Genomic DNA, 68,659 nt, shown 5'->3' on the forward strand with positions numbered 1-68,659 from the left:
CTCAAATATAGCCACACAGTTTCAGGAGCACAGAATCAACGATCTTGGAAATTCATTCCTTCGATAAACATTAATTGGGTGCCTGGCAACCTACTGATTCATGAGTTAGAAAGGGGTAAAATATTATTTAGAAGCTATGCATGCATGTAATTAGACACGTGTTCCCTAAGTGCCTGTCCTCTGATCTTGAGCAAACATACTTATATACCTTGTTTATGAATTAATGATGGCCAGCTAATCTTTCAGAAGACTTCAATTTGCAGTTTTGGTCAAAAACTCTTCAGCCTTCACAAATGAAGACCTGTCTTTCTGGGTCGGGTTAACTCCTTTGCTAGTTAAAAGGCTTCTGTGTCTTTAAAAGGAGGCGGTACCCTGTCAAATGGACCCTAAACCATAGGCTGAAGGTGCATGAAGTCCCACCCACTTTCTGTGACGTCCTGTGGCCCGGCTTCTGATTGCCCGCTTCAGACGTCAATCGCGGGGCGTGTGTCTTGCTGGGACACAGTGGAGGTCTAACCCCTGGTTCCCGGAGCGGTCGGGTGTATTCTCCGCTCGCCCCCACGCCCTCGAGGCCCCCGCCGCCCGACCCAACGGCGGAGCCAGCCAGTAGCTCCCGCGGCGCCCTCCCGCACCGGATCGCTCCTCGCTGGGGCGAGACCTGGCCCGACAGCTCCGGTCACTATGGTCAGTGGTCGTGGGGGGAGCGGGGAAGGAGGGGTGAGAAGGGGGGCGCGGTAGGAGGGTTCGTCGCCGGGGCGCATGTGCACTCGCGGGAGCAGGGTCCCGCGCAAGGCTCAGACCCCAGCGTCAGACCCTCGCATTTGGACCCCCCGGGGGTACTGAGTCCGGACGGATGCTGGGGGGGTCCTGTCCTTGGAAGGCCCCAGTGGACGGCCAGCGACGAGGAGCCAGCGCGGCTCCCAGCCCCGCGCCCTCCGTGTTCGTCCGGCATGTCCCTGAGAGTGCCAGGGACAGAGAGGCTCCAGAGCTTAAGCCCCCTTAAGGGTCGCCTTCTTTTTGGGTAGCCCCCAGTCGGCAGCTCACGGCCTCACCCAGCCGACGGCTCAGCCATGAGAGACCTACCCACTCTGAAGCCCCTGGAGTGGATCTGGCCGGGCGGGTGCAGGGGTGGCTGGACATACTCTCCATCCTGCACATCAACAGAAGGTCTTTGGAGTTAGGACCCACTTGGAGAGGCTGTCTCAGGTTGTGAGGCACGTGAATTAGGGGTCGAGGGAAAGCAAAGACAAGGGGAACCCCTGAGTTAGAATCCTGTCTGAGCAGAAAGGGCCCCAGAGACCCTCTGAGCCAGGCCAAATCTGGGGCTTAGCCAGGTGGGGACATTGAGGCCCAGACAGGGAAGGGGCTGGGACTTGAACTTAAGTTTCTGGACTCCTAGTCCAGTGCTCTTTGTGTTACATCAGTCCATCTTGGGGGTGGGAGGAGGCAGGGGGACAGGCAATCTGCAGAGGACTGTGTGTGATGACTGCCTAAAACTCTTTGACCCTGAGCCCCCTGCTCCAGGGAGCCTGTAGAATATAAGGGCTGGTGGTCACACAGCCCTGAGTTCAAATCTCACTTCCACCCCTTGGAAAGCCACGAAGCTTTGGTTGGTCCCTTCCCCTCCCCCACACTATTTTGCACATCTGTATAATGGGCTGTGAGGACTACGTGAGGTGATGTACATGGAGAGCTTGGCTCAGGTAATTGGCTATGGCTTTCGCTGTGACAACAGAGTCCTGGAAATGGGTGTGCACGGGTGCACATGCTCCAACTCCTCCTTCCCATGTATAGGCAGGGCCATGGGTCACCCCTGTGGGCTGCCGCTGGTTTGGCCCACAGGTCAAAGCCTGGTCATGATCCTGGCACGTTCCGAGTGTGGCGTGGGCAGCCAGGTTCGTCTGGGCTGGCCTGTCCTGGACAAACCAACCTGCTTCTGGGCGTGGCTGAGGGCTTCTAGAGCATCTGGAAGCACCAGCTTCCTGCTCTACCCAGTGCCTGAGGGTTTACCTGGCTCTGCTGCTGCTGGAAGGGGGCCCAGGTGTTTTTTGCATCACCCACTAGGGAGTGGCTGGAGCTGGGGTAATAATGGGTTTAGCCACGCTGGAGCCGAGGCTGACATACCTTCCCGCCACCACTGGGTAGCCGAGAGCATGGTGGGCGTGGGGGCTGGGACCTGCACTTCTGGCTTTTGTGCTGCACAGTGAGGCCTCTGACTCCATCCTCTGTCTGTCCTGGACTCACGAGACTGGAAGTTAGAGGACAGATGGAGTCACAGCATCAAGCCCTAACCCACTAAATATGGCATCTGCCTTGGAATTATGGGGATGGGGGGGCAGAGGCAGTGCAGGGTGTGTCCTCTTCTGTTCACCCAGCATTTACTGAGTGCCAGTTTGCGAGGCACTGTGCTGGGCCCCAGGCCCTGTAGTGGATTTTTTATGTTGTCTGCGTGGTATAGATGGTGGTGAGTGTGTGTGTGAGAGAGGAGAATGTCTTTGGAAAATTTAGCACCTCTTTTCCTTTCCGATTTTGCAGTCACTGGGCTAACCTTGAGGAGGAATCCTAGACAGAAGACACAGAACCCCTTGGGAAGGCAGGGGCCAGGGTGAGGACAAGGCCCAGGGCTGCCCCTGGCGAGGGTATAGGTATGAGGGGTCTTGTGCCCCCCTCAGAGAACATTTAACATTCAGTGAATGAATGAGTGTCATATGTGAATAGCAAAACCACAGGGTCACTCTGGGCTTTGTTCTCTGGTTTGTCAAACAAGCCCCAGTAGGCACCCTGGACAGGCTCTGTTCTGGGCACTGATGAGAAAACAAGAGCCCTGCCCTCTCTTAGGAGCTCTCTGCCTGTTGGACAAGACAGAGCTGGATACAAGCAATCCTGAGCTACTGTCGTGACTCAAGAGGCCTGACCAAGGGCTCTGGGAGCACAGCAGGAAGCTGTGCACTCTGATCCAACCGAGAGTGTCAAGGAAGACTTCACAAAGGGGTCTTTTGAATGAGGTGTTGAAGGATGTATAGGAGTTTTTGGGAAGGATTTGGGGAAGAGTATATTTCAATCAGGGTGGGACTGAGTGCTTACAGTTTTGGAAACGTGACGAGTGGGATATTCTGGGAAAGGCGAGTGGTCTGTGTGGATGCAGGGATCTCAGGGAGGGAGGAGAGATGAGTCTAGAAAAGCAGGTAGGGTCAGAATGTGCTGTGAATGGCTTTGCATGCTGCACTGTGGGGTCTGGGTTTTATTCTGCAAATGTAGTGAGAGATGGGACCATAACATATTTTTGTCAAGTAAGAGATGGTTTATTTGAATAATCTCTCTGGCAATAGACTAGGCAAAGGGTTGGAAGTGATCAGGCTGGAGTCCAAGACCAGCTCATCCCTGTGTTCACTCATCTACTCATTATGCATTTGGGGGCATTACTGTGTGCCGGACACTGGGGATCTGGTCATGATAGGCAGGCCAAGTCCCTGCCCTCATGGAGTTGACATTCTAGTTGGGGGAGACAGACAGAATGCAAGTAAATGAGTGAATGAGTGTCACAGAGAGTTCTGAAGAAATAAAACAAGTCAAAGTGGTCGGGGTGGGGGAGGGTGACTTTAGACAGGGGTGGTCAGGGAAGGAAGTTCTAGCACCTGAGTCATGTGAAGAGTCAGTCAGAGAAGCATTCCATGCACAGGAATCGCATGTGCAAAGGTCCTGAGGTAGAAATGGGTGTGTCTTGCTGGAGGAACACAAAGAATGTCACTGTGGCTGGAGCTCAGGAGAGTGAGGGGAGCAAGGCCGGATGGCCTAGGACCTGGGCAGTTGTCATCCAAAGGCTGAGTCTTGTCCTCAGTGAAGGAAGCCAGTGGAGGGAACTGAGGAAGAACTGGACCTCGCCTGGGTCACATGGTCAGAGACTGTGCTGGCTGCTGTGGAGGGTGGTGGGGGTGGGGAGCGAGAGTGGAAGCCAGGAGGTCAGTTGGGCAGACACAGTTTCAGCCTCCCTGAGCAGATCTGCTGGGGGGAAGACAGGAGTGGAAGAGGACTGCCATCTTTGGCATGAGCTCTGTCCAGATGGAAGGGCTTTTGAAGGTCTGGTGACGCCTGGAAAGGATGCAGGGGTGGAGAGAGAAGGCAGTTAGGGGCACAGTAATTCAGGGATGCTGGTCAGATTTCCTGGTGGCTGGTGGTGTTTGAGGCGGGAGCTCCAGGGAGAAGTCAGGGTAGGTCATTAAGATCTGAGGATCCATTAGGAGGATAGTGTGAGTCCAGTCGTCAAGTGAGAGAGGGCCAGCATCCGAATTCAGGGTCTCTGCGAGGCCAGCCCATAACTGTGACTCAAGGCAGGTAGGGGCCCGGATGCAGGGTCCTACCCGTTTCCTGAGCTGGACAGCAGAGATGGGCTTGTGGAGGGGAGGCTGAGGAACAGCCTCCAACGACATCTGTATCCTAATCCCCAGACCCTGTGAAAAGGGTCCATCACATGGCAACAGGGACTTGGCCGGTGTAATGAAGTTAAGGCCGGAAGTGGGGAGAGGACCCTGGGTTACGCAGGTGGGCCCGAGGATGTCATCGCAAGGGTCCTTTCAAGGAGCCAGCAAGAGGTTCAGAGTGAGAAGACACAACAGTGGAAGGAAGGGATCATGAGTCAAGGAATGCAGGTAGCTTCTAGAAGCTGAGAAGGTAAGGAGGTGGGTTCTGCCCTCGAGCCTCCAGCCACGTCAGATAATCTTGTTTACATCATGGGATTTGTGCTGATTATAGCAGCAATAGGAAGTCAGTTCAGGGCGTTAGGTCTCCCCCAAGTCTTTGGCCTCCAAAGATTTTTGAGCATCCATCAATAAAAAATGTTTGATCATTCCACATATTGGTATATTATACGTCATATCCTAAAGTAGACATTTAAAAAGGGCATTTCCTTCCAGCCCTTGCAGACAGTCCACTGTGGAGGAAGACCCCCACCCCAGGCCGGCACGGCCAGGGCTAGAGGCCCGGGGAGCCTCTGGAAGTGACTGGACCTTCTGAGGGGGTGGTTGGCTGAGTTCTGGGCCCTGTCCCACTGGTGGGTGAGGCTGCAGGTCCCGGTTCCGCCATGAAGGAGTTGGCTTGAGGTCAGGCCACGCGGTGAGTTGTGGCTTCTAGGGGGCTGGGCCCGGTTAATGAGGCTGACTCCCAGCCTGGGGTCAGCACCGCCAACGGAGCAACCTCAGAGGGAGGTCGGGCAGGCCAAGGGCTGGCATTGCCCGCTGGGGCCCAGGGCGGGCCCGGGAAAGGCCCCCTGGCACCCCAGAGCCTTAGCTGGGGGCTTCGAACTAATGCACCTAAGGGTGCGTTAGTGGAGGGTGGGGGGCTTGTAGGCAGAGGCATGAGCCCGAGGCCAGGCTGTGAGGACACATCAGGAAGTGCTGGCAGGGCACATGTGAGGGCCAGGTGGGTTCTCTTCGTGGAGAGTGAGGGGAGCAGAAAGGCATCCTGGTCTGTTGAATACCTTTGATGTGCTGCTTGACCAAGGTCCAAGTTTCTCCCTGGATCACCTCACTGTGTGACCTCAGGCAAATGGCTTGACCTCTCTGGGCTTCAGTTTCCATTTGTAAAACAGAGCTACTACAAGGCTTAAATGAGATTATTCTGCAGCACCCAGTGTGACCTCCCGGTGAAGGTCACTTAACTCATTCAACAAGTGGTACTGAGCGCCTGCTGGGTGCCAGCTGCTGTTCCCGCCACCTGGGGACCACATGACACAGGACCCCAAGCTGTACCTGTTCCAAGAGGGGCCCACAGAGAACTCACGAGAAGGACAGGGAACTTACTTGAGCCACACGTCGTGTTACCATGTTATGGGACAGATTTTTAAGGCCTGCGGGATGGAGCTACCAGAGGCCAGTCCTTTCAGCTTGACCTCTCCCCACCTGGCAGCTCCTTGTCACCCCGTCATCTCCTGGGGATACCTGGAGATCTTCACCCAGTGCTGGGCACAGGGGTTCACATGGGTGGGGGGCCCAGCAGCTGCAGGATGGGAACTCCTGCATCACCCTGGCAATGGGACATCTCTCTGGCTCTGCTTGGTGACATCCTTACCAGAAGCTTCCAGGGCTTCAAATGCCACACTAGTGTGGCAGGACCCATGGACTGGGATATAGGTAGGGGGCTGGGGTGAACGTGGCTTTTTGCTGGTCTCAGGCTGGTTGAGGAATTCTTGGGGCTATGTGTGGACAGGTTCTAGATTGTTGAGAGGCTTTGGAGAGAAAACAAAAGTGGAGGAACCTGGGTCTCCCCACACTTGGAGGTGGGGGCATATGGATGAGGGACGGGGATCAGATGCAGGGTCAGCGTGCACACTGGTTCTGTAGTCTCCGAGGCTGTAGGAGGAGCGAGGCCTCCCACAAGGACTCAGTCCTCCTCCAAACACCAAGCCCACATTCCGGTGCATCAGGCTAGTTCCCAGGGTTGCCGGGGAGGAGCCAGTGATGGAGAAACATCCTTCTCCCGCTTTGAAAAATATTCCTTGACTCAACAGCTCAAAGCTGTTTCCAAGCAGAGGTGCTATCTGCCTGACTCAATTAATTAGCATCTATTTGCAAACCAGCATTTAAAGACTAAAATCCTTTTAGGTGGCCCAATTAAGTCTGACAGGACGTTGTCAGATGAGGCTTGTCCTTTTCCCATAACATCCTGGAAATTTTCAGCCATGATTTTAAAAAACAAACCACCAATCAAGGTGGCACAAAACCACTATCACCAGTCTAAATAAGAATATGATATGCATGTATATGCATGGTGGGGACATTGTGCTGTACACCAGAGGCTGACACATTGTAACTGACTGTACTTCAATTAAAATAAATAAATAAAAATAAAGAATATGATTTTAAAAAACAAACCACCAATTAAGGTGGCACTTCCAGGGGTGTAACCTGGCTGTGCTGGTGGGAAGGGTGGAGGGGACTACCTTGGGCTGACATGGGTCACTCTGGAGGTGCCAGGCAGGGACATGAAGGTGCCAAAGTAGAAACCCACTCACCCTTCCCAGTGGCCCCAGTAAACATACCTGGGACCACAAGGGGGCGCTGGAGCGAACTCAAGGCTCCATCACAAGGCAGGGCCACCAACCCAGGAGCCATCTGTCAGGAGGGATAGAGCTTAAATAGTACTGGGTGAAGGAAAAAAAGCCACGGTATCTATAGAATGATTTGTATGCACATTTAAAAAAACACACATACATAGCACAACTCTATTTTTAAAAAGACATACATTCCACTTACACGAGGCCCCTAGGCTAGGCAAGTTCACAGAGACAGAGTAGAATGCTGGTTGCTGGGGGCTGGGTGGTGGGGGAATGAGGAGTTAATGTTTAATGAGTAGAGTGTTGGGGATGATAAAATCGTTCTGGGAAGGATGGTGGTGATGGTTGCACAACCATGTGAATGTACTGAATGCCACTGAACTGCACACTTAAACATGGTTATGGAGATATATTTTATGTTACATATGTTTTACCACAGTTAACAAAAAGACAGATACACATCGGAAGACATAACATAGGGAATACCTCTGGGCAGGGCGGGGCGGGGGGATGGTGGGGATGGCAGTGTGGGAACAGGGATCAGGGATGAAGTGGAAAAACTTGACAAGGTACCTGGCAGAGGCCAGTGCTGACAGTGGGTCTCTTGAACCCTGAGTGTGATAAGCTTGGTTCTCAGCAGCCGAAAGGCACCCCCTCCCGAAACCGCTGTTTAATATTTTTCCTTTAAATTGACTGTTTTAAATAGCTTACGGAGATTCAACACAAAGTCGATACTCCTATGGGAAGTGGGAAACCTCAGTAGGCTTCCCTGGCGTAAGGCACATTCCTCCTCCCTGGTCCACCTTTAATATTCTTTATTTTTCTTTATTTATTTTTTTAATTGAAATACAGTCAGTTACAAACTGTCAGTCTCTGGTGTGCAGCACAATGTCCCAGTCATGCATGTACATGCATAAAATATTCTCATTTTGACTGGTGATAGTGGTTTTGTGCCACCTTAAATACTAATCTCTACATATTTAAGATTAATTCCTTACACTCCTTTCCACACACCCCGCCCCAGCGCGATCTTCTCAGAAACTGCTCATCGAATAGAACTGCTTTTATGCCCTCCTCCCGACCATTTTGTTGGTTTTTGTTTAGGGCCGTCCGAGCACAAGCCGCATTCAGTACAGTTGCACTACTTTTTAATCAGCCCATTGTTTAAGACCCAAGCCATCATTTTAAATCAGCTGTGTGTGAAAACCAGACTTTCTGTTCATGAGGAAGATGCCTAGATACCCTCCCCCTCCCCCCACACGCCAAATCCAGGGGTGGGCATGACTGGGGCCACCAGAAAGGGAGAAAACCTGCCCTGCTCTGTTCCGGGCCCTGTGATGGGTCCTGGGGAATCAGGTGAATGGAAGGTCTCAAATGGTTTGACACGCTGCCCTGTGGCAAGGGAGGTCTGCATGGCTTTGGAGTCTGATGGGCGGGAGCTTCCAGGCCCCCCAGGAATGCCCCTTCCCAGTGGCAGAGCCTCTGCTCTGTCCTGGGTGCTGAGCACAGGAACCAGAGCTGAAGAAGCTCATTGTCAGACAGAAGTTTAGAGTCTGTCCAATGTGGAGACCAGGTAACCCTAGAAGTAAGTCACGTATGCCTCATTTTATGATCTCGTGGCCCAGCTGTCTGCTTCCAGTGGTGAGCTCTGGAATCTAATCATCAAAAATCTAGACACATTTCTCCAGATGGAAAGGACCAAAGGCTCCTCTGTGAGCACTGTGGTGTTAGGTTGAGGTGTTAGTCCGTGCAGAGGCTGAGCGGCTGCCTAGCGACAGCTGTCAAAAATGATGGCAATACATTGATGGAAAACTGGATTTCCATTTACAGAAATCCCAGTTACCATCAGCCTGTCAGCTATTGCATAGGAACTGTCTCCCTGGTTGTGTGCAGGTACCAGGGCCACTTACCTTAAACTATAAACTACCAATGGCTTTCACACCAGTTTCTCTTACATTATTTTCATGCTGAAATCAGAGCCATTCCTGGGGCAGGTTGGAGGCCCAGGTGCATCTCCCACTTCTGTGAGCCCTTGTCTGGGCAGGAAAAGCGTAAGGCAGAGAGGAGCCTGCAGGGCGTGGGCTGATAGAACAGAGATGTCTTCTGCCCTCTCCCTGGCCCCTGGGCTTCCTCCTACCATTCCCGCTCCCGCTCCCTGCCGGATGACTTCTCAGCCCTCAAGAGGCCCTGGGCCAGTTCTCCGGGTTGGACTTGACCTCAACTCAGAGCTGGGCTGCAATGTGAACTTTCGCCGGTAGGTGGTGCCTCTGGCCAGATGTTCTAATCTCTATTGCTAGCCTGTAACATGGTGCTTGGTGCAGGCTGGATGTTCAGGAATTGAACCAATAAAAGAAGGAAGGAATGAGTGAGGCAGGAAAGTCAGAAGGAGACAAAGGGACATGTACTCCAGCATGAAGATTCACTAGTTTTGATGTATTATATTCTTTTCTTCCAGTTTTACTGAGAGAGAATTGACATTCAGCACTGTGTAAGTTCAAGGTGTACAGCATAGTGATTTGACTTACGTACATCATGAAATGATGACCACAAGTTTAGTGAGCATCAATCATCTCATATAGATACAAAATTAAAGAAATAGAAACAATATTTTTTCTTGTAATGAGAACTCAGGATTTATTCTCTTAACAACTTTCATGTATAACTGTTAATTATATTTGTTACATTGTAAATTACACCCCTAGTACTTATTTGTCTTATAACTGGTAGTTTGTATCTTTTGACCTCTTTCCTCCAGTTCCCCTTCCCTCAACCCTCTGACTCTGGTGACCACAAATCTGATCTCCTTTTCTATGAGTTTGTTTTTGAAGTATAACTGACCTTCGACACTATGTTAGTTCCTGTTAAACAACATGGTGATTCAGTATTTCTATATATTTCAAAATTATCTCCACGAGAAGTTTGTCTGTCACCAAAGATATTACATAATTATTGACTATATTCCCCACCTAGTATGTTTCATATCCGTGACTCATTTATTTTGTAACCAGAAGTTTGTACCTCTTAATCTCCCTCACCTATTTCTCCCTTCCCCCAACCCCCTCCCCTCTGGCAAACACCTGTTTGTTCTCTGTGTCTATGACTCTATTTCAGTCTTGTTATATTTGTTCATTTGCTTTTTTTAGATTTCACAAATAAGTGATATCATATTTGTCTTTGACCTACTTCACTCAGTATGATAATCTCTAGGCCCATGCACGTTACTTCAAATGGCATTATTTCATTCTTTTTTATGGCTGAATAGTATTTCATGGTATGTATATACCACATCTTTATCCATTTATCCATTGATGGGCACTTAGATTGCTTCGTATCTTTGCTATTATAAATAATGCTGCAATAATTATTTGTTATAAATAAATAATTATTTATAATGCTTTGCTATTATAAATAATGCTGCAATGAACAGAGGGGTGCTTGTATCTTTTCTAGTTAGTGCTTTTATTTCCTTTGGGTTAAATACCCAGAAGTGGGATTGCTGGATCATATGGTAGTTCTATTTTTAATTTTTTGAGGAATCTCCATACTGTTTTCCACAGTGGTTGCACCAATTTACATTCCCACTAACAGTGCACAAATGTTCCCTTTTCTCCACATCTTCATCAACTCTTGTTATTTGTTGTCTTTTCAATAATAGACATTCTAACAGGTGTGAGGTGATATCTCACTGTGGCTTTGATTTGCATTTCCCTGATGATTAGTGATGTTGAGCATCTTTTCAGGTACCTGTTGGCCATCTTTGGGAAGATGCCTATTCAGATCCTATTCCCATTTTTTAATCAGGTTGTTTGTATGAGTTGTGTGAGCTCTTTGTATAGTTTGGGCATTAATATCTGATAAATCATTTACAAATATCTCCTCCCATTCAGTAGGCAGACTTTCATTTTGTTGATAGTTTCCTTTGCTGTGCAAAAGCTTTTCAGTTTGATGTAGCCCCATCTGTTTATTTTTGCTTTTGTTTCCCTTGCCTGAGGAGACATATCCTAAAAAACATTACTAAGACCAATGTCAAACTGTGAACTGCCTATATTTTCTTCTAGAAGTTTAATGGTTTAAGACTTACATTTAAGTCCTTAAACCATTTTGAATTTATTTCTGTGCACTGAGGTATTACAGTCTATAAAAGGAATTGGTTTGAAAGTTACAAAATGATACCTCTAACGTGGTGGGGCCAACCCTGACTCCCGGTCCAGGGACCATGGCGTCCAGGACACTAGTCGTGACCCGGCGCGTGCTTCTGTGGGAGGGGAACATCCACTGCGTCCTGTAACCAGCAGTTCAGAGGCTCTCTGCCGGGTGCAAGCCCAGCAGCTGCTTTTGAAGTTGTCACAGCTTCGCTTCTTTTCCTGCCTTTCAGAGTGAGACATCTTTCAACCTAATATCGGAAAAATGTGACATTCTATCAATTCTCCGGGATCATCCTGAAAACAGGATTTACCAGAGGAAAATCCAGGTAAGGCAGAGGGTGAGGAGGAGGGGAGCCAGGATGAAATGGGCTGGAGTGGGGAGCAGACAAGAAGGTGCCACACTGAATGCAAAAAGCCTTTGCATTTGGACCAGGTTCCTGGGCAAACTAAAGGGCTTCCAGAATATCATGATGTTGGGCATTTGCCACAGTGAGAAATCCCTCAGCTGCAAAAACTAGTGAATTTTTTTTTTTAAAGCTAGGGACTCTCCTAGTGCTTTCTTTACTCACTGAGGCCTCATTGCAACCTTGCATGGTCAGTACTTTCATAACCCACGTTTTACAGCTGAGGGAACTGAGGCATAGAAATTAAATGGCAGGCACACAGTCCTGGCATTTGGACCAGGAAGCCTGAGCTCATAAAAGTTGCCTTCGAAACCATCCTGGGGGTGCATCTCTCAGGAGGGGAAGCTCACTCCATCTGAGCTACAAAAGAAGGGCGTTTGCTGGAAGGACTCAGGGACAGCTCACAGACCAAGGGTGGCAGGAAGAGGCTGGATGCTCCCCAGCTCTGGGGGTGGCACGCTCCCCTCTCTGCACTTTGGCAGGCCTGTCTCCTGTGGCCGCAGAGAGCACTTCCTGGGGCGGGAGCACGGGCTGGGCTGCACCCTGACTCTAATGTACCCTGGAGCCCCTTTGGGAGATGAGATGGAGTTTCCAGGGAGCAAGTCCTTCCCTCCCGTCCTGCCTTCAGTGGGGCCCATCAGCTCCAAGCCTGCTCATCCCTATGGTGGGAGCAGGAACTCCCTGACCCGTTGAAACCCATGCTCTGCTGTCAGAACCCTGAATGTAGGCAGGGCCATGAGGCAGCCAAGGGGGCTCTGGGCCATTTCAGAGGGATGCTGGCAGCTCAGCACAGAGCTGGAGGTGGGGATGGGGAGGCCACACCTCTTGAGAAACACTTGAAGGACTAGCCAAACTGCTCAGTGATGCGGGGGAGGCCCTCCCTACTGACTGCAGACTCCTAGCCCACCTGGCAGCCATGCCCTCCCCTCACAGCCTCTGCTTATGCGTGCGGCCTCCACCACACACACCACTTCTGCTCCTCCCCGTGCCATTCCTCCAGGAAGCCTTCCCAGACTTCTGAAATCTGGTGTAGATGCCACTGCTCCATGGCACCCTGGCGCTTCCCCTGTCCTGTCCTCCTGTAACGATCATCTAACTGTCCATCCTCCCCCCAAGACTGTAGGCTGCCTGAGGGTGGGCCGTGGCCCAGTTACACTCAGTGCCTGACACAGGATGCACTTGGCATTTTTTACTTTCGTGGGGTGCATGAGAGTTGGGACAGCCAGCCTGAGAGATGGGAGCAGGCGTTCCGTTGGGGAGGCTGGGGCCCTGGCCCTGACAGGGCCCTGCAGGGGAATGCTGTTGGTGCAGACGCCCACATCTTCTGTCTCCTGCAGGAACTCAGCAAAAGGTTCACCGCGATCCGCAAGACCAAGGGGGACGGGAACTGCTTCTACCGGGCCTTGGGCTACTCGTACCTGGAGTCTCTGCTGGGGAAGAGCAGGGAGATCCTCAAGTGAGTGGGGCATGAGGGACGCGGGGTGGGCTCCCTGGCTCTGAGTCTGTTTTCTCTGCGACATCGGCCCTGAATCTCCCTGAGGGGTTTTCTTCGGCACAGTCTGCTCAGCCCACAGAGTGAGCTGGAGGTCCCAGCTGGGGCCACGCCAGTAGCCGGCCTGCAGTGGGAGCGTGGACAAAGCAGGGTCACTGGACCAGGTCTGGAGGGATGGTCAGTGCTGGCAAAGGTGTGATAGCTGTTTGGCGGGGAGGCCTCATTTGTGGTGTTAGTTAATTTCTGTGGTATGAATACTCCTGTCATGATTTTTTTTTCAAATTTCCATCATGGGGCTACTAAGCAGGAAGTTGGGAAGAGATACACAACACACACTATAGTCAGAATCGTATGTCCACCATCCACGTACAACAGACAAAGATTACCTCAAGAGCATAGATGGTAATTTATTTTTAAAACTTATTTAAGCTTACATAACTTGATTTTTAAATAATGGCTGTTTAACACCTGGTTAGCAAAATGCTTAAATTGAACTGTTCATCAGCTCTTGTGAGCAGGTACAAAATGGCACTAGCACACCTCTGAGATGAGCTTCCCTGGCCAAGGGCGCAGTGAAAATGCTAAGGGGTGAGAATGCGAATGGGCAGTGGCTATGGGGTGCGAGGGAGGCTGTGAGCCTGGACTAGAGCTGAGAAGGTTGGTGAGTTTCGCAGGAGCCCTCCCTGGACATCTGTGCTGAGCAGCTGTGGCCTAAGGGAGAAGGCTGTGGCCTAAGGGAGAAGGCTGTGGCAGGTCACTCTAAGGCCCCTGTGGAGAGGGAACTAGGAATGAGGGAAGGCTGGCCATGGTCCAGGTCAGGAACCATGGGGACAGGAAGGAGGGACAGAGTCAAGAGACCTCTGAAAGGTAGAATCAACACATCTGGGAGCAGATGTGATTACCTGTTTCCTTATCTGTGAAACGGGTGTACTACCCACCTCCTGTGATTGTACAGGGGAGGCCAGAACAAATCAGTGTGTGGTCCACATTGAAGTGCTCTCAAGGGTAGAAAAGCCCTTCACCTGTCTGTGACATACACTCTGCTGTGTGTGGGGGGCCGTGGGTGAGAGTGGGGTGACAGTTGACCATCACAACAGCACTCCCTGCATTTCTTGTAAGCATAAGTCTTCCCCCTTCAGGTTCAAAGAACGTGTCCTGCAGACCCCAAATGACCTTCTGGCTGCTGGCTTTGAGGAGCACAAGTTCCGAAACTTCTTTAACGCTGTGAGTTAACCTGGGCACGACGGCTGAGGGACCAGGTCCTTCCACACTGGCAGAGCAGACAGAACGGGCACTGGCCAGAGTCCCCTCCCGGCCCATGGCTGTGTGATTGTGCCCCTCTGACTCCTCCCAGCAAGGTTCCTTCCTGCTTGTGGAGACATAGAGGGGACAGGGACCCCCAGGGCCCTGCCCTCCCTCTGGGAGGGGGCACCTCCTTTGGGGCAGTAGCTCATGGGCTGGAAACTTCCACCAGCCTCCATCACCCATTCCCTCTCCACCCCATCCCCCTGAGCCCACCTGTGGAGCGGGGTGGGGCTGGAGAACTCTCAGTTCTGAATCTGTAAACAGGAACCACAACCACAGCAGTGAGGAGACTCCAACGGCTGCTCCTGAGACTTGACTCAGGACTAAGGAACTCCTTACAAAGTATCTCTAACCCTGTTACTTAGCTTTAGTGGGATCTCTGATTTTGGTGCCTCAACTTGAGGATTTAAAGATGGAAATGCACGTGCACGTGGATGGGGCCCCGTGGAGGGGTGGGGCTGACGGCGGCGGGGTGCAGTTTTACAGCGTGGTAGAGCTGGTGGAGAAGGACGGCTCCGTGTCTAGCCTGCTGAAGGTGTTCAACGACCAGAGCTCCTCGGACCAAATCGTGCAGTTCCTGCGCCTGCTCACCTCAGCCTTCATCAGGAACCGAGCAGACTTCTTCCGACACTTCATCGATGAGGAGATGGACATCAAAGACTTCTGCACTCATGTAGGTCCTCGGGCCCAGGCTTTGGGGACTCAGCCCCCAGCCCTGGGCTCTGCTCTCATCCCTCTCTCCTTAGGAGACTTTAGCACCAACATCCCTAACCAGGGGCTTGAGTGTCAAGTCTGCACTGCAACTCAAAGAGCACTAGGTTAGCCAGCTAGAGCAGATCCTACTTGAGCTGCCTGAACTGTGTGGCTTTGGGCAAGTCACTTTCCCTCTCTGGGCTTCCGATTTGCCGTCTGAGAAATAAGGGCTTTGGACTGAACTGTTTACAAAATTGCAGAGTAGCAACCCCAGAGTCACATTTGCCCCGAGATGTGTTGTATATTATGATGTATTTGCCTGAAAGAGTGGCCAACATTTAAACATTGGGCAATTTTCACATGAATGTCTGGATTTCTCTGGAAAAATCAGAAAACCCACCTTCCCAGGCCTTATTCTTGCACAGCAACAATCAGCAGGAGCTAGGTCGCAGCTGCCCTAGCTACTGGGACACACTCACCAGCTTGCCGCCACCTCTGCCTCTCCGCACTGATGCTCTACTAGCCTAGCTCCTCTGTAAGCGGGTACGCTTGAAATCAGTTTATGACCAAGTGCCTTTCTGCTCTGAGATTCTTTGTGCATTATGAAGCCCAAGCTGAAAAACTCCTGCCCCCTTTCCAGATTCCTCAAAGTAGTGTCCTCACGTACAACTAGGGGGTTTGGAATCAAAAAGATGTAGATTCAAGCCTTGCAATTCTGGCGATTTCTATCTGTTCCCTCCTCACCTAGACTGAGTTTCCTCCTCTGGAAAACTCGGTGTCAACATCTGCCTCCTGGGTTGTGGAGATAACTTCCCAGTGCAGAGGCTGACTCAGGACAAGAGCCAGGAGTGGACTTCTCACTTGTCCTCTGCCAGGTCTCCCTCCTCAGCTGGGTTGTGTCTCACTTTGGCCTTTGCAGGAGGTGGAGCCCATGGCCATGGAATGTGACCACATCCAGATCACGGCCCTGTCCCAGGCACTGAACATTGCCCTGCAAGTGGAGTATGTGGACGAGATGGACACGGCCCTGAACCACCATGTGTTTCCTGAGGCTGCCATCCCTTCTGTTTACCTGCTCTATAAAACATCCCACTACAACATCCTGTATGCAGCTGATAAACACTGATTAATTTTAGGCCATGCAGTGGAGCCTGTCACCTAACGGGACTGCATCCTGAATGGAACATTTATGGGTTTTCAATTTTTTAAGCGATTCAGACTGTTGTTAGGAAATGTGCAGCCTTTTGGGCAAAGTCACTGGCAATGAGGCCTACTCACTACGGACTGTTGGTAACTTGGCGGTATTTTTTAGTATTTATTTTCATGGAGGATCAAATGCTTTCTAACTCTGGGCTGGGAAGCCAGAACCTCAGGCTCTACTCCCAGTTCCCTGAGACCTTGGGTAGGTCACCTCCCCTCTCTGGGCCCACTTCTTCACCTGGAGGAGGTTCCTGCCGTGTTGACTTTCTATTGTATAAAAATGGGCTCCTCTGGTTTCTCTTCACCAGGGGTAGTGCCTCTCTATAGGGGAGGAAAAGCTCAAGGTCAGCTGTCCTAAGTGACTTGTCAGCTCTGTAACAAATCAAGTCCAGTCAGCTGTTGGACTGGATTTTGGTGGATGGCCAATTGAGGCCAACTTGAAAAGCGAGAGCTTCATTGCACTTCCAGACATTCATGATGGAGTGTTTTCTTACCCCAAAGTTAAGGAAAAAGACTTATGCCAAAGTCTATAAAGGGGCCTGCAACCTCCAGCATGAAGCCCCCGTTGCTGGGCCCCCTCTACTTCCCTCAGGGCCAGGACTGCCTGCTTTCTGGAGGGCAGCCCTGCAGGGTTCTGCTGCCTCCCCATCTGGACAGAGGCTCAAGAAAGACTAGGGTCTGAGACCAAGAAGCTGTCTCACCATCCCCAGCACATTCTGGAAGTAGAATCCAGATGGCCAGGTGGAAACTGGCAGGTGCAGCCATCAACTCCAGCTAAGAAGAGCAGGCACATTTTTTTGCGGGTGTCTTTGGCCTTTTTCCCCTTTCCCCCTTGTGTTTGGTTTATGGACTGGCGAGAGGTTAGGCGGGAAAAGAACAGACGAGCCGAGGAGACTGGCAGTGAGAGCGCCCACTGTGGAAACTGCCTGGTAGCTAGGAGTCCTGGCTGGCAGCCTCCTGGTTCATCCACATGGACATGCCCCTTAGTAACTTCCTCACCTTGCTGCCTCAGGAGCCCTGGTTGAACTGGGGCACCACTAGCAAGCTCTCTTTCTCTGTGGGAGGATACGGTGAACAGAACACCGGGGTGTGGAACTGCCCTTTGAGATGGGAACTTCCTTAATCAAAGGCCTTCTCACGGGTTCCGTTCTGCAGGGATCTGTTAGAATCTATTGGTGTGGCAGTGCCAGACTGTGCACCAGGAGGCCTGGTAACAGACTGCTCCCAGCCCTTGTACACCAATGTCCGATTTGTATCACTCTTCTGCCTTCGTGATGACCGATGTCAGGGTGCTTACTCCCAGGCAGTGACCCAGATTCCCATACCACCCTTGGCTGGAATTTGGACCCAAGAGTTCAAGCTAAGTGACTCACTTTTCCATAGAAATGTAAACCTGACCCTGATCTCTGAATTGGTTCAGTGTCCCACCCTGCTCTGGCAGGAGTGCTGTGACAAGTGCACTGGAAGAGCTGGGGGCGAACATGTTACGTGATTTGTATCATGATCCCCGTTTCCAAGCTGAAGGGCACTGGGCTGAATGCCCTCGGCTGCTCTGAGGGGTTGTGAGGTGAGTCCTGAGCCTCCGGCCGTGCTCTCAAGCACAGCATCATCAAGCACTGGCTGCCACTTAATTGCATTTGTGGTTTGTGTCATGTTCACAAAAGCAGAGCTTCCTCTTTGGCAGACAGGCTGGAGGAATTCCCTCTGTGACTTGTTTGTGCTGTGTTCCCAGGCCTGAGAACCCGCCAGTGCTCAGAGGGGACCCTCTTCCCACAAGAGATCCTGTTTAGAATCAGAACGCCCAACAGGCAGGAGGTTTTCATGACCTTGCCCTCTGCTCTCCTGTTTTTTCACAAAACCAACCAACTACTGGCCAAATCCAAACCACTGCTCTCTTCCCTTCACATTTGCCCCCCTGGATCTTGTCTTTGAAGGGAAAGCACTACGGAGGAAAGGAGTGGTAGGATTCAGAGAAACTTAAAGTTAAAAGCCAGTCACCCGTAGACATTACCCTGCTTGTCTGGGGCAGCCTGTCATGCCAGCAATCACACTTCCTGGGTAATTCTCCCTCCACCCAACCCATGAAGCCATCTCTTTCCAGACCAAAAGTTGGAAGGAAAGTTGCTTTGAGAGTGTCTTTATAATTGTACATGTATTTCCTTCCACAGGAAACTTTATAAATCAATGAATATTTAGCAACAAAAAGAACAAACCGTCTTTGCCTTTGGTTCCTACTTTAAGCACAAAGGGGCTCTAGAGCCAGACTGGGTTCAAATCTCAACTTTGTCATTAACAAGCTGTGTGACCTTGGCCGAGTTACTTCACCTCCCTGAGTTCCAATTCCCACATTAATGAAATGGAGACAATTACACATCACAGGATTTGGGGGTAAAGTATTATTGGAACAAGATTATGTGTCAAAACAACTGCAAGACCTGACACATAGTGAGTGCCCTGCAAATGGGCTGCGTCCCCATTGGCCCTTCCCAACAGGAAGCAGCAGAATACTGCAAGATGGGGAAACACACCACCCTGGCTGTGGCACTGTCGCTTCCCAAACAGTGGGAGGAAGTTTAAGGACCAAACACATTCCCATGCTGAGCAGAAACGGAAGTAGGGGCTGTGGGTCAGCTAGTGGGCTCCCCAGGTCCTGACTCCGTGTCCTTGGGCAGTTGGTGAAAACACTTTCCTAGCATTAAGGAGGTTTCCATAACTTTTGTTCTGGCTTTTTAGTAGGTGGTACCTGGCATGCACCAAAGATCAACACTACTGTCCCGTGGGGCTTGTGTCAGTGGATTAGCAGGGGTAGGAGTGTCCTTGTTTAGTGAAAGGTCCAGACACTCAGGAAATTCTGCCCTTGAGCTGTGCTGGAGGTGTCAAAGGAGCCACAGGCCTCACCAAAGCCTCCCCTCATCAAGTCAGAGAGCAGAACTGCCCGGAAAGCTGACCCTACCTTTTAAAACCTAATCTCTTAGCATGTTACCATGCCAAAAAAGAACCTGCTGTTAGAGGGCAAGGACAAGATACCAAAGGACATCAGTGGATCTATCTGGCCTATGACAAGTGGCTTCAGGCCTCTCATGGCTCAGGTGCTGCTAAGGGACCTTGAAACTGCTTATCCTTCCACTGTATCATTTGGAAAAAAAGTGGAGAGTCCCCTGCCATGTCAGCTGTCACTCAGGACTAACTTCCCAGACTAAGGCTGGTCTCTCCTGCATTCTCTTCTCCAGTTCACTGGTGACACTGGGGAGACAATTCTTTGGCAGCACTGCTGTCTTCTAAAACTAAAGCAGTTTCCTGAATTTGCCTCAAACCTACAAGGAAATACTCAGGATTCTAATCTCAGTTCTGCCACTTACTATGGTGTGACCCTGAGCAAATCTTAAACCACTCAGTGTCAGGTTTCTCAACTAAAAAAGGGTACTAAGACTTATGTCCCAGGGCCTTGACAGAAACTAAAGGATAAGGTAGACACAAGTGCCCAACCAACATTCAGCGATACCTGAATCTAAGTTTAGGCCAACTACCCTGTTGCCACCCAAGGAGCCGAGGGAAGGCTGCTGCCAACCCTGCCAACCATGAGGCCGAGGCAACATCTGTTGAGAAGCCCAGACGTCAGTGTACTGAAGTCTATGCTTCTCCCGTGATGTGGCTACTCACCCAGACTGACACAGAGAAAGCTGGGGTGGTACCTGGAGGTGGCGGGTTCCCTCAGCGCACGTTTATACCAGGTCCTCAGCTAAGCGCAAGGCCTGCAAGGGGTAATACAGCAGCTTCTGCCCTCAAGGAGCTCAGCACGACACCAGGTACCAGTGTGGCTAGTGCCGTGAAGAGCTCGGGCCTGGATGCTGTGGGAACCCACAGGAGGAGCACTTACCCCTGTGGGGCTCAGGGATGGGAAAAAGCAAGCAGGCTGAGGGAAAAGCTTGTGCAAAGGCTGAGGGCAAGACACGGGGGTGTGAGACCGTGGGCAGCAACCAGCTCTGTTACACAGAGGAGGGGAGCGAGAGACGAGGCTGGACAGATGGCTGGGCCAGATCCCAAGCACCTCACATGCCAGACTCGGCATACTGCTCCTGGCTTCCCGCAAATGGCTCTGTGATGTTAAGGAAGCTGTGATGTCAAAGAAGCTGTATTCTCTTAGAACCTGAAGATGGCAACCTCTTTCCTGCCCACCTCCCAGGGAGGCTCAGACAACAGCTGGGAGGTATAGAACTAAGGAGCTGCCAAGCTTCTGCTGTGAGGAGAACTGGGAACACACACTGAGGACCCAGGTGGGAATGACTTTGTAGTGATCTGCACAACTCACCGGCCTCCTGCTCCATCCACACTGTGCAGCGGGGCAAGATGCACCCCATCTGCGTCCTGCAGCCAGAGGATGACGACGGTGTCCGCCGTATTCTTGCTAAGAAACTCAACTGGTTGTGACCATTGTTTTTAATTGAGGGAATCAAGTTAACCATACAAGAAGCCTGTAAACACTGGAACGCAGAAACACATAAGCTGCTACACAGGAGTCTCTGCAACAACACACATCTGCAGGAGGTCTCTCTTGCTACAAGGGGTGGGGTAGAATAGGGAGATTTCTGTACCTGGGGCTGACAGTGGAGTGAAATGAAAGGCAGGAAGGTTTTTCCACACAACCAGGAACACAGACACGATGTGCGGTGACCAACAGACTCTGACCTGGGGGTGGTTAGTCTGCACTTGAGCTTGGCTGCGGCTGTCTCTGCTGCTGCTCTTTCGGCTTCTTCTTCTTCTTCTTCTTCTGTTTGGACAGGCAGCCCAGCGCGGACTCACCACTGCTGGGGGCGGACACTAGCACAGGCAGCTTGCCTGACTGAGTTGGATACTTGGTTTTCAGGCCATCTTTAAACAACGGTTGGGAGAGTAAATGGCGCAGCTCCTTCTTCAGGACCTTCATCTGCTTCTGTCTCCGACGCTCTTCTTGCTCATCTACTTTTCCTCCTCGAAACACAACACAAAATAGGTATTAACTACAATTTGTAGGAGCATTTTGTTTCCCTCGGATGGGTAATACTCATGATGAAAAGTGTTCTGGAGCTCTTTTGGGGAGGCAGGACTCAAAAGTTCTCTGCAGAAGCTAGTGTTGGCAAACTTCTAACACAGTCTGAGAGCCACTCAGGGCCACTCTGCCCTTTACTCTTCACAAAAACCCTCTAAGACAAGAAGTATATTTTACAGTTAAGGAAACTCAGGTCACTTGTAAAAGTTCACAGAACTAGGTCAAACTGAGATTAATACCCAAGCCTCCTGACCTGAAGATCAGTCTTCCTCCTATGAACCAGCCCCCCAACTGCTGCCTTGAATTTGGTGACTGGACAGCTACCACACCCTCCAGGACAGTGAAAGCCCCTGTGCAGCCCAACCCCGCTGCCTCTCCCCACCAGCGCTGTGACTGCGTCTGCAGAGGCGGGCACAGCCCCAGGGCCTTGTGCATTGCAGACCCAGCCCCAAGCCTCAACTACTAGAAGGACCAGTCACTGCCATCAAGCCCAGTGGTTTGGCTCCTGGCTTCCGTGCAGAGACAGCAGTGAGTCTGCCTCTAAATTCACCGGCTTTGGCACTGAAATGCCAACACCTCAGCTGAGCTGTCCACTTGTGGGGTAGAAAGAGCACTAGATCTAACTGGTGTCAGTTCCAGATGTCGTTCAAATTCTTATTAGACTCAGGAGCTTTCCTAGAGCAAGGACCACACAGATTCATCCCTGAATCCTTCCTTAGCCTCTGCCCCAGATTCAGAGCAGGGGCTCAGGAAATGCCTGGTGCTGGAGCTGTTTCCCTGCACAAATTGTTTCTGTGAGCCTCTAGCTCCCAAATGTAAAGGGATAATAATTCCTGCTCTGTTTATGTCTTGAGACCGTGGAGGTCAAATGAGATGATGACAGAGTGCTCTGTCAGCCTGGAAGACAGTGACGATAAATAGTAACTCGAAATGCATCAAATACTTCCTATTTGCCAGTCGCTTTATAAGCGCTTTACACTCACTAACTTAAACCATCTTTGCAACCCCGTGAGGTAGGTACTTATGATCTTCATTTTATAATTGAAGACAGCCTAAATACAACAGAGAGGTTAAGTAACTTGACCTGGGCACACAGCCAGTTAAGGGAATGGGCAGCAGTCAAGCACAGGCGGTCTGGCCGCAGAGCCTGCCCCGGTGTCACTGTCCGCCACTGCCTCTCCTCACGAGGGAGGGAACTGAAGGCAAGACAGAGGGAACAAAGGCCAAAGACTTTAGGCTCATCTGGGACTAGGGCCTGTCACAAAGAAGGAAAAGGCATCTTGCAGACTGTGACAAGGCCCATGGTAGTGGGGAGGTTCCAACAGATAAAAGCTGAAGGGAAAAACAAAAGCAAAAGGCTGAATGAACCCTTCCTCAAGCCCATCTAGCCCCTTACCCTTATACATTTCTTCTTCCAGCTCAATCTCAAGGGCAGCCGCTGCCTGCTCAATCCAAGAGTTGTGCAGACAAGCCTGGAAGTTCCGATACTCGGCTTTCTCAATCTGGCGAGCTAAACGGATTCGTTCCTGAGGGAGAGGAACAGAAAGGATTCAGTCCTCTAGGAGGGTTCAGTCCTCTAGGAAGAAAAGTCTCATTTAAGTTGTATTTTTAAAAAAAGCTCTTGAGATCAGTGCTCAGTTCCTATCAAAATGCATTTGCTTCGGTTCCTGATTAAAGCACAGAGGGCATCACTGCTAGTGAGCACATACAAACAGACCACAAGAGCCAGCTTTCCCAACAAACCTGAACAGCTCCTCTTCTTGGGAGCTCACCTCGGTCAGACTGCCCATCTTCATGGGTCTGGAGGGAGCTCTTTTCTCCAGACACCAAGGCTGGCTGCCATAGCTGAACCGAGACCCGGAAATACCCCAAAAGCCCTGGGTTAGGGCCCAGCTCTCACTCACAGAAACAACAAATGCATAGAACTGACTTCTCTCTCTTCCATGTCATCCTTTACCAAAAACAATTCAATTCTCCCTCTCAGGATACACCAAAAAAAATGGGAAAAAAAATGGGAGAAAGGAGCCATGAGAAGCCAGGATGGCTCCTAATCCTTCATGTAATCTCCCCCTTTCCATCCTCATCTCCCACTGTATTTCCTCACACAACCAACAATCCTTTCAAGCCAGAGGAACCAAAAGAACTTGAACCATTCCATGCTTTTGCTCCCTCAATGCCTGGAATTCCACTCCCTCTTCACCTCTTCACATCTCTGCCTGCAGAGGCTTGAAGGAAACAGCATCTCCTGCCAGTGTAACCATATGCCCACTGTCCAAAGTGCTCTATTTTGTACCTGAACTTCAGCCTGGGCTTGGCCTCCCTCACGAGCTGGTGGACTTCTGTGGAAGAGAACCCAGCCTGCTTTGCTGCCTGACACACCATAGCCCAGAGTAAGTAGCACCCACTCAGTGAATGCTTATTGAGTTAAAATAAAACCCCCAAGGTAGGAATTACAGGTACTTGCTTCGGGATGTGACAAACCTTTAATTTCTGCCTCAACAAGATACATGGACCTCACTTCCCTCTTCCCTACAACCATCCATCTGATGGGATGTCCAACCAGCCATGCTCACTGCCCTTGTCCGGTGGAGGAGGGTGATGGTGGAGGCTTCAGGGGCAGTGAAGAAAGGGTTCATGAAGAAAATTCCTCACACTTTGGCCATGTACCCTTTCTCTATTCTGCCAGGCACAGTGCTCCCCATTCCTTTTTTTTTTTTTTTTTTAAACAAATCTCCCTGTTTAGCTGTTGGCAGAACTATTACTTAGTTTCCAAGGGTGATACTGTGAGACTCTCACAGCAAAGTGAGCGAGCAGCACAATGCCTCCCTCATTAGCACTAGGCTTCTAACTTTTCTACCTTGACTGCATCCATATACTTTGACTGCACAGGGAACAGTGGAATATCTTCATCTTTCTTGAGGGTTTTGTAAATCTTCTTAAAGTTGATCACATCCTCAGGCCCAACCAGCATCAGGCTGAGGCCTTCATTGGTGGCACGAGCAGTTCGACCACTTCGGTGGACATAAATCTCCGAGGTGCGAGGGACCTGCCAAAGGAGGGACCAGGAGGTCAACAACTGGTGATCAGCAAACACTGCTCTTCCCCTCAGGGCCAACAAAGCAATGCTGGACCCTCCTCCTGCCCAGCCAGGCAGCTAGAAACCTCTCCAGCACTGTGGACAGATCCAGCCCTTCTCCCTAAATCCCACGTTCAAACTGTCCCCAGGCTTTAGCCTGTTCACTGTGCCTTCCCATGACCTCTGCCCAGGTTCAGGCCCTTGGGACCACTCAACTGGACAATGGCAGTCACTTTTTATTTGGTCCCTCGTCCTCCTACTCCCCCCCAACCCAACCCAAAGCTGCCAGTCAAAGCTCTTCTCGAGTCAAAGCTCTGACCATAATAACCCCTCTAACGAAAGAAACTCTAATGGTTCTTCATTAACTCTGCATGGATGACTGATGAAGGTAATCATAACCAATGTTTATTAACTGATTACAATGCACCAGGCAACTCCAAGCACTCTGCATGTATTACCCCACTTATTCCTCACAACAATAACATGAAATAAATGCTTTCATGATTATCCATATTATAGGCCAGGAAGCTGAAAACACCGATGTTAAGCAATTCCCCCTAAGTTATCCAACTAAGTGGTCGAGCCAGGATTTGAAATGAAGCAGTACAGCTCCAAAGACCATGCTCCAAAGACCATCCTGCCTCTACTCCAATATATACTGGATACATTACCCACAGACAATGTGGCATGGGAGCCGACAATCCCTCCCTCCCCGACACCCACGGACACACCATTAATCAAGAACAGTCTTCTCCACTGAGCCCAGGTAATGCTCAGGATCATCTCAGGGGCCAGAAATGATGCCATTCTTCACTTTCCTCTTCTAACACACACCCCTTCTTCTCACTCCCAGCCAACTGCCCATTTCTGCATGCTCTACACGCCCAAATCCTCTTCATCCTTAAATGCCAATCATCTTTTAGAAAGCACTTTCCAACCTCCCTACCTCCCAAACTAGAAGTTACCTCTCTCCCTGATTATATTTTGCAACTTTCCAGTATCTTTTGCCTTAAATTATGGCTGTGGTCATCTCACCTCCTCTAGTGGATCTGATAGTTCTTAGGGGCTGGAACTGTATTTTGTTCATCTGGGTATTTCCCACAAAGACTGACCCAGACTCTTCCCCCGCCAAAAAAGGAAGAATAAAGATTTGCTAAACTGAATTGGACGAAGGATTTAAAAGAAGAAATAATCATGCCAGAATAGCTACCATTTATTGAGTACTTTCACTGAGCTAGGTGATCCATCAGCATTAGCTCATTTAATTCTTGTGATAGCCCTATGGGGTAGGTAGCATCATTACTCCCAGTTACAGACAATGACATTGAAACCAGAGATACTACGTAACATGCCCAAAACTAACCAACTAAGAAGCAGTCAACAAGCATCCAAACGCTAGAAGTGTGATTCTAGAGCCCATACTCCTAACCATTGCTCTATGCTAATATTTAGGCTAATTTTATACTAATATGAGCTAATATTAGTATCGGAATCAACAGCAGTTAACATTTAGGAAGTGCTCACTACATGCCACCTGGCTTTCTAAACTCTTCACACACAATAACTTATTTCACCTTAATAACAACTTAAGAAGTCGATATTGTAATAACTGCCATTTAACAGATGGAAAAAATTGAAGTACAAAGAGACTAAATAACCAGCTCAAGATTACACAGCTGGGATTTAAGCCCAGGCAGGACCTAACTACTATACTCTTTAATTTCTCTAAACCAGAGTAACCATTTGCTAAACTTATTATGCCCATTTCATGGAAGAAACTAAGACTTTAACCTGCCAATATCAAGTAGCCTGCCCAAGTCAGAGAGAGGGGCTATGTAACATGCTAAGAGGTTTTGGAGGTTTTGAGAATAAACCTCACCAGTGTTCCAAAGTGGCAGCAGCTGGTTGGTCACCAGATGCCAGTGGTATTCTCTGTTGCCTGAGGCCTTGGGACCAACAATTCCTCCCTCCCCCAACCTTTGCTTTAAAAATTCCCCATCCAGTGCTAGGAGATGCCTATAAATTCCCTGATGGCCCCACCTGGTAATGGATGACATGCTGGACTTTAGGAATATCCAGGCCCCGAGCTGCCACATCTGTTGCCAGGAGAACACAACTGTGGTGGAGAGAGAAAGCTCATTAATAATAACAGCTATCAATAATCAAATTCTTACCACCACCTGAGTACTCTACATACTACAGTCCTTACAAACACTCTACCAGATAATAATACTATTATCTCCCTTTGACAGAAGCTGAGGCTCAGAGAGATTAACTTCCCAACGTATATATATGACTACTGAGTTGTGGAGCCAGGATCCAAACCTGGGCCACAATCAACAAGCCACACTCTGCAATACTAAAAGACGACCTCAAGTGAATTAAAAGAGGCCATATTCCAGGACAGTGACCCCGTTTCCTATCACTCTCACACTTACCTCCCTCCATTCACATAGACATCCCTGCTCTCCTTGCTCTTCCTCAAACATGACAAAGCTGCTGTTGCCCCTACACCTTTGCACTTTGTGCACCTTAGGCTGTGAAAGGTTTTTCTCAGATATTCACATTGCCTTACTTTCTTCCACTCTCTGCTCAAATCTCACCTCATGAGAGAAGCCTCCCAGACCACACCCCGACAGCCTGCACAACTCCCTATACAACTTTACCTCTTAGCACCACTGACAAACTATACACCTACATTTCAATTTATTATCTCCCTCCACTAGAATGTAAACTCCATGACAGCAAGGACTTTGCATTATTCACTGTTCTATTACCAGCCCCTAGAACAGTGCCAGGTTCATAGGAAGCACTCAATAACATGTGTTGGGTAATGTATGTGTAGTTTGATGAAAGTTAAAAGCACGTGAGTGTTTTAAGAACTTAAGATTCTGGGCCCTTTCAGGGTCCCTACTCTCTGTAGATAGGGCCGTGGAATATGATGTTTGCAAAACATTAAACCTCTGCTCTAAGTCAAGGTCAGCAAACTTTTTCTGTAAAGGGCCAGAGAGTAAATAATTTTTGGCTTTGTGGGTGATGTCTGTTGAAACTATTCACTTCTACCATTATAGTGCAAAAGCAGCCACAGAAAATATGTAAATGGCCTTGCTGGGTTCCGGTAAAACTATACTTATAAAAACAGGCAATGAGCTGGATTTGGTCTGTGAGCCACAGTCTGCCAAACCCTGATCCAGGAAACCACTAACTCTAGCAACATCAAGGGAAGATAAAACAGACACTTGTTCTAGAAACTAATCTGTAACCTGTAACCTGACAAAATACTGTGGACAAAAGCCAGGTTAGAGGGCCTTGACTTCCCAGGCCCTCATCCTGACAGTCTGCACCCTGCTGTCTGCTTGAGTATTGTTCTGGCCCAAAGGCAGACGGACATGACAGCATGAGCTCTGGGGTCTGACACACTTGTTTGAGGCCCAACTCTGCCACTTCAAGCCGAGAAACCTTGAGCGAGCTGATGTGTTTTTCTAGACCTTATTTTTCACTTATAAAATAAAAAAAATGATAAGCAGTAAGTATTAAGGCCAATATTTAGCAAGTACATCCTATGTGTCAAGCACTGTTCTAAACACTTTACGTGTCTACATTCCCTTATTCCTCATAACAATGCTCTGAGATAGTTTCTATTATAATACTAATTATGAGAAAACTGAAACACAAAGAAGTAATGTTTGTTTGTTTGGGGAGGTAGTTAGGCTTATTTTGTAAAGGAGGTGGTGGGCACTGAACCCAGGACCTCGTGCATGTTGGTCATGCACTCTACCACGAGCTGTATACCCTCCCCCGCAGAAAGAAGCAATGTGACCAGCTGGAGGTAACAGTCAGGATCTGCTCCCAGGCAGTCTGCTCCCAGTCTGTGCTCTTAACCATGGCTATTCTGCTTCTTCTCAAGGATGTTAGAAGTGAATGAAGGTAATAATGTATCTAAAACACTTGCACAGTACTTAAGCTGTTGTTCAGTGTTCAGTAACAGTAAGTATTACTTTCTTTCATTATTAAAGGAGTTTCTGTTAGGCATTACCAGCAACCAAATGTACTAGATGAGAGTGAGCCTGCCTCATGCTGTACAGAAAGAAAAAAAGGGCTACCTTCTACTGACAAAGCTCCCATGAGAGGAGGTAGCTTCCCACCATCCTGGCAACCCTGACCCAATGGCTAGTCTGGGACAGGCCTGACTTACTCTTCCAGATGGGCAAACTGCTCTAGGTTTCTGAGCCTCTGCTTCTGGTGCATGCAGGCATGTAGGGTCAGTGGCATGATATCCAGGACTTTCAGGAGCCCAGAGAGGCGTTTGATGCAGGAGATACTGTTGGCAAACACTAAGGTGCGGCCTGGGTACTGCATCAGGAAGTAGTACAGATATAAGTCTTTCTCATCAGTCTCACAATGGATCTTGGTCTCTGTCAGTGTCTCTACCGTGGCCTCATTTCTTGTGAGATCAATGACCTTGGGCTTGCCCCTCATGCCAATCTTCTGCACAAGCAGGTCAAGTTTGGCAGTTTTGTCGATTTTCTTTGCATGCTTCTTGTGAAGGATTCGAGCAGGAGCTTGATGTACCAGGGTCAGTGTGGCAGAAAAAACAAGTGTCTGTCTCTTTGGGTTGTACTGGGAGTCACTGAGCATCTCTAGCAGCTGTGAGAGCTCAGCAAAGTGGCCTTTCTCAACCATCCGGTCAGCCTCATCGAGCACTAGGCACCTGTAGATCCAGACAGATCCACAAAACCTGGTTAGTAGCAGGTAAGAGGAGTCTTCTGTAGCATAATCTACCACCACCACCAACACAAACACCACACCACCGCCACCAGGGCCCTCAACTAATCTCCCTCACTCATGCCTGGTTTTCTAAAGGCCAAGGTCTGGCTGGTACCACAGCATGGCATTTTGTGACCGGGAGAAGGCATTGCACATCCTACCCTATCACCTCAGGCCCACTTCAGAACAGTGGGGTGAGGAGAAAGGGAGTGTGGTACTGTCTCTCACCTGAGCTGCCGAAGGTTGCTCAAATGAGGGTGCTTTTCTTTAACTAGCTCCCACAGCCGGCCTGGGGTGGCAATCACGATCTCCGGCTGGTGGTTCAGCATCCTCTGCTGTTTCTGCGTGGACATTCCACCAACCAAAATTGCAGTTTTAATACCTATGGTACACAAAACAGAAGGGACACTGTTACTCAGCCTGATTGCTTATTTCCTCCACCACAGACATAGGTACCCCCAGATTAGTAGAGGCTGCTAGTCACCAGCATGGCTCCCTTCTCCAGGGGAGTCCTAAGAGCTGGCCTGGCCATTGAAGCCACTGCTAGAGAGCTTACTAACTCTTCTATGATCTAGGCTCTGCCTACTTCCCCAGCCTCATTTTTCTCTACTCCTTCCCCTCCAACCAGAACACAAGGGCTAGATTTGAACCCAGGCATGCTGACATCCAAAACTCCAGAGAAACTCAGCAGTGGCACACCGCAATACTGGGAATGATGTAAACTGCAGCTGTGACACATCTTCCCTAAGAAGCCCTGCCCATTCCCCTCAATTAGTATTAATCTGAATCTCCTCCTATGCTTAATGTTCTCTTCTCTCAGTATCCAGTGTGGAATGAAAACAAATGATCACACAGACAAAGTGCCTAGTAAAGTGCCTCCTCACACATAGTAAGAGCCTGTTAAATAACTGGTGCTTTCATTATAAAACTGAAACCCCCACTTGGTAAATAATTGATGCTTTTACTATAAAATTGAAACTGTACAGCCCTTCCCAAGGAATTCCCTGAGAGAATTAAGTTCTAATGCCCTATGGCAGAGATCAGCAAACTTTTTCTTTTTTCTTTCTTTTTTTTTTTTAACATTTTAAATCAACTATACTTCAATAAAAAAGCAAACAAACAAACAACCCATTTAAAATATGGGCAGAAGAACTGAACAGACATTTTTCCGAAGGAGGAAATGCAGATGGTCAACAGGAACATGAAAAGCTGCTCCACATCACCAATATCAGGGAAATGCAAATCAAAATCACGATGAGACACCATCTCACACCTATTAGAACGGCCATCTTCAAAAAACACAAATAACAAATATCAGCAAGGATGTGCAGAAAAGGGAACCCTTATTGGTGGGAATGTAAACTGGTATAGCCACCACAGAAAACAATACGGAGGTTCCTCAAAAACCCAAAATCAGAACCACCACATGGCCCAGTAATTCCACTCCTGGGCATATACCTGAGAAAAACAAAAACAGTAATTCAAAAAGACATATATATACACACACATACATAGACCCCACTATTAACAGCAGCACTATGTACGATCGCCAAGACATGGAAGCATCTCAAGTGCACAACAACAGATGACTGGATAAAGCAAACTTTTTCAACAGTAAACATTTTTGGCCCTCTGGGGGCCAAATGTCTACCACAAACTACTACCTCTATTCCACTCTGCCTTGGTAGTACAAAAGTAGCCACAGATAATACATAAATATATCAGTGTGGTAGCACGTTATTTACCAAAAAGCAATGGTGGTCTGCCAAACCCTACCCTAAGCATCCATTGTATCCAGTAAGTTAATTAATTTCCCATGCAGTTAGAATAGCATTAGCTATGTGTCATCCTTGGTAGAATTAAGAATGTGTCACTCAAACAATTTTCTGTAGGGCTTGATTCTCTGGCAGATGAGAAAGGTTCCCTCTAGAAGGTGGGAGCCACAGCTCACTCCTCTTTGCAACTCCAGCAACTGGAATCCTTTCAGGAAATATTTGGTAGAAACTGAACCTCACCTGTAAACTTGGCCACAGCATCAATGTGTTGTTTGACTTGAACGGCTAGCTCTCGAGTGGGAGTCAGAACCAGTCCAAGCAGAGGACGCTTTGGAGGTGCTTGAGAGGTGGCAATTTTGCCACCCAACTCTTGTTTTAACTTTCCAGTCCGCTTTCCATCAAGCTTTTCCTCGTTTTCATCCTGTTTAAGGATGGGCTTCTCCCTGATCAGGGAAGAAGGTCCTTCACCAGCATCATCATCATCACAGGAAGGCGGTATCTGGTCTGAGACGGTAGCTCCGGTCTTGACTCTTGCCTGGTTGGGTGATGCTCTAGCCTTCGCTCCAGCCTCACTGGGGAGTGCTTTATCCTCAATTCCAATCTCATCAGGCAAAGCTCCAGCCTCAGTTCCAGCCCTGCTTGGTGATCCAGTCTCAGTACTAGTCTCCCCAGGTGGGGCTCCTGTGTCACCTAGGGCTGGGGTAGGCTTCTTTTTCTCCATCTGCCACTGCAACACTGCATGAATCATTGGAATGGCAAAGGCAAGAGTTTTTCCACTTCCTTAGAGGCAGAGCAAAGAACAAACAAAAACACTGTGAATCCACAGATACACATACTTTCATCTGAGAGTCTACCCCTTACATGGAATAAGGGACCCTAAAATTAGCCAAGTGCCACCCCAACCAACCCAAAGCTCCTTCCACCCTACACAGATCCCCCTACAGCACTGCAACCAGAGGGTATCTATAATTAGGAACCTGAGGAAAAGACTGACAGACTGGCATCGAAGGTTAAGGTTACACAAACTACAGACAAAGGTCCAACCACTGAATCCCTAAAGAGATGGGTAAGTTTTGTGTGTGTTTTTTGTTGTTGCTCTGAAAGAACAATACACTGAAGGGTAAGAAATAGAAATCTATTTGATACTTACCCAAGATCTTTCTTTGGTAAGAAGGAGAGGAGTAAAAGAAAATTTTCTTAGTTTTTGAGGAAATTTTAAAATAGCACATTTTTGTCTATGTTTGAACATTTTCAAACTTTGAATGTATATGGATCCCAAGTACTCACATCATCTGTGTAGTCAAAATAAACAAACAAAACAAAACACCTCAGGCTGAGAATTTAAAGTGGTTCCAAAATTATAATGCCCCAAGCAGAAGCAAATAAATGATCTCTGGAGGAAGAAACCTTTACCCTAGGCCTTAAAGAATTCTCAGGTAATTCTCAGAGGAAAACGAACAACTCTCAGTAAGAAAAAAAACAAACAACTAACCCACAAGGGAACAAAGTACTAAAAGCAAGAACTGTTAAAAAAAAAAAAAAGAGACTCATAAAGCTTCAGGTAAGAAAAACAGCACTTGTCATCAGAAACAATGAACACTACAGACAGTGTAACATCTTTATTTGACGACTTCAAAATAAAACTGACAATCTAGAACTCTATACTCAGTAAAAATCTCCTTCAAAACAAATGCAAAATAAAGACTTTTTCAGGTATACAAAAGTTGAAATACTTCATCACCAGCAGACCTGGACTATAGAAAATATTAAAGGAAGTCTTTCATGCAGAAGAAAATATGTTATCAGTTGAAAATCTAGATCTTTACAAAGGAATGAAGAGCACCAGAAATGGTAACATGAGTAAATGTAAAAGATGTCTTTTTCTTATTAAAACTTCTTTAAAAAATAAGTGATAATTTAAAGCAAAAATAATAAAAATATGTTTGGGGATTTCCAACACATACAAAGTACAAAACAATAAGCACAAAGGAAAGAGAAATAGAGTACTATATGCAAAGTAATATATTATCACCTGAAGGTAGATTATGATACATTAAAGATAGATACTGTGAACACAAAAGCAATCTCTAAAAGGACATAACAAAGAGTTATAGCTAAAAAGACAATAAAAAAGATAAAAATGGTATCACAAAAAAAATTCAATCCAAAGAAGGCAGAAGAAGAATAAAGGAACAAGGAATAGCTGGGAAAATAGAAAATACCAAAGCAACAGATTAAAACCCAATCATTATCAATAATCACATTAAATATAAATGACCTCAACACACAATTATAAGACAGAGATTGTTGAATTAAACAGCAAGACCCAATTATATGCTGCCTACAAGAAACCCACTTTAAATGTAAAGACAAATAGGTTAAAAGTACAAGTATGGAGAAAGACACACCAAGCTAACATTAATCAAAATAAAGCTAGAAAGCTACATTAATACCAGACAAAGGAGATTTTAGAACAAAAATACTTTAGGGAAAAAGAGGGCCATTTCATAAGGAAAAGAAATGAATTCATCTAGATGATGTAACGGTCCTAAACACTTATGTATCTAACAACAGAGCTTCAAAATACACAAAACATAAACTCACAGAACTGCAAGTAGAAAACTATCACTCAAGAAAAAAATAACAAATATTTCTAATATATTAAAGCAATTAAATTTTTAACTAAAATCCAACTTATAAAAAAAAAGTGCAAGCACAGATGAATTTTACCCAATATTTAAGGAAGAAAAAAAATACCATTTCTATGCACACTCTTTCAGAATATTGAAAAAAATACTTCAAGTCATTCTGAGGCTTGCATTACTGATTCCAAAACCAGTCAGACATTATAAGAAAAGGAAACTACAAACCAATATCCTATGAACAGAAATTCAAAAATCACCTACAAAATTTTTGCAATTTTATCCAACAACATATAAATGAAATAATACACAGTGACTAAGTTCAGTTTGCCCCAGGAATGTTTAAGTTTAGATTAATATTTGAAAAATCAATGTAATTCACCATTATCAACAGATTAAAAATGAAAAAAACACATATTTCAATACATACAGAAAAGGAATTAAAAAAAATAAATCCACCATTCCTGATTAAAAAAACTATCAGCAAACCAGAAATAAAAGAGAATTTTCTCAAGCTGATAAAGGACATCTGTGAAAAATCTGCAGCGGGGAGGGTATAGCTCAGTGGTAGAGTTCGTGCTTAGCATGCATAAGGTTCTGGGTTCAATCCCCAGTACCTCCATAAATAAATAAATAAGCAACCTAATTACCCCACCAAAAAATAATTTAAAAAGAAAGGAAGGAAGGAAGGAAGGAAGAAAGAAAAAGAAAGAAAGAAAGACCTACATTTAACACCATACTTAAATGATGAAAGACAATGGGAGATCAGAAACAAAGCAGTGATGTCCACTATACCATTTCAATTCAAACTGTACTGGAGGTTTTAGCCAGTGCACTAAGACAGAAATAAATAAAAGGCATCCAGACTGGATGATATAATTATCTGTGTAGAAAAATCCTATGTAATCTCCAAGAAACTACTTAATGCTACCAAGTTGCAGGACACAAGATCAATATACAAATCCATATTTCTATTTATTAGCAACAATCAGAAATAGGAAATTTTAAATTACCATTTACAAGAGCATCAAAAATATGAAATACTTAAGGATAAATCTAACAATAGATGTGCATACAATGAAAACTACAAACCATTGCTAAGAAAAACTGAAGACCTTAAAAAAAAATTGGAGAGACAGACCACATTCATGGACAGGAAGACTGTATATTGTCCAAATGTCATGTTCTCAGTTGGCTCTATAACCAATGCAATCTCAATCCAAATACCAGTTGGCTTTCTTATAGAAACTGACCAACTGACTATAAAATTCATATTGAAATGCAAAGGGCCTAAAATAGTCAAGATAACTTTTAAAAAGAACAAAGTTGGGCTTTCAGTGAGAGAGATCCTGGGCGGGACAAGGACATCAGATCTAACTGTCCTCCCAGCCCTTCGACCTTCCCCTGAAGCCCCTCAATAAAATGATTTGATTCCCCTTGCCCCCTCAAAAAAGAACCAAACTGGAGGACTTACACTACATGACTTTAAGATTTATTCTAAAGCTTCTGTATCCAAAGTAAAGGCAAACAGATCCATGGAAAAGAAAAGACTCCAGAAACAGACCCACAACACCTATATGGTGGTAGATTTTCAAAAAAGATGCAAAAACAATTCAGTGGAGAAAGGGTAGTTTTTCAACAAGTGGTGCTCGAATAATGAGACATCCGTATGCAACAAAACAAACAAAAACTTTGATCTATATTTCTCACCACAGAAGTTAACACAGGAAGGCTCATAGACTGAAACATAGAACCTAAGATTAGTAACACTTCCAGAAGAAAATCTTTGTGATCTTGGGTTAGGCAAAGGATTCTTAGGTAAGCACACCTGCAAAAGAAAAAGTGATAATTTGAACTTCATCAAAATAAGTAACTCCTAACCTCTGGCCAAACTCACAAAGAAGAAAAAAGAGAGAGCACAAATTAGCAAAATAAGAAAGGAAAATGGAGAAATTACAACAAATAAAATAGAAATACAGAATATCATACGAGAATATTATGAAAAACTATATGGAACCAAACTAGATAACCTAGAGGAGATGGACAAGTTTCTGGAAACATACAGTCCACCAAGACTGAATCAAGAAGAAACTGACCAATTGAACAAACTGATCACTAGAAATGAAATCGAAATAGCAATAAAAAACCTCCCTACAAATAAAAGTCCAGGACCGGATGGCTTCACTGGGGAATTCTACCAAACATACAAAGAAGAACTCATATCAGTCCTTCTTAAACTCTTCCATAAGATTGAAAAGGAGGGAATACTCCCAAACTCATCCTATGAAGCCACCATCACCCAGATACCAAAACCAGGCAAAGATAGTAACAAAAAAGAGAATTACAGGCCAATATCACTGATGAACATAGATGCCAAAATCCTCACCAAAATATTAGCAAATAGAATCCAACAACACATAAAAAAGATTATACATCATGACCAAGTGGGTTTCATCCCAAGGACACAAGGGTGGTTCAACATATGCAAATCAATCAATGTAATACATCATATAAACAAGAGAAAGGACAAAAACCACATGATCCTCTCAATAGATGCAGAAAAAGCATTTGATAAAATTCAACACCCATTTATGATAAAAACTCTCACCAAAGTGGGTATAGAGGGAACATATCTCAACATAATAAAAGCTATATATGACAAATCTACAGCCAGCATAATACTCAACAGTGAAAAACTCAAAAGCTTCCCACTAAAATCTGGGACAAGACAAGGATGCCCACTATCACCACTCCTATCCAACATAGTCTTGGAAGTCCTAGCCACAGCAATCAGGCAAGAGAGAGAAATAAAAGGGATCCAAATTGGAAAAGAAGAAGTAAAAGTGTCACTATATGCAGATGACATAATACTACATATAGAAAACCCTAAAAGGTCCACACAAAAACTACCAGAACTGATCGAAGAATTCAGCAAGGTAGCAGGTTACAAGATTAACATTCAAAAATCAGTTGCATTTCTTTAAAGATGAATCAACAGAAAAAGAAAGTAAAGAAACAATCCCCTTTAAAATAGCACCCAAAGTAATAAAATATCTAGGAATAAATCTAACCAAGGAGGTGAAAGAATTATACACAGAAAAATATAAACCATTGATGAAAAATTAAAGAAGACTTAAAAAAATGGAAAGATATCCCATGCTCCTGGATTGGAAGAATCAATATTGTTAACAACAGTCACACTACCCAAGGCAATCCACAGATTTAATGCAATCCCTATCAAATTACCCAGGACATATTTCACAGAACTAGAACAAATCATAATAAAATTCATATGGAACCATCAAAGACCTAGAATTGCCAAAGCATTACTGAAGAGAAAGAAAGAGGCTAGAGGAATAACTCTCCCAGACTTCAGACAATACTACAGAGCTACAGTCATCAAGACAGCATGGTATTGGTACAAAAACAGACATATAGACCAGTGGAGCAGAATAGAGAGCCCAGATGTGAACCCACAAATTTTTGGTCAACTAATCTTTGACAAAGGAGGCAAGAATATACAATGGAATAAAGACAGTCTCTTCAGCAAATGGTGTTGGGAAAACTGGAGAGCAGCATGTAAAGCAATGAAGCTAGAACACTCCCTTACACCATACACAAAAATAAACTCAAAATGGAAGACTTAAACATAAGACAAGATACAATAAACCTCCTAGAAGAAAATATAGGCAAAACATTATCTGACATACATCTCAAAAATGTTCTCCTAGAACACTCTACTCAAGCAATAGAAATGAAAGCAAGAATAAACAAATGGGACCTAATTAAACTTACAAGCTTCTGCACAGCAAAGGAAACCATAAGTAAAACAGAAAGACAACCTACGGAATGGGAGAAAATTTTTGCAAATGAAACCGACAAAGGCTTGATCTCCAGAATATATAAGCAGCTCATACGACTTAATAAGAAACAACCAAACAATCCAATCCAAAAATGGGCAAAAGACCTAAACAATCAATTCTCCAAGGAAGACATACAAATGATAACAGGCACATGAAAAAATGCTCAATATCACTAATTATCAGAGAAATGCAAATCAAAACTACAATGAGGTATCACCTCATACCAGTCAGAATGGCCGTCATTCAAAAATCCACAAATGACAAATGCTGGAGAGGCTGTGGAGAAAGGGGAACCCTCCTACACTGCTGGTGGGAATGCAGTTTGGTGCAGCCACTGTGGAAAACAGTATGGAGATTCCTCAAAAGGCTAGGAATAAACTTACCATTTGACCCAGGAATCCCGCTCCTGGGCATATATCCAGAAGGAACCCTACTTCAGGATGACACCTGCACCCCAATGTTCATAGCAGCACTATTTACAATAGCCAAGACATGGAAACAGCCTAAATGTCTATCAACAGATGACTGGATAAAGAAGATGTGGTATATTTATACAATGGAATACTACTCAGCCATAAAAACTGACAACATAATGCCATTTGCAGCAGCATGGATGCTCCTGGAGAATGTCATTCTAAGTGAAGTTAAGCCAGAAAGAGAAAGAAAAATACCATATGAGATCGCTCATATGTGGAATCTTAAAAAAAAACAAAAAACAAAAAAAACCAAAGCATAAATACAAAACAGAAACAGACTCATAGACATAGAATACAAACTTGTGGTTGCCCAGGGGGCGGAGGGTGGGAAGGGATAGATGGGATTTCAAAATTGTAGAATAGATAAACAAGATTATACTTTATAGCACAGGGAAATATACACAAGATCTTATGTAGTTCACAGAGAAAAAAATGTGACAATGAATATATATATGTTCATGTATAACTGAAAAATTGTGCTCTGCACTGGAATTTGACACAACATTGTAAAATGATTATAAATCAATAAAAATGTTAAAATAAATAAATAAATAAACTCACTCCTGTTGTTTGAAAAGATGCTGCTCCACCAGTCACTAGGGAAATACCAATTAAAGTCACAAGGAAATAACACTAAAATTTTTTAAGTCTAAATTAAAGATTGACCATACCAAGTACTGGCAAGGACATGGATCAATTCTAACTCTCATAACCTGGTGATTATGTAAAATGGTGTAATCACTTTGGAAAACTCCTAAAAAGTTACATTTTTAGGACCATAAGACCTAATCATTCCACGCTTCCATATTTACCCAAGAGAAATCAAAGCATATGTCCACACAAAGACTGATATACCAATAATTATGACAGTTTTATTTATAATACCCAAAAACTAGAAAGAACAGAAATATCCATTAACAGATAAACAAACTGTATCCATATACTGGAATACTACTTACGAATAAAAAGGCATGAACTATTCGTACCTACAGTAACATGGCCGAATCTTAAAGAATGCTGAAAGAGCAGACACTCTCCCAAAAATACATATTATATGATTCCATTTAAAAATTCTGGGAAATGCAAACTAATCTATAGTGATAGAAAGCCCATCAGAGCATGCCTGGGGATGAACAAAAAGGAGGGCCCAGGGAAGAAGGGATTATAAAAGGGCCCAAAGCATCTTTTGGGGGTGATGGAGATATTCATGATCTGCATTGACAGAAGCTTGTCCACGGCCCCCAAAGTCTTTCTGAAGCCCCCAAAGTCTTTTTGAATTTTGGACCTGTGGATTCTCAGCATTCCATGGACACAGCCTGATAGGAACTGTGGTACAAATTTAAACGTCAGTCTCTAGCCACAGTGGCTCACACCTTGCCTCTGCCTTCCAGAAACCCACTTCCAGGCCTCTCTGCACATAACAAAGCAGTGTAGCAGAATGCACGTAGACCTAGCCTAGAATCCAGACAGTACCACTTTCAGAGGTGCAGTTTTAGGGACACTGTCTATCAATACCAGCAAGATGGCAATAATAATAGAACCTACCTCAGGTGGTTGTAAGAACTGAGCTGACCAACATAATGCATGTAACATGGTGCACGATGCATTTTAAATGTTAGGTAAATGTTCTCTAAATAATTACCGTTACCTCCATTTGCCTTTCCTGGGGTTTCCTCATTCTTCCATTTTTATGACTCTTATACAGGACCTCATCTCAGGTTTCCTGACTGGAAATCCCAGGCACAAAGTATGTAAGTGGGCTAATTCCGTGCTATATAATATAGTATCCATTAGCCACATTATGGCTAATGAGCACCTAAAATGTGGTTACTCTAAGCTGAGATGTGCTGCAAGTTCAAAACATACATCAGATTTTGAAAACTTAGTATAAAAATAAGAATGTAAAATATCTCCTTAATAATCTTACATTAATTGCACAGTGAAATACTTGTTAGGTAATTTGTTAAATAAATATATTATTAAAGTTTTCACTTTTTTTTCACCTTTTTAATGTAGCTACTAGGAAATTTTAAATTACCTATGTGGTTCACATTACGTATTTATTTCTCTTGGTTACTGCTGGTCAAGTTAAACTAACAGTTTCAGGCAATACAAACTCCTCCCCTCCAGTGAGTAGTTTAGTCTCCTCAGGGTAAGTCAACCTGTTATTGCTAAATAAAGTCTTAGATGGACTACAAGGCTTGGAAAGATAAAGTGACCTGCCTAGGGCACCAGTCAGGATGTGGCATATTTCAACCCAGACCTAGCTGACTTATAAATACTTTCATTCAACGATGCTTCTGTCATCATGTTCCCAACATTCCCCTCCCTCCCAGCCATCGAGCCTGTTAGCCAAAGGCTTCAATTCAGAAGCAATCTTGCCCCGGACAGAAAAGGATGCCCTTACCTGTCTCAGCAGCCCCAAGGATGTCCAATTTGTCACGAATGGCAGGTGCCAAGGCCAGAGCTTGGATTGGTGTGGGTGCAGAGAAGCCCAGAAAGCTGAGTGCTCGGAGAACCGGCTTGGGTACAAACAGGTCCTTCCAAGCTGATACATCTGCCTTGTGATCATGCATTTCAGGCATCCATGTCTTTGCTTTTTTGGGCACCTTTGGAGTAGTACCCTGGGAAGGCTCTGATTTTTTTTTCCCTTTCTTTTTCTTCTTTTTCGGCACAGTCTGGGTCGGGCCTTCTGATGCTGTCTCCCCTACCTCTGGATCAGGACAAACTGTGCCATCTCCCTGAGGCTCTGGCTCAGCATCTTTGACGTTAAATTCTTCCGGGGCACTGGTTCCTTCAGTTCCCACATCTTTACTCTTCTTCAACTTTATCTTTTTCTTTGAGGAGCTAGCCTCTCCTTCCTCTGCTCCTTCGGAAACAGCTTGTGCCTTTCTCTTCTTGGGCTCCTCCTTTGAGAAGAGACTGGAGGAATTCTTGGCAGGGGAGACCAATCGGTAATCTGTCAGTTCCTCAAAGCACACCAAGTCATCCATCTGTCCGTCTGCAAACATATTTGGGTCGATCTCCACCTGCTTCCATTTTCCCACAACTTTGATTCCCTTCCTCTGAAATTTGCCATAGCTTGGTGGCCTTGGCCTTGATTTTGTCTCCTTCAACTTCATGGTTCCTGAAAAGGGAAGAAATGTTCCACTAGACTGGCAACTGAGAAGCCCAGGGTTCTGAGACAATAAATATTTTCCAAGCAGCATATATATAGGCCTTACAAAGAAACAAGGACAGAAAGATGTTCTCTAATGCTGATGCTCACAGCTGGAGAAAATCAAAGGAAAGAAATATACCCTCAAAGCAGGCAGTTTGGCCTGAAACAGAGAGGACACAGGAGGTGGGGCAAAGACATAGCTAGATCTGATTTGGACTCCAGATCCAATACTTACTGCGTGTGTGCTCTTGGCAGGTCCTGCTTAATCCTTTCTGAAACTCAGTATTCTTATATTTAAAAAGGGGGGGGGGGTTACTAACTCATAAAATGTTTTATGCAATGAATAAAATTATGTGAAGCATGGAGGATGAAGCCTGCCATACCCAAACCATGCTGAAGGCAGAATAAGAATCTGAGGGAAGTCGCTGGGGTGGTGGTTGAGGGGGCTAGCTTTTTATTAAGAGTGCAGAGCTTTCTTCCTTCTCAAGCCTTGCCCCAGGAGGGCAAATGACTGCCACCACTCCAGCCTTTGACAATTAGCTTAAAATTCATCCAGCTTTATCATTACATTTTAAGTGACTTAAAAACCATTTATGCGCAAGTGGTTTGACTGGAATGGGATCCACGTTCTCCCTTTCCAGAAATGCCAAGAAAAAACACTAGATCCCGTGGAAAGAACAAAGGGACACCTTGGTTCAAATTCAGACCCGCTACTGGCCAAGTCTGGGTCTGGGATGAACGTACGAATCTCTGTGAGCCTCAGATCCTCGTCTGGGAAATGGTGATGAGGTTATGTGCCCCCTTGGATCGCCACGCGAAGATAAAAAGGTGACGCATGTCCAAAACCTCTGAGCATGGCGCCTCTGGAGCTAAGAACTCCAGCGCACAAGGAAGGTTCACCCCCCGCACCGGCTACGCTGCTATCACAACAACCCGGATCCACGAGGAGTGGGTGAGGAGAGTCAGGGACGTGGGGAACAGGCCGCGCGGAGTGCGACCAGCAGAGCCAGCGGGGTCCCTTCTCCAGGCGCCCAACCTCGTGACCCGCGCTCGCGCCTAGTCTCAGGCACGAACCGGCGCGCGAAACAGAGAAGCCGAGGCCGCCGAGCCTTGACGCCCCCTCGGAAGGCGCCCCAGCGCGGAGTCGGGCAAACCGCTCGACTGAGCTGGCGGCCGCCTTGTCTGGACCAGAGAACCCACTGGCCTGGAGAGGCCCCCGATGGGAACCCGCCCGCAGCTCGTCTCGCATGCTGGCCTCGGCCCCGCTCCGGCTCCGGTACTCACCTTGCGGGATACCACCGCCCCTCCCTCAGAAGCCGGCCGAACTCCTCAGACAGCGACACGCCAACCCTCCCCTGCTGCGACCACCGCAGTTCCGGGGTGGGGCTTGTACTCACGCACGCGCTCACGCTGCGGAAGGAAGTCCCGCCCCCGTTCGAGGCGCCGCAGCCTGATTCGCTGCCGCGTGGGCAATCTTTTTCAGTGCCGGTGCGGAGAGTGCGGTGAAAAGGTAGGTGGGCTTTGCTGAGCTGGGTCTTCTCCCGGGCTTAGGGACGGACGGAGCCGGTGGAGTCCGCTGAGCTTGATTTGAAAGGGCTCTCATGCTAGCTCACGCACGGGTACGCAAGTTTTCTTGTATTCTTGATTTAGTTTTAGCGCAGGGACTGCTTGCTTATTGGACACCCACTGTGTGCCTGAGCCTTGCAGTCATTTTAGCATTTAATTGACAGTGCAACCACCGTGTACTGGAAATGCTCTTTTCCCCAGTTTTTCGTGCCTGGCCTTTTGTTCACTGATGGTTGGGGTGGGCCGGGCTGCCTCCAGTCATCAAGATGGTAAAATGACATTCTTCCTGAATCAGTTTTAGACTGACAAGAAAACAATAGATGCCAAATTTCCTCATTCTTCAGAGTAGGTTGCTTGAAGAGTCTTAGACCTGGCAAAAAAATTGTCTCAAAACCAGGTTTGTGCCTCAATACCTAGCTCAAAGTATGAAAGTGTTGAAGTTGAAGTGGCTGGAAATTCGAGATAACTTCTCTGTAGAATGTTGTTTGAAATTTGCGACCAAGATTGAACAAAGTATAATTCAAGCTTATTTCAGCAAACATCTCCTTGTTCAGGGTTCTCAAATCTTTTGCTAGGGTGAATAACACTTTCAGCTCTGCATTAGATGAAGAGATTTACTTTCTTGTCTTAGTTCCTCTCCTAGATCGCAGGCTCCTCACGATATCCCCTCTCATCGTAGAATCCCCCAAAATGCCTCATCAGTGCCGGCTGACTTAGTGAGTCATAGATATTTGTTGAATGAATGAGTGAGTAAGCAGTTGAGCTTAGCTTAAGAACAGGCTCCTCCCCCTCCCCTTTTGCAGTCGAACCCAATACCAAAAGTGACAGAGTACTGACCTGGTCACATAGCATCTGTTGACAGTTCATAGCAGCTTCACCTGTAATTGCCCAAAACAGGAAACAACCAAAATGATCTACAATAAGTGAATGGCTAAACAAACTGTGTTATATGGTAATCATTTTGCAATATATACATGTATTAAATCGCATTGTATACCTTAGATTTACACAATGTTGTATGTCAATTATGTCTCAATAAAGCTGGGAAAAAACAGTACATCTATACTGTGAAAGACCACTCAGCAATAAAAAGGAACAAACTATTAATACAACTTCAGTGGATCTAAATGGCATTATGTTGAGCGCAAAAAGCCCATCTCAAAACATCATATAACATTCTCAAAACGATGTCATTTTAGAGATGGAAAACAGTTTAGTGGTTTCCAGGAATTAGTAAAGCCAGGATGAGGGTGAGGGGTAGTTAGAGGATGGGTGTGACTATAAAGGGAGATCTTTGTGGATGATGGAGTGTCTTGATTGCAGTGGTGGTTACACGTGTAGTAAAATGACATAGAACTATATACACACTTTCTTCCAATGGCAATTTCCTGGCTTTTAGCTTATGCTATTATTTTATAACATGTAATCAATGGAGTTAACTGGATGTAGGGTACACAGGGTCTCTCTATACTAACTTTGCAACTTCCTGTAAATCTATAATTACTCCAAAGTTCAAAAGTTAAAGAAAAAACTACATCACCCCTGTTATATTCTTATCACAAAATATTTAACCTGAATCTAGTTATGATTAGTAAAATAACACTAATAGTAAAAAAAATTAATAGTGAAACAATTAATTTGCTATTCTTTCTTAAAGGGAAATAATTTTGGCATTTTCTTTTATCAGATGATGTGAAATAATAACAAACATGTATGTATTGGTCTTTGACCTCAGTGCCTAACACAGAGCTCCTAGAGCCTTTGTAATTTCCTAAGTGATGGGTGCAACTTACGCAGAGCTCCTAAATTCCTTGGAATTTCCTGGGTGACTGGAACATCTTTTGTTCTAATGGGCTGATTCTAGGTGGGGTCCTGGTTGGGGGCTGGTCACCAGAAAGACCAAACTGTGATCAGCCCCATTCCCCAATCCTCCCAGGACAAGAAAAGGACTAAAGATCAAGTTAATATTCAATCATATCAAAACCTCCATAAAAGTCCCTAAAGTATGGAGTTCTGAGAACTTCCAGGTTGGTAAAGTAGAATACTTCCACACACTGGAAGGGTGGAACACCACAGACTCCACAGGGACCGAAACTCCCGAGCTCGGGACCTCTCATGGGTATCTTTTCATCTGACTGTCCGTTTGTATCTTTTCATATCCTTTGAAATAAATCAGTAATAGCAAAGTATTTTCCCAAGTTCTGTGAGCCTTTTGGCAAATGATGGAACCGAAGGTGGAGGTCGTGGGAGCACCCAATTTGTTGCCAAATTGGACAAAAGTTGTGTGTAACCCGAGACCCACTACTTAATGATTAGCATCTTAGCAAGGGAAGTCTTATGAGTTCGAGCCCTGAACCTGTAGAGTTAACTCCAGTTAGAGTCAAAATCGAGTTAAATGACAGGACACCCAGCTGGTGTCCACAGAGAACTGGAGAATTGCTTGGTGTGGAATTGCTTGGTGATATCAGAAGTGGTATGAGTGACAGTAGTACAGAAAAGCCCTGTTTTCCCACTCAGAAGGTAAAAGTAATTTATGCCTGAGACATTGTGATTTATTGAGAGCTTTGCCCAGACATCTGAAGAAGCTACAAGTACCTTACATAAAAAACATACCTACAGACTGAATCACTATGCCCCTTACCTTTGTTCATGGTGTTTTTTAATGCCACATGTGGTCTTATGGTACTGTCTTTCCTGTTCCGTAGGTTTTCTTTCTAGCTATCTTCTAGTGACAGGAAATTCAGAAAAACCAATCGACCTGTTTCTCCAGGTGGGAGATATCCTTGATGCCTCAAATTCTGCCAGGAAAGTAGAGCTGAGATCAAGTAATACGAAGGAGGGGCTCTTCCAACCCATTCGGAAAGCCTCTCCCCTGTCTGTCCCATGGGCAGTGTCACGCAGCATCCAAAGGAAACTGGAAGAATTTTTGCTGAACTATTTGGGGGTGTCGTCCTAAAAGTAAACAGGGGTGGGAGGTGGGGGACAGGCAGGATGCTGGGTCTGGTCCCTCATGTCCTTGTCTGGCACGAGGGGCAGAGCCTCATTTCCTGGGACAGTCAGGGATATCCCAAGCAGAGGCCTCTCCCGCCCCTGAGTCTCCTACTTCTTTCATTTCCTTCTCCTCCTTTCCCCGTCCAGCTTCACAGAGATTTGCACTTTGCTCTTTCTTCTCTTTATTCATTCTTTACTCCAAAACATATTTACTAAGTTCCTGATCTAAGAGAAAAAAGATTGACAAATCCACATTTTTCATGAGACTTATTCCACTAGAGGTGAGGGACAAAAACAAGTAAACATAATAAAGCACCAATTTTCTGGTGCCTATGTGTCCCCAAACTAAGGCACATCAAGGTTAATTAACTTGCCCAAGGTCACAACTAAGAATTCCAACCCAGGCACTGGTCAGAGATCGTGCTATTGACCGCCACCCATGCTGCCTCCCTGGTAATTTCAGTTATGGGACTAGGGATCTGTGCCATTTGTCAGCCAAGGTAAAATGTTTTGTGCAAGAAATCTGTAAATCTTGGGGCGCAGGAGAGGGATGATCTCATACAAAATAAAATTCCCAAGAATTGCAGTTGAAGTTTTATAAAAAGGAGGACTATGGACTTCTCACACTTCCAAGAAAGGGATTTTGGAGGGAAAATATTGCTCCTGGCGCTGGGATATGGTGGATTTAGTCTTTCCTGAAGAAGACCCGCCCACACTCGCCCCCGTGCAAAGGTAAGGCCTATCTGACACCAACCCTGGGATGAGAATGACTCACCTGCTCCTTTGACTTTTGAGGTTGGATGTCATCCAGGGTGGGACTGTATAGCTGGCTGGATCCCTCAGCAGCCTCACTCTGAGCAGGACTTCTGACACTGCTCTGTGCTCTCTGGCAATCACTTCCCAAGGTAGGCAGGGGCCTGGGAGGTGGGGGAGGAGAGGGAGCAAGGGGACTCCACTCACAGCATCCCTCTCCGCCTCCATCCAGGGCTGCTGTCACTGTGATCGGAGGCGAATGTGCTGGGAAGGGGCTTAAGCCCATCTTTACCCTGAGACTTTGGGAGCCACAGGTCTTGTCCCAACCCAGGTTACTCCAAAGCCCAAAGACAGGCTGGAAGGGCAGCAGGCAGGGGACAGAGATGGAATATTAAAGACGGACAGAATCCTGGATATCAGGGAGCCAAGCAACATCACTATTAATTTTAGAAGCTGTGGCCTGTGCAGATTTGGGGGCGTTGCTGGAAGTGACCCCCAGACGGCTATAGGACAGAGGCCAGGGCTCAGGGCACCAGAGAGGTGCCCCGTCCCCTGAATGCATTATAAGTCAGAGCACTTTTAATTTTCACTTTTCTCTTTCTAGGAAAGATCGTGGTGGCTGTAGACTCTGCACCTAGTGTTCCCACACGGCCGCCAAGATGTCAGCCAAAGCCATAGAGGATGGGGAAGTTGCTGCTGCCGACGCCGTCCTGCCAGAATTTGGGTCGGATGGTGAGTGCCCTCAGGGAGGCTTTGGCTGGGGAACCCAGGGCTTGGGGTGCCAGGACAAGGGCAGAGGGGGTCAAGATCCTGGCCTGGAGCTGCCACTAAGGTGCACAGCGTCCGAGCAAGTCTCTTCCCTCCTGGGCCTCCTGGGCTCTGTGAAGGTAGGAACCTGCCAGCTCTCTGTTGGTGCTGGGTCTCCCTCTCTCTGTCTTCTCCTTGGCTTCACCTCCAAGTATTCTGGCCATCTCTCGGCACAGCTGCCACTGAGGTCACCTCCCCACATCAGAGTTCTTGGGGGTTCCGGGAAATGGTGGAGGGTGCTGTGTGGGGCCTCTGGTCCCGCAGCTGCCCGCGCCCCTGTGAGCTCACCTTCTGCTTCTTTTCCAGAGGAGGAGGAGCTTTCCCAATCATCCATCCAGGCCTCTGATGGTTCTACTCCTGCGAAGCCACCACAGGGGCCACCACAGGGGCCACCTCAGGGGCCACCTCAAGGACCAGACGGATCTGGCTCTGACCCCACCGACCCACCCAAGAACAGAGGAAGTAATTTTACCCACCATGCAGGTAACAGCCCTGAGCACCAATCCACCGGACCTCACCCCACCCTCACTGCCCAGCTCAGCCTTCTAAATTGTCCGTGTTAAGGCCCACGTCTCTGATATAATTTCTATGAGAAAAGGTGCACAGTGCATGTGGGAGATGAAATAAATAATGCTCTAGAAACAGAAGGACCACGCTCAGGTCCTAGCTTTCTGAGTGACCTGGAGCCAGTCAGCTGCCCTCTCTGGGCCTTGTCTGTTTTAAGCGCAGGGGTAGGATTAGATCACTGTCAGGGTTCTCCCAGCACCGGGGACAGGCATGCTGCTTGGGCTCCCGGTCAGCCGGCGGGGCAGGCTCAGGCCCAGCGCCTTGCCAGTTCAAGTCCACTGTCAATGCCTGACTTGTTGGCCCCACAGCACCCAGGTCCTAGGTAAGTTTCATTTCTCCAGTCCTGCTCCTCTCTTGATGCCCCAGGGGCTGGTCACTACTGGCCTCCCAGGACACACCCTCACAGAGCAGTCTCACCTCTAAGGTGGGGCCAGTCCAGGGCCGGGGCAGCAGAAGGCACGCCCTTTTTTCCTTAGTTGTGGCAAAATACACATCGTCCTAACTTTACCAACAAAAGCATTTGTCAGGGAACAGTTCAGTAGTGCTAACTACATTCACATGATTGTGCAGCCAATCTCCAGAACTCTTTTCTCCCCAAACTGAAACTCGGTACACATTGAACATTAACCACCCATTCCCTCCTTCCCCCAGCTCCTGGCAACCACAGTTCTCTCTGTCTCCATGAATTTGACTACTCTAGGGACCTCATATAAGTGGAGTCATACAGTATTTGTCTTTTTTGTGACTGGCTTATTTTGCTTTGCATAAGATCACCAAGGTTCACTTATATGTCAGAACTTCCTTTTTAAAGCTGAATACTATTCTGTTGTCTATATAGAGCACATTTTGATTATCCGTTCATCCATTGATGGACACTTGGGTTGCTTCCATTTCGTGGCTACTGATAATAACGCTGTTGTGACGTGGGTGTGCAAGTATCTCTTCCAGCCCATGCGTTCAGTTCTTTTGGATATAAACCAGAAGTAGGCTTGCTGGATCATATGGTGTTCTAGTTTTAATTTTTTTGAGGAACTGCCATACTGTTACTCATAGCTGCTACACCATTTTATACTCCTACAAACAGTGCTCAAGGGTTCCAGATTTTTCCACATCCTAGCCAACACTTGTTATTTTGTGGGTTTTTTTTTTTTTTTTTTTGATAGTAGCTATCCTGCTGGGTGGGGAGTGAGATCTCATTGCAGTTTTGATTTGCATTTCCCTGATGATCACTGACGAGTTCAGCATCTTTTCATATGCTTGTTGGTCATTTGCATATCTTCTTTAGAGAAAAATGTATTTGAATTCTTTGCCCATTTTTAAATCAAGTTATTTGGGCTTTTTGTTGTTGTAAGAAGTCTTTCTATATCCTGAATATTAACCCCTTACCAGACATATGATTTGCAAATATTTCCTCCCACTCTGTAGGTTGCCTTTCCACTCTGTTGACAGTGTCCTGTTTTAGTCAGTTAGGGCTGCTGTCACAAAATGCCATAAACTGGCTGGCTTATAAACAACAGAAACTTATTTCTCACAGTTCTGGAGGCTGGGAAGTCTAAGATCAAGGCCCCAGCCAATTCAGTGTGTGGTGAGAGCCCACTTCCTAGACAGCTGTCTTTTCATAGTAACCTCCCATGGTGGAGGGAACTAAGGAGCTCTCTGGGGTCTCCTTTAGAAGGAAATTAATCTCAGTCATGAGGGCTCTGCCCTCAAGACCTAATCACCTCCCAAAGGCTACCTCCCAAGACCATCACATTGGGCATTAGGTTTCAACATGTGAATTTGGGGGGGGGGGACACACACGTTCAGACCATAGCATGTCCTTTGATGCACAGAGGCGCACTCTTAGGTCATACATCTTTCTCTGAAATACTCATTCAGTGCCTCCTTGCTGCCAAGTCTGTACCTGGCACTGGGGGAGGCAGCAGTGAATGAGGCTTGGCCCTTGACCTGAAAGAGCAGAGATGTTGGAGAATGACATTGCCTTACGGGAAGAGAAGAGGCGCGCAGGGAGAGGATAGTGTGAAGCCAGAGACCGTCTGGAGGGATGCAGTCACAAGCCATGGATCTCCGGCAGCCACCAGGAGCTAGGAAGAGGCAAGGAAGGATCCTCCTCTAGAGCTTTCAGAGAGAGCCTGGCCCTGCCTGCACCTTGATTTCAGATTTCTGACCTCCAGAACTGTGAGCAAATATGAGAGAGTAAATACCCAGCTTGTAACTGGTTACGGGAGCCACAGGCAGTTGATACAGGCACACATCAGGAGGCCAGCGCCGCGCACTCACAGGTGTTCTTTCTGTCTCCAGCCAGGGTTGGTGCTGCTGTGATTGGAGGAGGTGAGTCTCTTTGGTACAATCTCAAGCCTCCATCTGCCCCTGGCCCTGAGTCCCTAGAAGCACCTGGCCTTGACCAGCCCAAGAGTCCCTTGAGCTCCAAGACGTGGGTGGGTAGGGGTGGAACAGGCAGGGGACCGAGGTGGAACACTCGAGGTGACAGGAACCTACCTTGCTATGAAGGAAGCTAAGCAAAGCCATTCACAAACCCATGTCTAGTCTCAGCTTCTCCCAAGTGCAAACCGTGAGATCCAGGCGAGTCCTTTGGACTGTCTGAACCCGTGACTCCTCCCCTTGATAGCAGGGCCAGAGGTACCGCCAGAGGGTTCTAGGGAGTGTGCCAGCTGGACTGTGTCCCTTCCTCGGAACTGCTTCACAAACCCTCTAGCTCATCCGGTGAGCCCAGAGGTGTCCAGCTGTGCTTCTGACGAGCATCCTCCAACACGGAGGCCAGAATTAAGGAAAATGAAAACACTGTGTCACACTAGCCACTGTCTCAAGTGTTCAACAGCCACACACGGCCACCATTGTTGGAGGGCGCAGATACAGACCATCTCCTTGTCGCAGAAAGTATTGTGCCTGCATTCTCTGGAGATATTAGGGACCCCTGGGGGATGCTTATATGCGGCTGCAGGGCAGAGAGCCGAAGTCCCCACCCCATCACCTTTCCAGAAGAGCAGCTCTGTCCTTATTCTGCCGGCCTTATGCTTGGGGAAAAGACGCTATTTTCCCCGCCAAAAGGGGACGTTTGAAGACCATGCTTGTTTCACCCTAAGTGATTCATCCAAGGGCATCTGAGGCCCAGGGAGGACAGGTGAGCCTTCCAGGTGTCACAGCAAAACAGAGACATGGACAAGCCTGAGATCCAGGTTCTCAGGGGGCCCCATCCACTCACTTGTGTGCACATCTACAGTCCTCTTTTGCCTCGGGCCTCGTGACTCTCACAAGAGTAAAACAGATGCCCCACCTCACCCTCCCAGGAGGGTGTCAGGAGGATCTGGGGGAGTCCATCCCCTGGGGCCAACCGCAAAGCTCCTTTCCTCCTACAGTTGTGGCCGTGGGGGCTGTGCCGGTGGTGCTGGGCGCCGTGGGCTTCACCGGGGCAGGAATTGCCGCCTCCTCCTTAGCGGCCAAGATGATGTCCGCGGCCGCCATCGCCAATGGGGGCGGAGTTGCTGCCGGCAGTCTGGTGGCGACTCTCCAGTCCGTGGGTGAGTGTCTCAGCAGGGAGAGGTGGCGGTACAGGGTGGTGACAAACCAGCACAGGATTCAGCCCAGGGGCTAAGCGTGAGGCAGGGCCTGTCTGCTCCCTCCAGCTTTGTGGTCCTTAGTGTCCTTGGTCCTTTGTCTCTCCCTTACTGTCCCCTCTTCTGGTTGGGGGTGGGGGTGGTGGGACTAGGGGTACAGCCCAGGAGGTCTGCACTCCCCATCAACCCTGCAAAACCTGGGCCACTCCCTTCCCTTCTCTGTGCGCCGGCCATGTGCTGTGGAGGGGGAGATAGCCTGCCGGTCCCCAGAGAGTCCGCCTTGTCGCTGGTAGCTTCACCCCCAGAGTTCATGTCTCCTCCCTAGGTGTCTCCCGCAGCAGGCACCCTGGGGTTTCAGGCAGTAGGGGAGGGAACAGGTATGGGGTGTCTGGGTCCTGGGCCTCCTGAGGGTCCCCGGGGCCTCTGACCCCCATAGTCTTGCTGGGACCTGCGGGGCTGCCTGCCCCCGTGCTCTGATCCCCTCCTCTCTCCTAGGGGCAGCCGGACTCTCCACGTCAGCCAACATCATCTTGGGTTCCGCTGGCTCAACTATTGGGGCCTGGCTGTGGGGTTTAAAAAAGGCACCTCCTTCGTCTCCTTCACCAGGACCCGGCACTAAAGCGAAAAGGGGCTCCCAGGTTGGAGATGACCCTCCAGGGCCTCAGGATGATACTCCCCCAAATGACAAGTCCCCTCCCTCCTAAAATTGTCCACAGAAGCATGAGAAATAAAGATGAGATGCCGTGACCTCCACAAGTGTCCATGCTGTGCTCGTGTGACGGGGCAGGGGCAGCGCCCATGCGGGGCCGTGCGGGTGAGCAGGGGCTCTGCACCAACGGGCACCGGCATCCGTGGCTAGAAGCCGGGTCTGTTCCCAGTCCTGACACTAACCTGTGACCCTGGGAAGGTCATGTCTCCTCTTTGAGCCTCAGTTTGCTGCTCTTTGGTTGGGGACTTGGACCACATGTCTTCCAAGATCTCAGCCAGAGGCTGTTATAGGATGGCTTGGCTCCGGGGCCAGTTTGAGCCACTGACCCTCAGTTACCAAGCCCTTTATCCTCAAGAATTATTGCCCCCTACCTCCGCACCCAAGACTCCCAAGTTTGGCTGTATCATGACTTTAGAAGTTCAGCAACACTGTGTCTGCCTGGCCTGGTGCCCCTTGGGGCTCTTAGAGCAGGGAGAGAAGTTACATTTCTCAGGGATCTCTGTCCCTACTGGTCCAGAGCTCAGGGTCCTCAGGCCCCAAGTGAGACTGGCCAGAACCTGCAAGGACATGCGTGCCTCCACCCCTCCACCCCTCTTGGGTGGGGCTCCCAAGAGGCCAGTCACTGCAGAACATTCTTTGCCAAAGGTCCACTGGATGCCTGGCCCTGGATCAGGTGCTGGGTGTTCTATGCATATTGACCCGCATCTACCACATGCCTGCCTATGCAGATAACCCACATCCAGCTTCTGGAAAGCCTGATTCCACTTTAGACTTGAGTCTCAGATCTCAACCTATTGGCTCCAGGACCTCAGCTCAGGTCCCCACTGTGGCCTTCACACTTGTCTTCCTTTATCGCCCCTCCCTGACCAGGCTCTCTCCTGGGATGCTGCCTCGGCTCACTCCTGCAGCTCCCAGCTGGCCTCAAGGGCTCCATCCCAAGCCCCGCGGCTGCACGGGATCCGAGGGAACCCTCTCTGCCCAGGCGTGTAACAGAGAAGAACAAACCTGACTCCGTATTGAATCTGTTCCTTCAGCGCAAACCTTTTGCTCCGTTGCCTGTGCTTAGTCTTGCAGGCTCTGCATGTTTTGTAAAAGATCGTTCGCCTGTAGCCTGGAGTACGCAGCGTAGCCCATTCTCAAGTCTCTGGCCTTCAAAATTATGACTCTTATCCATTAGTAAGTTGCAGAACAGAAAATAACATTTGTCTTGTTGGAGGTTTAGAGGAACATTATGACCAGACCTAGGTGGACAGCTGCAAGAACTAAGGATTCCGGCACCAAGAAGTTTGCAGCAACCACCCACAGCCCCACCCCTTTGAGTATAAAAGAAGCCTCAGGTAAGATGGTTCTTTGGAACATTTGTCCACCATCTTCTTAGTCTGCTGGCTATTTGAATAAAGTCAAAAATTCATTGCCCCAACAACTCGTCTCTCAGTTTATTGGCTTGTTATGTGGTGAACAATCCAAGGTTGGACTCTAACAGGTGCAGTGTTGGGGGGTCAGGCAAGTACATGGCTAATCGTGTCAAGGGACCTGTGGTCAATTACAATAGTGACCACATTCTCCACCGCTCTCTGCACCAAGGTGCCTTCAATCTGCCTGTACAGCTCCTCTCACCAAGAGCTGGGGTTTATTTTCCCTCCCTTCCAATCTGGATTGGCTTGCTGGAGAACAACAAACGTAAGGACAGAATGGAGTCCAAAGTCCAGACACAAGAAATAGCCCAGCTAAGATCCACAAAGCCAGCCTGCAGCTAACTGTGGATGTATGAGGGAGCCCAGCTGAAACCAGAAGAACTACCTGCCTAAACTACTGACTCACTGAATCACAAGCTAAATAAATACTTTTTTAATTCACTAAATTTGGTAGGTGTTTGTTACCCACCAATAGCTAACTGATATCATGACACAATGTGTGTAGTCTGTTGAGACATTCAAGCTACATAGCAAAGTGGCAGAGAAGGAGGAGATTAATTCTCATTGTAGCTATCTGGGAAGACTGCCTGGAGGAGGTGCCATTTTATTTAAGGGTTATGTAGTTATAAGTCATAGAATCTTGACTACAATTGGTTCAGAGTTCAAGGGAGTTTATTGGCCTGCTGAACTGAAAAGTACAAAGGTAAGTGGGCTTCAGGCAAAGTTTGATTCAACAGCTCAACATTGATGCTGGTTTTTTCTATCCCTTCTCTCTGCTTTCTGAGGCATCAGCTTTATCCTATGGCTGCCAACGCTTATGGTTACAAGAGGGCTGTTAGCAGGCCCTGGAGGCTACCTGCTGCTTTATTCCCATCTCCCCCCAAAAGAGCATTTTTCCATGAACCTTCCGCTGAAAAGCAAGGAAACTTCCTTCCCAGGTATGTCTGGTAGATGTTCCTATTAGTATCTTAAACCGAGTCATCTATTTATTCCTACAGCAGTTACTTTGGCCCAAGGGATGGGATGTGATGATTGGTTTCATTCATTCTCAGCTCACCTTTAGAGGCTGGGAGGAGGACTCAGGTCTCAGACAAGCCCAGGGTCAGGGCAGGGGCTCCAGGACCTGAAAGAAAAGTAAGTTCCTATTTCAAAGAGAACAGGACCCTGGGACTCTGTGTGGCCAAAGACAGTGACTGTCCCCTAGACAGCATGAGGTGTGTCCTCTGAGGGAAGCCCAGGCCTCCAGGGCCCTTATGGGGGAAGGCAGAGCAGTCCCCCGGTCAGGTGTGCTGCATCCTTCTCCATTTTTTTAAAATCTTCCTCCTGCTTCAGCAGTTAGGGAACAGCATGATGGAGCTGAAGGCAGGCCACCAGTAGGTTTTCGTCTTTTTATTTATAATTTTACAAAATGGGATTGTATTCTTTTCTAATGAAAACCAACATTCTACTGCATTTAAATTACCTGAGGTGGGACTTGCTGATAACAGGGGAGGCTGTGCATATGTAGGGGCAGAGAGTGTAGGGGAAACCTCTGTTCTGAACCTCAGTTTTCTTCTGAACATAAAAGTGCTCTAAAAAATAAAGTCTATTAAAATTATCTAATAAATATTCAAATGCATTCTGCTCTTAAAAATCTAAATGACTATAGATGAGGCTAAAGTTGATTTGGATCCAACAAGCATCACCCCCATTCTCACAATCCCTCACCCCCACTCCCAGACCTAAGTGCTGCCACAATTTGGTAAGTACCTTTTCATGCCCTTTTAAAGTGACTTCCACTGATAGATGATAGACAGATAGGTAGATAGACATGAGCTAGACATGTAGAGATATCTTCCCAGAAAACATTTAATGTAGTGCTGTTACGTGCCTTTTTATTGACATAGTGTAGTTTAAACTCATACAGACTGTTCTGTAGCTGACCCTTTTCTATTCCATAGGTCTTTCTCATTGCTTTTAACCACTGTCTAGCATTCCATGGTAATAATACACCACACTTTATTTAGCCTTTCCTCCATTTTACTAATACTTGTGTAGCTGGATTTTTTTTTAACTTTCCTATTTTGGAGAAATCTCAACTTAAACTTCAAAGCTGAGAACAGTGGGGGACAACGACCCCCACTTACAAAGAAAGCTCCTGGTCAGACCTCTTGGGGCTAACAACTCTGTGACTCTCGGTCCCTCACACTCATATCCAGCCTGTGTAAGGGAGGGCCTGGGATTCATTGGAAACAATGCTTTAAAAGGAATTTATTCAACGTGTATTTGCTGATTGCCCCCAATGCTCTGGGTGCTGTGACACATGGGTTAATAAGACAGAGACCTCCTCATGGAGCTTTGACAGGGGTGGGGGCTGGAGGATGCTTTAGATTTCTTGGTCAGGATCTTGGAGCCCCAGGGGGCAGGGACTGTAAGATCTTTGAGACCTGCAATGGTTGTCGGGTCCATCTTGGGCTGTCGGTCCACAGTGGGTGGGCAGTGGAGGAGAGGCCATGACAGTGGGAGCTTGCCAGTGTGAGGAAGCTGCATTCCTGAGGGTCACATGGAGGCTTGAAGAGTCAATGGGCTTGAGCTGTCTTGAGAAGATTCACCCAAGAGGGTGCCTGCCTAGGTGTGGAGACCCAGGAAGAAAGAGTCATGGAGGCAACAGGGGCAGAGGGTAGGGAGTGAAGGAGAGCGGGTCCAGAGAACTCAGGTAAAGAGCAAAATGGGAGGCCCCCTGGGAGTTAGCGAAGAAACTACATTATGACTGATGAGCTTATCCATAAAATGGGGATGATGATACCTCTTTGTGGGGTTGTTGTGAAGGTTAAAATAATACAGACAAAGCACTTCATGCAGTGTTTGGCTGAAAGCAAGAATTTGGCCCTGAGTGCCCGTTTTTTGTTTTTGTTTTTGTTTTTAGGAGCCCTCTGCTGATGCTGTTGCGATCTGATTTTGGCGCCCCCTGGTGGGGAGGATTCAAACTGCCAACTTTTCATAGGCTCTTGGACCCTCCTGTCAGCAGGGTTCACTCACCTGCAGGGTCCTTGACAAGGGCAAACCCCCGTGGCTAGACACCTCCAAGTCTGTGCTCGGCCACTGCTCTCCAGCCATCCTGGACTCCCCTCGGACCTTCTGGGCAGTGCGGGGATCGAGTTCTCAGCTCCTCCCTCTGCCTGCCTTCTTCCACCTTTGGTCCACGGCAAACAGTCCCAAGATCTAAAGGGGCAGCTCAGCCCCAGGGTGGTCCCCTTGCCCTCCTTCCCCAGGGAGGCCTGCCAGCCAGTCTCCTGCCTGTCCACTTTACATGCCTAACTCAGATCCTTGTCCTTGCTTCCCTCAAATTCCAAGGGATTCACTTCAGGCTTTCCAACGGGGCCCCACTGAGGTGCAGCTGGGCCAAGCACTTTCCCACGGGACTGGGAGAAAAGCACTGGCCACCAATGCCCCCTCAGTTTCTCTTCCTCACTCTCCGTTTCCTTTCCTCTCCAATCTCAACTCCCTAATTCATTCCTCTACTTCTTTCAAAACAGGTTTTACATCTTCCTGGCATACTGGTCCAGCAGAGGTTAGAAGGTGAAGGTTCTTGGCACATAATTGTACCACTTCCTTGTCTTTGAACTTCAGTTGAAATAGCAATGAACATTCAGCGAGTGCCAAGACAGTTCTGCATTTAACATTGATATGTGGTGAAAGAAGAAAAGCATGCATGGGAGGAATCAACCCTAAATTCTGGAGGGTGAATACCTGTGGGGAAGGAGGCAGAGAAAGGAGGGAAATTAGAAGGGATTCTCAGGCTGTGTAAATTGTATCTGTAACGTTTGAAGTCCTGAGCTGAGTGGTATGCGAATAAGTGTTTGTTTTATTATTATCTCTAGCTTTTGGATGCCTGAAAATATTTCATGTTATGTACGGCCGTGGTGGTCTATGGCTCTTTCAACAATTTGCCGTGACGGCAGCAGAGAAATTAAATGGCATGTGGTAAGATCTTTGGGTCAAAAGTGATGAGGAAATTGACCTCTGTAATAACTAAATCTGCTCCTTGGGGAAAAGAGAAGAACAACAGGTATGGTTTCATTTTCCTGCGAAAACGAAAGCTATCTCATTTGCTGCCTGCATCATGTGAGGCTGTGCTTCAGGAGGGGTGGAGCTGCTCTAAATACCCTGCATCAGATCGTCCCAGATCACATCAAAACTCCAGACCACGGAGTCTGTTCCTCGATTCTCTGGGTAAGACAGGGAGGGGTGGGCAAGGGCTGCTTCCTCCTGTGGCCCCCGTGCTCGGGTAAGTGGTGGGCTCAGCGAGTGGAGGGGAGACCTGCGGGGAGCCACTCGAAGAATTGTCTCATATTTCTCACTGGGATGGCTGCAGTCAGAGAAGCTGGGTCTCAGGAGGAAAGGGACTTCAGCCCCAACCTGTCCCTGAGCTCTGGGTCTCTGGGATGACTAGCCTAGTCCATGCCCAGTTACCCTCAAGCCTCGAGGCCCGGTGGGGTGGAGACAGGCAGGGGGAGAGACGAGTGTTAGGAGGAACCAAGTCAGAGACCTTCCAAGCCCGCGCTTTGGAAGCCGGGGAACCTGGATCGGGTTGCGCTTTGCCCCACAAACCCTTGTCACCTTGGGTGAATCCCTTACCCTTTCTGTGCCGGTGTTTCCCCCTCAGAACATGGGGACAGTAGTCTCATCCTTCCAGTTGTGTTAGTGAGGAGATGGCGTACAATCCAGAACAACCTGGCTATGGTATATGCCTGAAAACCGTAATTGGTTCTGACTTCCTAATTCTAGTACCTTTTCAATTGCTCCATGGAGACTTTTGGGAGTTCTGGAAATATTTAAGTATCTGGCGTTTGGGGAGGAAGGAAGCAGCTCATCTGGGGAAATAAAATCTCCTGCAATTCCCGCCTTCTCCTCATACAGGTCCTCCTGTAACACCAGCACCCACCTGGGACACTTTCCGGGCCTGCTGCGCCCACAAGCTCAGAGCATCCTCTTTATCCCCTGGAGCCCCTTGGGACTTTTAGGGCGGTGGGTGTGACCCCAGTTCTGGTGTCCCATCACACCATCAAAGCTCCACCCTTTTGGTAGGTTTGGTGTTCGTCCATTTTGGAGCCATGGAATTTTCCCAGGCATTCATCTTGGCCTCTAATGTGGCTTCCAAGATACTGTCGGCAGGGAGTCTGGCCACAGTGGGTGGGGCAGCCTCCAGCGGTATCCTGGCAGGACTCCCTTCAGTGGGTGAGTATTCCTGGGGGAGCCGGTAAGGGGCAAGGCTGGGGCCAGGGAGGGCACAGCACAGGGTTCGTCCCAAGGACCCATGGGAGGGCAGGGCGGCGTCACCTGCAGCCTCCCTCCCTCACCTGTCCTTCCCCTGTGTGTCTACTCTGCCTTCCTCTCTGAGAAGGGCCAGAGGGAGGCAGGACCGTGGCCAGGGGTCCAGGGGGTCTGGGCCCCCTTCCCTGTCCTGCTTAGATGGAGGGAGGGACCCTGCTGGTAAACCCCACTCTCTGGCTCTCATTTCCCCTGGATTCACCCCCAGAATTCACCTGCTTTAGGTTTTTGCCTACACGTCTAACCAGCCTTTTGCAAGTTTGTCCTGACGGATCTGAATGTTGATTTGAACACAATTCTTGAATTCAGGCCCGTTTTGTTCATTAGTTCTTGCAGGCCACCTCTCTGCATGTATTTATTTATTCTCGCTGTTCATCTTCCCTTTTGCCTGTGATTTCCCCCTCTCTCTCAACCTTTCTATTACGTTCAACATGTAACTGTTTTTCATATATGTTCTCGCAAAATGGGTATTGTTTGTCTGTTTGCACGTGTTTTAATTTACACACAGAAGAGTGTGTTGTAGATCTCATGGTCTTGCTTTTTTTCCACCCTGAGAACTGTTTTTGAGATCCATCAGGGTCGCTAGGTGAGCCTGTAATCTTTGCTTCTAATCTCTGCAAAGTGTTCCCAGGTGCATCTGCCACTATTAACCTTTCTCTCCCGTGGGGCGAACACCGGGGCTCCTCCAACCTCTGCCAACACAAACAGTACAGCATAGAATCGGGGAATGGTGCCTCTGACTGCTGCCTGACTTCTGACCTCTGACCTCTGACTCCTGGGCACTCATCCCCTCTTCTTTCTCAGGGCTCCCCGTGTCAGCCAATGCTGCCCTGGCTGGGGCCACATCAGCCCTGGGATCCTTGATGGCAACACTGAATGGCTCCTACCTGCTAGGAGTCCCTGCTGCAGCCCTGGCTTCCCCACTAGGAGGTAACCTGCCCTGGGTGATAGACACCCCTCCTCGGACCCTCACCCAGTGCAAAGGAGTGTGACAAGAAAGTTAGAGCCTTGGCCACAACAAGAAAGTTAGAGCCTCGGCCACGGCCGGCAGTTCTTCCTCATTGTCAGAAATAAGAGGACTCCTCAGCTGATGATAAGCAATTCATAACATGAAAATAATCAGAACAACTAGATTTTCTTAAACCCTGTGACGCCCCCATCACTATGCCTACCGCTTGACATTTATCAATTTGTTTAATTCTCTTAACAGCCCCAGAGGAAGTTGATATTGTCCCTTATTTACACATGAGGGAACTGCTGTCCAAGGGCCCAGGGCTGGAAGGTGGGAGGGGCCGTTACTCCGGAGCCTGGGGACAGGAAGTAGAATGGAAATTCAGGGCCCTGGGCCTGCGGGGGGAGGCCTCAGGGCAGGGCAGGTTCTGAACAGCCCAGAAGGGCCAGGCCACCTGCCCCGAGGATGACAGCTGGAGGAACCCAGCAGGCAGGCCACCAGACAAAGAGCGCCCTCCCTCCCTGGACCACTTGTATGTCGGGGACCAGATATGCCCAGCTCCCAGCTGGCCTGGCATCACTTCTCCTCCCAAACAATGATGCTGAGACTCGAATACCCTCTAACCAGACTCTTGACTCCTGAGTCTCTGGCCCCATGCCCCAACCAGGTGGCCCCTCTGATCACTTAGGGTTTGCCTTTCACACTGCTACCTCTTTATTGCCTTCACCATCACCCTACAGCTCTTTTCTTGGAGAGCTGGCTGAGCTCACCCCTGTATATCTTGCTATCTTTAGAACTCAGGTCCCCACTAGCCCCAAAGATAGCAGTCCTGGCTCCTATGGCTGCAGCAGACCAAGACCTCTCTGTCTGCCCTCCAGGGACTCACAGTGGTGGAGAGCCAGCCCAGGCACCCCTAACACTGCTCCAGAACTGAGAGTGGCTCCAGCCACATGGGAGCAAGGATGGTTCTGATTGGGAAGATCTGGGGCAGCTTTCTGGAGAGGAGGGCAACGAGTGGTCGGGCCCTGAAAAGTCAGGAGTGTTCAACTCATTCAAGCACCGTTCTCAAGCAGCAGTCAAGCATTCAGAAGTGCTTGCCCTGATTTCAGCCAGGTTGTGCAAAATGAAAGGCATCTCTCCACATGAGGACTAACTGCTGTCTAAAGAGCCCTCTCTGGGTGATACAAGGTCATATGGCGCCCCACTGATGAAACACTGCCCCTACTGCAGATGCACTAACGCCCTGGCTCAGAGAGCATGACACTCACTTCCTTCGCCTCTCCTTGCCCCAATCAAACCACCCTGCCCTACATGACTTTGCTGAGTAGCCCAAATTCACGGAGAATCCGTGCTGCAGCCTCACGCCTTCCTTCTCACATCTGTCAGGCTTTGTTTGGTTTGTTCTGACCAAACCTGGCTTGGAAGGCAGAGAGAAAGAAAAAGATAACTTCTGGTCTCTCCACGAACAACCCCCATCCAACCCATCAGCAGACAGATTTTGAAAAACAAAACAAAAGTCCTATCCAAGGGTTGCATTTTCTGGAACAAGGACCTCAAACCTTGATAACTCTAGATAACTCTACGCCAAAGCGTGCAGATCCACGCAGGACGGGGCATTTGACTCCCCAGCAGCCCTCACCAAGCTCAGGGCTGTGGGATCCACATTCTCAGGAGATCCCACTTCTCTGGGTGAAGCAGGCAGGGGTCCTCTGTTCCTGTGTCTCCCAACCTTGGGCAGCCGCCTCCCCATAGGTGAGCTGTAGGCTTGGGGGGTGGAGGGACGGCCAGTGTGGATCCACTCACAGAAAATTCTTTTGGTTTCCAGCCAAGGCTGCTGTAGCTGCAGTAGGAGGAGGTGAGTCTCTGCCGGAAAAGGCTCAAGTGCTCGTGTGTCCCCTAGACCCTGGGATTTGGGTAGCAACTAGCCTTGTACAGGCCCAAGCATGTGCAGGCCTCCTGTATATGGGAGGGGAGGAGGTGCTAGAAGAGGAAACTGAGTGTCTTGGAAACTCACATGGTGGCAGCCCCAGCAGGGAACCAATCTCTTTGAAGGGCCTCCACTTTGTGACCCTGGGCATGGTTTTGAACTACTCTGAATTCAGCTTTCCTTGTGAAAAATGGGCCAATGTCACCCATGCAGGGTTAGCCACGCAGGTTATTCTAGGACAAGACAGGCACAGAGTTTGAACACCAGAGATGCATTAAGGAGAAGCCATTGGCTCAGTGACTCTGGCTTCTGATTGCTCTGTGGTGATGCCATGGAGGCCCAGAGTTCAGATTCAAGCAGAGCTCGGAATGTGCGCCTTGCTTATGCTAGGCCCTAGGAAAGATCTGCTTGTGTTAAAGATTCCCTTAGGGAAGATAAGAAGCTTGCAGCCTCCCCTGCCCCCACCCCACACCCCACACCCCACCTCCTGCCGTCCATGCTTGGAGTCTCTCCCAAGTTCAGACTTCACTGCCTTTTCCAGACTCCCTGAAGCCCCCCAAGCTTGACCTTGTGTGTATGTGTGTGTGTGTGTGTGTGTGTGTGTGTGTGTGTGTGTGTGTGTATGTGTGTGTGTGTGTTTAGGGGTGGTGGGGGGTCTGTCTCCTCCTTGACCCAGTTCCTCTCCCCCTGCAGCCCTGGCCGTGGGCGCTGTGCCGGTGGCGCTGGGTGCCATGGGCTTCACCGGCGCAGGAATCACTGCCTCCTCCTTAGCGGCCAAGATGATGTCAGTGGCCGCCATCACCAACGGGGGCGGAGTTGCCTCCGGAAGCCTGGTGGCAACTCTGCAGTCTGTGGGTAAGTGTCGGTGGGTAAGTATCACTGGCAGGGCTTGCTGTTGGGGGTGAGGGAGAAGGACAAGGGCCTCAGAGCATCCAGCCCAGATCTTAGCCCTGGTGAGCCCCAGTCTGCCTGTTCCTTTGTCTCATCGTCCATTGTTTCCTTCTCTCTCTGGTTTCTTCTGAGGGGGATGGAGGAGGGTAGGAAGGGGCTCTGGCCTGGCATGTGCTGGGTTTAGGTTGACTCTGCCCAAGGTCATCTTTCTGGGTTAACTTGGGTGTCTCTGTCCCACCCGGGGTTCAGCCTTCTTCCCTGCAGAGGGAGGCAGCTCCCAGCTCTGTTTCACCACCAGGGTCATGCCTTCTCAGCAGCTGCCTGCGGCAGCCCTCCCACAGCAGAGATCCTGGGGGTTTGGGGAACCGGAGGAGGTTCAGGTGGGATGGATCTCTGGGCCTGAGGCCCTCCGGAGGGGCCCTGGAGTTCTATTCTGCAAGCTGCCCAGCCTGCCCAACCCACTCTACTCACCCTCTGCTTCTGACCCAGGTGCAGCTGGACTCTCCCTGTCATCCAAAATCCTCGTGGGCTCTGCTGGGTCTGCCCTTCTGCCCCTCATAGTGGGCTTGAAATAGCTCCCTGCCACTCCCTCTGCAGAGACGAGGACTGGGTGGGACCCTGCCTGCCAGCCTGATGCAGTGTGGGAACGGTTTTGGGGTGGGGGAGACAAGATGCCAAATGCTGCATCCCCAGAGGAAAATAAGAAATAAAACTGAGTTGTTGTAACCATCCGGATCCCTTCCTTCTTGCCTGCCTAAAGTTGGGGTGGGGGAAGGCTCACTTCTCTAGAGCCACATGGTGTTGGGGTGCAGTGAGCTAGAAGTGAGCTAAACATGAAGACTGGAGGCTGTCCCTGCCCAGCTTCCAACACTGTATGTGACCCAGGGCCGGTCACCTCGGCTCTGGGCCTTCATCTGTCCCTCTCTATATAGGGAAGGGACCTCAGTGACCTCTGTGGTCCCAGCCAGGGTGGGTGTTTGGCTCAGTTCTTGTGCAGGGTCAGAAATGGAGAGGGGAGGGAGCACCCTGCTTGGTGCCTCATTTGCACTTACCCCTCACCCCCATATCCAATGGCTATTTCCTGAGTGGTTGGCTGAGACTTAGAAAGTAAGGGCCCCAGGATGTCACTGCTTCCTTCCAAAGTCAAAGTCCAGTGCCCCAGCCTTTCCCCTCCAACAGCTAGAGGGAAAATCTAGTTTGTTGGGGGCTCTGTCCTTTCTGCTCCAGGGCCCTGGTCCCTAAATGTCCTTTTTCCCACAGAACAAGGTTTTGCAGAAACTTCTCATCCCAGAGCATCAGGAAATTTGCTTATGCGCTGATTCGCTCCTTTTCACAAACTCTTTGGGCACGTGCTGTGGGTCAGGCACTGGGCTGGGTGCTAGGGAACATGGCCTTTCCTAGACAGCACTCATGGTCTGCTGGGTGGATGGGCCAACAGGCAGACAGCCACTGAAGCTGCCTTCTGAAGATGCCAGAGGCCAGTCCAGAGGGAATGCACGTAGCAGCAGCGTCTTAGTCCGGTCATGCTGCGGAAACAAAAATACCACAAACTGGGTGGGTTCTAAGCAACAGAAATTTGTTGATTATTATTATTTTTTTTAGCTAAGTAAATGTAGATTTATTTAGAGAGATACATACTGTATAGAGTCCAGAAATTTATTTCTCACTGTTCTAGAGGCTGGGAAGTCAAAGATCAGCAGATTTAGGATCCTAGGTGGCTGCGTTTTCACTGTGTGCTCACATGACGCAAAGGTCAAGAGCGCTTTCTGTGGCCTCTTTTATAAGCTCACTAATCCCATTCATGCGGGCTCCACCCTCATGCTCTTAGCACCTCCCCAAATCCTCATCTCCTAATACCATCACCTTGGGGGTTAGTATTTCAATTTATGAATTTTAAGGGGACACAAACATTCAGACCCTGGCAGGTGTATTGGGGAAGGGGAGAAGGATTCTATCCTGAGGGTTTTGGAGAAACACTGGAGGGTTTTCAACACAACCAGGACCCCATCGCCGACCCTGCACCCTGTGTACTCTGTCCTAGGTGCTGTCAGCAGCCTGCCAGGATCTTGGTTTCTAACAAGAACCAAACTTGGGGGTCTGGTTCTATGGACATTTAAAAAGTTAACCCATCCATGCCTCAAGTGGCCCCTAGTGGGGTCAGTGAAGTGCTGTTGTACCAGCCATAGTAATAAACTCCTTAGGGTATTAATTAACTCAACACTTAATCCTTTTTCTTTCCCCCATCTCTTCGATGTCTCAGAGAATCTAAGAAAAGCTGCGAACCCCCTCCCCACAAAATGCACACATTCCCAAAATAATGCCGCTGACTTCAATTTCATTAGAGACTCCGATGGCCCTCCTTGGAGCTAAATGGAAAAGCCCCTGCCTTAGCTATAAACCTGAGTTTCCCACCAGAAGGGTGTGGGGTCTGACCTAGATCTGGAAGGCTGGTCGGGCTGGCCTCCCTCCCTGCTGAGGCCCAGCAGACAGCCCTGCGGGCCACCCCAGAGCACATACTGTTCTAGACTCTGTGTCCTGACCGCATTCCCCGCCTCACTCACGAAGGTGACGCCTCCCAGTTCTCAGAAGGCCTGTTTCTCCTCTGACATTGAGTCCGCAGCCCCAACTTCTGGGTTCCACACCTCTGGCACTCAGGTTTGGCCTCTGGAATAGGCAGAATTCTAAGCACGGAGCCCAGTGACCCTCAGACTTGTCCACCCCCCAACCCCCAGCCATTGGGTATAGCAGATCCTAAGAACGTGAGCTATCACTCCCACAATTACGCTACATTATATAACAAAAGGGACACTGTGCCAGTGGGTCTTATCCAATCACATGAGTCCTTTAAAAGCAGAGAGTGTCCTCTGTTAATCACAGAAAAGAAAGTCAGAGATTTGAAACAAGAGGGGAATTTGAAGAGTCTTACCACAGACTTCAAGCGAGAGCCCCATTTGACTGAAACATTGATTTTTGCCTCATGTGACCTTAAACAGAGAACTCCATCAAGCCCACCTGGGCTTCTGACCGACAACAATGAAATAATAAATGCATGTTATTTTAAGCTGCTAAATTTGTAGCAATTTATTACAGAGGACTGGAAACTGATACAGCCTTGGTACCACCCTCCCTCTCCCAGGCTGAGGTTATTCACTCAGGAGCTGCCTTGAACATACTCCGGCCGCCCCAGGATTCCTAGAACTCCTGGGTTCAGCTGGCCCCCACTCTGCCCTGTGGATCCAGGGGTCCCTCCTGGCTCTGAGGAGCCCCCGTGTCAGGAGAACCAGGCACATTCACTACTCACCATGTTCCTGCACAGCGTGCTGCAGGGCAGAGCACAGGAGGCAAATTGTCACTGTGGCATCTGGGGTGGCTTCTTGTCATCATCAGAATGGCAGAGACTGCTAGCAGTCACCTGATGCCTACACTTTCCTTCTGACTCATATGAAGAGAGCCTGGATTTTTGGTGCATTGCCTATGAAGGATTGCATTCCCAGTCCTTGATGTGCTCATGGGACTGGGTTCTGGCCAGTGAGAGGTGAGCAGGAATAAAGTATGCAGTTCTCTGGGTGTGCAGGGCCCCTTCCCGTGGGCTCTGCTGCAGACAGGGGGCTGACTGTCTTCCACCCTGCAGATGACAGCAGCACTTTAAGGAAGGCAGAGCAACAAGACTGCAGGAGCCTGGGTCTCCTGAGCAGAGAGCCACCACCCTGGCTGAGACTCCTATACACTCAGTAACAGAGAAAGAAACCTCTCTTGTTTAAGCCAATAGGGCTTCTTTTACAACAAGCAAACATACATTCTCATGAGCACAGGGGAATCTTTTGATTGCAAGCAACAGAAGAATCAATCCAAGAATGAGAGTTGCTTTTACCTGTTCCTTCTCAAAATATCACTGAAATAACAGTAAAGGACTAAAGAAAGGCTTAAAACCACATCAGCAAAGAGATAGGGTTGATAGGTGCCCAGCACGCTGGCAGCCAGATTTTAACACCTGAAACAGAGAGAGGAAGATTCTTCTAGGGAATCTTAGCAACCTGAGAAAAGAAATGCTCACATTCTGATGCCAGAGGAGGGGGAAGCCTGTTGAAAGGTTCAGCCAGAACACACCCGGTCCCCAAGTTGACAAGAGCTGTTCTAGTGGCAGAGCCTGCCATGGGACACCTATGAAGGCTCAGACGTGAAAGGGAAGCAGACATAGCCCCTCTCCCCCCACTGTGTCTCTGGCCCTCTCACTCCTTTTGCCCCCAGCCCTGGAGCATTCCCCCTCTGACAGAAGTACCGCTTCATCACTGCCTCATCCACTCCTAAGAGACTCGAGGGACCCAAGGGGGCCACATGGCCATTCTGAACCTGTGGAAAACGGAGGTGGGGGGAGCGGAGCAGGCCCAGGAGGGATGCGGACGGAGGTGTCAGGACTTCCGTGGCACCTGGACCAGGGGAGGGAGGAAAGGGCTTCCGTTTCCTAGGAGACCCATCCTCTGTCCTCCTGAGTCCCCAAAGCAACTTCTGGGACACCTCTGGGGCACCCTAAATACCCACAGAGCAATTCTAAAAGTGCTGGGATGAGAATATCAAAGCAAATCACATTGTATATTCACTCTGTTAGTGACACTGCTCGTGACTCGTCACGTAAAACCCACACACTGTTCCAAGAAAGGTGATGCAGTTGCCCCTGTTTTATAGACGTTGTTGAAAGAGCGTATAAGAAATGATCCACAGTCCCTAACTCTGGCTGCTACTAAAGCTGGACATCTTTCCAGAGGCTGAGAATGGTCAGCTCTGTGGGTTATTTCTAGGAGATCTGGAGCCTTCACTTGGCTCACTGCCCACCAGCTCTGTCCCAGCTGCCTTCTCAAGCACTCGGCCTGTATTCAGGGAGATGATAAAGTTATTTTCATAATGTATCAAACAATCTCAGACTAATGAAGAGATCTAAGGTAGGGGGTAGAGTAGTTGAACAATTACAACCATTTTCCAGCCAGCCCCTGCCAGACTCTTATCTCTTATGTAACAAGGATTGGCCAGCAGAAAAGGAAACGGAGAAGGAAAATTTTTTCAAACAGGCTTTTCCCGACAAACTGCCCTTGGCATGTGGCTTTGTGCCGGGGAGGCCAGCTGGGGACCAGCCCCAAAGCTGAGCTGTGTTCTCTGCTGGGATTCTGACAGATCTGAGTCCACTGGGGGTCCTGACCAGGTGGGTCACCGTGAGAAACTGTGGAGCCTTCAGGAACAATCTGACAGTGCTGTGGCTGTGTGTGGCTCTGCCCCATGGGCTCCTGTGTGGGGCCTGAGGAGAGGGCAGGAAGCTGTCTTAGGCTAAGACCCTAAGACGAGGGTTTGAGTGCAAGTAGTTTATTTGGGAGGTGACCCTGGGGAGCACCAACAGGGGAGTGGGGAGTGAGAGGGAAAGACAGGCGGCTGAGAAAGGGCCCGTTGAGTGAGTTTGTACTGGGGGCAAATGAGGCTGAATCCTGCTGGAGGCCTCCGAGCTGACAACTCGGGGGGTTTATCCTCCAGCTAAAATCCATCATCACTGGCTAAGTGCTAATCTGGAAGGACCAGCACCAGCCAGCTTTGGAGGTGGGGCCTGGCAGTGGAAGCAGTGAGCAGGTCCTGGAAGAGTCAGTGCTGGGGGGATACAGGCCAGGCTCCCACGGTGTCTGTTGCACAAGCTCAGGAGGGACACAGGTGAACGAGGTGAACAGTATCTATGCCAGGACCTGCATGTGGCAGGTGGAGTTTATCAGTTCAGCTGGCTTTGGATTTTGTTGTTGCTATGGCAGAGGTCAGTGATCCACTAGCTTAAAAATCAGTGCTGAAATCAGATTTTTCTCAGCATCTGCTCCATCCTCAGCTTTAGACTTCCATTTGGTCCCTGCACATCTGTTCCATCGGCATGTAGATACCTGTTGCTTATCACTTGCTAGCCTGGCAGCAGGGGCCATCGGGTTCTCTGGTCCCATCAAGCCTCAGTCCGGGCAGGTGCTGAGGGCCTGGACCTGGGGGCGGGACTTTCCCAGCAGCGCCCCCCCCAGCCCCGCTGCCCCAGTGGTGGGCGGGTCCTTACTGTCTGAGCCAAGGAAAGTTTAACACCCTAACCTAGGGGTAGAGGTTATTTTTTCTC

General features: G+C 48.2%; 4 protein-coding genes across 9 annotated transcripts; 3 read left to right on the top strand and 1 right to left on the bottom strand.

Annotated features, from left to right (window-relative positions):
- The first annotated feature begins 500 nt into the window (after nucleotides 1–500).
- Nucleotides 501–18,500, top strand: OTUB2 (OTU deubiquitinase, ubiquitin aldehyde binding 2). Its single transcript, XM_031454246.2, has 6 exons — nucleotides 501–684; nucleotides 11,424–11,519; nucleotides 12,935–13,053; nucleotides 14,229–14,313; nucleotides 14,873–15,067; nucleotides 16,007–18,500. The coding sequence occupies exons 1-6, from the start codon at nucleotides 682–684 to the stop codon at nucleotides 16,211–16,213; spliced, it is 705 nt and encodes a 234-aa protein (XP_031310106.1). The 5' UTR covers nucleotides 501–681; the 3' UTR covers nucleotides 16,214–18,500.
- A 2,209-nt stretch (nucleotides 18,501–20,709) lies between these two features.
- DDX24 (DEAD-box helicase 24) lies at nucleotides 20,710–42,454 on the bottom strand. 2 transcript variants are annotated; one of them, XM_031454245.2, is made up of 9 exons: nucleotides 42,357–42,454; nucleotides 40,320–41,039; nucleotides 31,172–31,711; nucleotides 29,385–29,538; nucleotides 28,585–29,100; nucleotides 26,430–26,505; nucleotides 24,171–24,359; nucleotides 22,710–22,839; nucleotides 20,710–21,252 (listed from the first exon to the last, which is right to left on the bottom strand). In XM_031454245.2, exons 2-9 carry the CDS (start codon nucleotides 41,032–41,034, stop codon nucleotides 20,984–20,986), a joined length of 2,589 nt encoding a protein of 862 aa, XP_031310105.2. In that variant the 5' UTR covers nucleotides 41,035–41,039; nucleotides 42,357–42,454; the 3' UTR covers nucleotides 20,710–20,983. The 2 variants fall into 2 exon arrangements, with proteins under 2 accessions (XP_031310105.2, XP_031310103.2); XM_031454243.2 differs by having other exon boundaries at nucleotides 20,710–21,255.
- A 57-nt stretch (nucleotides 42,455–42,511) lies between these two features.
- LOC105095711 (interferon alpha-inducible protein 27-like protein 2) lies at nucleotides 42,512–52,087 on the top strand. Of its 4 annotated transcripts, none has more exons than XM_010987899.3 (7): nucleotides 42,512–42,582; nucleotides 46,425–46,534; nucleotides 46,987–47,114; nucleotides 47,496–47,672; nucleotides 50,058–50,087; nucleotides 51,134–51,295; nucleotides 51,827–52,087. In XM_010987899.3, the coding sequence occupies exons 3-7, from the start codon at nucleotides 47,042–47,044 to the stop codon at nucleotides 52,033–52,035; spliced, it is 651 nt and encodes a 216-aa protein (XP_010986201.1). In that variant the 5' UTR covers nucleotides 42,512–42,582; nucleotides 46,425–46,534; nucleotides 46,987–47,041; the 3' UTR covers nucleotides 52,036–52,087. The 4 variants fall into 4 exon arrangements, with proteins under 4 accessions (XP_010986201.1, XP_064342292.1, XP_064342291.1 ...); XM_064486221.1 differs by having other exon boundaries at nucleotides 42,521–42,582; nucleotides 45,344–46,534; XM_064486222.1 differs by lacking the exon at nucleotides 46,425–46,534.
- A 5,427-nt stretch (nucleotides 52,088–57,514) lies between these two features.
- On the top strand, nucleotides 57,515–63,261 carry LOC105095700 (interferon alpha-inducible protein 27, mitochondrial). 2 transcript variants are annotated; one of them, XM_010987882.3, is made up of 6 exons: nucleotides 57,515–57,667; nucleotides 58,523–58,672; nucleotides 59,570–59,695; nucleotides 61,543–61,572; nucleotides 62,338–62,499; nucleotides 63,025–63,261. In XM_010987882.3, exons 2-6 carry the CDS (start codon nucleotides 58,549–58,551, stop codon nucleotides 63,108–63,110), a joined length of 528 nt encoding a protein of 175 aa, XP_010986184.3. In that variant the 5' UTR covers nucleotides 57,515–57,667; nucleotides 58,523–58,548; the 3' UTR covers nucleotides 63,111–63,261. The 2 variants fall into 2 exon arrangements, with proteins under 2 accessions (XP_010986184.3, XP_064342293.1); XM_064486223.1 differs by lacking the exon at nucleotides 57,515–57,667 and having other exon boundaries at nucleotides 58,506–58,672.
- Nucleotides 63,262–68,659: the final 5,398 nt, after the last annotated feature.

This window comes from Camelus dromedarius, chromosome 5 (genome assembly GCF_036321535.1).
Source record: "Camelus dromedarius isolate mCamDro1 chromosome 5, mCamDro1.pat, whole genome shotgun sequence".
Taxonomy (NCBI): Eukaryota; Metazoa; Chordata; class Mammalia; order Artiodactyla; family Camelidae; genus Camelus; species Camelus dromedarius.

Coding starts and splice junctions, on each gene's coding strand:
- LOC105095711 (XM_010987899.3), top strand. CDS start 47,042: ATGTCAGCCAAAGCCATAGAGGATGGGGAAGTTGCTGCTGCCGACGCC. Junction 47,115..47,495: donor GCCAGAATTTGGGTCGGATG/GTGAGTGCCCTC, acceptor CTTCTTTTCCAG/AGGAGGAGGAGCTTTCCCAA. Junction 47,673..50,057: donor TAATTTTACCCACCATGCAG/GTAACAGCCCTG, acceptor TTCTGTCTCCAG/CCAGGGTTGGTGCTGCTGTG.
- OTUB2 (XM_031454246.2), top strand. Junction 14,314..14,872: donor TCCGAAACTTCTTTAACGCT/GTGAGTTAACCT, acceptor GGCGGGGTGCAG/TTTTACAGCGTGGTAGAGCT. Junction 15,068..16,006: donor TCAAAGACTTCTGCACTCAT/GTAGGTCCTCGG, acceptor TGGCCTTTGCAG/GAGGTGGAGCCCATGGCCAT.
- DDX24 (XM_031454243.2), bottom strand. CDS start 41,034: ATGAAGTTGAAGGAGACAAAATCAAGGCCAAGGCCACCAAGCTATGGC. Junction 29,539..31,171: donor TGCTGTGGCCAAGTTTACAG/GTGAGGTTCAGT, acceptor TGTGTACCATAG/GTATTAAAACTGCAATTTTG. Junction 21,256..22,709: donor GGAAGAAGAAATGTATAAGG/GTAAGGGGCTAG, acceptor TTGTGTTTCGAG/GAGGAAAAGTAGATGAGCAA.
- LOC105095700 (XM_010987882.3), top strand. CDS start 58,549: ATGGAATTTTCCCAGGCATTCATCTTGGCCTCTAATGTGGCTTCCAAG. Junction 58,673..59,569: donor GGCAGGACTCCCTTCAGTGG/GTGAGTATTCCT, acceptor CTTCTTTCTCAG/GGCTCCCCGTGTCAGCCAAT. Junction 59,696..61,542: donor CCTGGCTTCCCCACTAGGAG/GTAACCTGCCCT, acceptor TTTGGTTTCCAG/CCAAGGCTGCTGTAGCTGCA.